Raw genomic sequence first — 70652 nt, 5'->3', positions numbered from 1 at the left:
ACCCCCCCCCCCCGGTTCTGTGGTCTAGCTCGCCTAGCGAGCTACCTGCTCGCTGTGATTAGAGCTGTCAAAACGGGCGGCCCGGCCCGACCGGGTAACGGGCTTTTTAGGGCCGGGCTAAAAAGCCCGGTTTAAATATGGGCCGGAATAATTGAGCCCGAGCCCGGCCCTATACGGGCTCCCGGGCTAACGGGCCAGCCCGAGCCCGCACGTATTTACTTTTTTTTTCCTTTCATTTTTTGGTTTAACTAAAACCTTGAAGGACCATATGAAGTCTTCTGCAACTGATGGTAAAATGCAACAGTTTAGTGCACTTAGAAGAGGAAGATGTTTAATGCACTTAGAAGAGGAAGATGTTGAACCATGCAAGGTCGTTAGTGAGGAGGAGAGTGCTTGCAGTTGCCGCACAAAAATGTTGAAAGAAGTTGGTGGTGGAAAGAGTGAGGGGGTAAAAGACTGTATAGATAACAATGGATTGGAGAAAGCAGTTGACGTTGGTGGTGTAAATGAATGAAACACCAACCATGTACTCCAAGTCCAATTCTCTAAGTTCCAATTGGTAATATAATATTAAATGAAAATTAGTACAATAGAAAAGGCCTGCACATGCCTTACAAATTTTAAAGTTCCAACATTGGTAATATAAATATAATATAGTAGTAGTTTTAAAGAGGCATTGGTAGTAGAGTTTTAGCTGGCTAGTTGACAAGTGACATTAAAGAACACTTAACAAATAAAAGACAATGGGCTGTCAAGGAAAGGTTGTTCCAATTTCCAAGGGAAAGGTTAATACTCGGTCGGTTGGAAGAGAGTCTACTGAGTCTTTGGAAGAGGTTATTCCAAGGGAAAGGTTAATTCTCTTATGTAACAGACCACACAAAAAAACAAAAAAAAAACTGGTATTTTTTGGCGGGCTGCCGGGCTGCCCGAGGCCCGACCGGGCTCCGGGCTTTTTCGGGCCGGGCTAAAAAGCCCTGAAACGATTCGGGCTGCAATTATTCGGCCCAGGCCCTCCATTTTATTCGGGCTTTCGGGCCGGCCCGTACGTCCCGGCCCGTTTTGACAGCTCTAGCTGTGATGAGTTGTGACAGTCCAGCACTTGTAAAAATGGTATTTTTGACCCAAAAACCTCAAAACCAAGTGTCTCTATGTATATTATGACTCTAGTGGTCATAGAAAACCTGTAAACCATTTGTATGGCAAGTATTTACAAGCTTAGTAAGCATGACATAAAAAGGGGTACTAAACTCTATGTATAAACCCTACAAATTCATGGTTATCTTACAAGAGTAAAACACATAATCCCAAGGGTGGAAAACTATCTAAGAACTCACCTAATCATGATTTGCACTTGATTCCCAAGCCTCCATGTATCATCTTCACTTCACATAATGAAACCATAGCTTGCTTCCTTGCTTCCAAAGCTCCAAAAATCACAATCCATACTCTAGCTCTTCAACCCAACTTCTAATCATCTTCTTTGATCATGAAGGAACAACATCATGCACAACTTCATGTTTCAACTCCCAACTTAACCAAAACCCTAACTTCTTGAGATTCTCTTAGTGAAGAGAAAGAGGAGTGATAACAATCCAAACCAAGCTTCCATGCTCAAGCAACCAAAACCCTAGCTTCTTAATCAAAAACCAAACCCTAGCTTCATGAACTTCTCTTGGTGAGGAGAAGAAGTAGTGAAAATAACCAAAGCTTCTAGTTGTTTCTTGAGGAAGGAGAAGAAGAAAACCATGATGCATAATTCATCACCAACCTAAGAATCTTTGAGAGGTCTAGTGGATTAGAGAGGGAGAGGGGCGATGGAGAAGAGAGGGAAGGAGAAGAAAATCTTTGCCAACAACTTAGAGAGAGAAAGGATAAGGAGAAATGAGATATTTTGGCCAAACCCATATAAATATCCTTTTTGTGTGCAATTACCAATGTACCCTTGCCTTAAGCATGTTAAATACGACACTGATACTTAACTCGTGCTCGAGTGACATTCCGTAATAATATTTCCACCATACTTATTTTCCTTAAATATTTGTCATCTGACACGTTTAACTGGTAATATTCCGATACTGGCAAGCGGGATATTACATTTAGGAGGCTAGGTTTAGGCCATCACCAAACAAGAAAACATTTAGGAAACTTAAGGTTATGGGTCGAGGTCTTTTAGAATTAGATTCCAGGATTGGGAAACAAATTATAAACACCTTGGATAAGAAGGATTCATGGAAAGAAGGATCTAAGCTTTCTCTAGCGAGTTCTTGTGTAATTATCATAAATTGATTATCATGACTTAACAAATAAAATTGTATATTGATTTCATTATAAAATCTTAGCGTAATATTCTAAAATTTGTTCCACACTTTTACTAAAGTTTAAAATAGAAATCCTAATTGTCACTCTATACATCGTTATTTCTCTACCTGCCCTCATTTTTATCAGGCCTCTCTCGTTATACTGTCGTTATGGTATTTTGTTGTTCGTTCGAGCATTGTCATTGTTTTACTTCCTCCATTGTTTATTCATCACCAACCATACAAGATTCATCGTCATTTATGCTAACCATCTGAATGTTGTTTTTGTAATGTGATATCATAGAAAATTTCTGCACTAATGTTGGTATCCTTACGTAATGAAGTGATGTATAGTTTTTTGTTTTATTCTTTTATTTTACAATTGAGAAGTTGAAGCCCGAAATCCATAAAATTTCACATAAATAAGTTTTCCAGTCTCGACTCTCGTTATAATGTAGCAAAATTTAAGTCAATTAAAGGCCGGTTACAATAGAATCACTTAGTTAAAAATTCACTCTTCAATTTAAATGGCTTAGGTTCGATATTCTCACACATCGAAAATCCTAAGCCAAAGAAGATAGAGGCTTCTCACATACCAATCAAATGGTTTCCTTGATGACAATCAATATTAGCAAAGTGAGTCCGCATAGTAGTTGACTTCCTTGAAGGTATGACTAATTTTAATCTCCCAATTCACGAATAATAACCTACAAATCTTATGTTGTAAACTCTTACCAACCACTTGCTCCATTAGTTTGGAACAAATTGCATCAACAACTGCATGATATATCCTTGAGCCTAAGCAAGCATAACGCCTTCCAACACCCCATAGGTACTGACAAGTTAGTTGTAATTTGTTGCTAGGTGGCCATATTTGTTATCTTATAGGATCACCATATATAGTATAGTACTTATACATTCATTGTAATTAAATTCTTCATTCTAGCAATTCTAAATTCAGCACTTCTTTCCAGGGACGGATCCAGAAATTTCGATAAGCGGGGTCAATGTCATTTATCATCAATATTTATATAAAAAAAAATTATATAATGCGTAAGAGATAAAATGATAATATCGTTATCATCAAGAAGAAGTTAAAGATTACAAAAATTGTACCATTGCATATCAAAAAGTGAAAGACATCTTAAAATCTAAAAATTATAGCTGCTCTCTTCTTGGCTTCATCTTTTGAAAGTGTTGTATGATTTTTTTCATTTTCAACGCTATCAAATATATCATTCTCGATATATGTTACTAGACAATCATTCAAAAAGTCATCTCCTCCCTTCAAAAAAAAAAAGTCATCTCCTATACGGTTGCGTAGTTGATTCTTCACATAATTCATAGGAGAGACAATAAACTAATAGTACAAGTAATAACTTTACTTAAAAAAAGAAAAAAGAAAAGTGGTTTAACTTTGTTCTGTAAGTGTTACAGGTGAATGAACTTTATAAATTCCACTATGCTCATTTATACTTTGTCTTTATTGGAATGAATAAAATATGTTGAGGGTGGGGTCAATAATATTATTCTTGTGGGGTTTATACATATAAATATATGACTATTGGTTGAAAAAACAACAATTAAGTGGGGTCAATTGCCCCCATTTCAACTAAGGTGGATCCGTGCCTGCTTCTTTCAACTTATTTTTCCCCTTGATGGCCTCTACCATGCTTCTCAATATGATATCAAAGTCATGACATCCACGTCTATGAATGCTCTATTGCATCTCCTTGAAGAGAAGATCATCCTCTTCATTCCATTTTTTCCCTTTTATTCCATCTATTTTCTTCTTTACCAAAGTATCGTTAAGCTCATTTTATTTACGTAATATTTGTTTTTTTTGTGACATATTTTATCTTTTTGGCTCCAAAAATCACTTTAGAGAGGATTGTTGTGCATAAATCAACTGAAAAATTCTTGAGCATTGATTCCTTCCCATATGTTGGGTATAATCACATCAAGAAACTCACCATATGTTGGGTATAATCACATCAAGAAACTCAACAACAAATATGAAGTCTTTCTAGTGGATGATTTTCTTATGAACAATGTTTTATAGTTTTCTATTTCTTTGTCACACAAGTTTCTCTCCTTCAAAAAGAAAAAAGTTTCTTGCCAAGTTCAATTTTCCATTCTCTTATTGAAGTGCGATTATTATGTTAGGCATGTTGAATGAGTGGAAACTTGTCTCGACACTACAACAATCAACACACACGATGTTTCATTTTATGCTTTCTTTCCTATTTTGGCTAAATATTTTTCATTTACTTGGTTTTTTCACCCTTTAGTGATCTAGACGTGTGCCCACTTTAGTTCCAAGTTTTTTTCCTATATAGCCAACAATATATTAATGCATTATTTTATACTAATAAAAATAAATAAGTATTTCCTTCAAAAAAAATAAAAAAAATAAGTATTAAAATTTATTTACATGATTTGGTTCGATTTGGTTCAATTTTGAAAGAATGATCCAAAATTTAATCCGACTTGAACGGTTTTCATAGACGACATTCAAACGCTTATAATAATATTCAATTTATACAATTTTAATTTTTTTGATCGGTCTACGATTTTATTTTAGATTTATTTAAATATACATAGACTTTATCATGTTTTTCAACATGACTTCACTAGAGGTCTGAGAACCACAAGGAGCAAGATTTGTAAGCACCGAAAATAGTAATTTTTCCATTAAAAATACTGGCGAGACACATTAATCATCTCAATTAGCATAATCAGGCAGGAAAAAAAAATCACATTGATTATTATGATTAAAGATTAATGGTGATTTTTTTTTTTTTTTTGGGTACAAGGTAATAGTGTGATTTTTAAATAACAATAATTGTATTGTAAATACGCAAAGAGATGTGAAAACACGAATATGATCAAAAGGTGAAAGGACAGTTAATCACGGGTGGAAATACTAAAAATTAGGTAAAATCAACACTATTTAGGAAGATAAATGGATTAAAAAGTTTGGAAGAGACAAAATCAAAAATGGATTAAAAGTTTGGAGGAGACAAAATCAAAAATGGATTAAAAGTCAGCAAGATAAATGTTATGTAGCCTAATTAATTTTAGAAGTCAAACTCAAATCGCCAAATTGAGTAAAAAGTTCGTATCCACAATATAATTTGTAAAAGAAAAAGTTCTAAAATACATATGAATTTTTAATTTTTGATAAAACTGTATTAATTATATGCTTTTTAATTATATCGTGTAATAAATATTATGTGCTTCGAAGCCACTAGGATTGGTCTAATAATGAAGGGTTTTGGTAACATGTATGAAGTCTTAGGTTCAAGCTTCATTGTCTACACAAATCAAAAAATATCAAGTGCTTCCCCCAAGACCGGAGGGAGTATATTACTAATGTGCTTGATTCCTAACTCGTATATTCCAAATTATATTTATGAAAATTGTAAATGCATTAAATACTCTTTTTTCTTTTTTGAATAAAGAGGCATAAAAAAGGAAATAATTGATAAAGTTTTATGTTTCAAAGTAAAATTTTAAAGTTAGTGTTGAATATATCATTCTCAAAATATGATTTATTTGTCCTCGTGAGCTTATCTCAGTTGGTTGGGACCTTGCATAAAATATGCAATTTCCAGGGTTCAAACCTCGGCCACTACCAAAAAAAAAAAAAAAAGATTTCTTTTTCCTTTAAAAAATCATTCTCAAAATATGATTTCTTTTTTGAACTTCTTGACACAAGTGCCTTATATCAAAAAAGGAAATAAAAGATTAATGTTTTATGAAGAAAAAGTCAAATTTTAAAATTTTTAAGGTATTGAATGTATTATTCTCAAATTTTTAACAATCGCCAAAGATTTTTTTTTGGGTCAAATTGCGGAAGACGTTTGTTTAGCCCCTTTGTATATTTTTATTTGGTGAACAAAAGAGGTCACGTCCTAACGAAAGTACTAAAAACCTCTAAAAGAAACAATACAAGCGGCATTTGCCTGTAGATCATTCGAAATAAAAACAGAAAAAAAAAAGTAAAACAATTCTAAGATTGTAGTCCAAGCTTAGACCATATTTTATGAAATCATCTGTTACCTAATTGACTTTTTTGTAAACATGGATCCACGTTTTTTTAATGAAACATGGATCCATTTAATGGTTTCCAAATCATCAAAGATATTACTTCTCTTTGCATAGTAACATATTTGTGTTTTTGTAAGACATCTACATGTTTGTTTTTGCGTACAACAAAATTTCTTAATTGATGTACGATTTAATATTTTTTATGCATTGAAAATTAGACCTTTGTGAAACCTTTAATATATATTGGCTAGAATTAACATAAAATATACCTCCTTCAACTAAATTGATTAAATTAATATATTAAAAGAGGCTATTTTTTATTTTATTTGTTTTAAAGAGAGGCTATTTCTTATAGTAAGCTATAGTTATTACTTTCAAATCACCAATAACTCTAGTTTACAATAAAAATAGCCTCTTTTACATAGTACTTTCAAATCAATTAAACAAAATTCTCATATAAACAAATTCACCAATATCATATATCTTCTAGTGCATTCTTTGATTATTTAAAGTTAATCTATGCAATTAGACACTTTGCCCCTTGAAAAAAAAAACATCAACACTTTACAAAACTAAACAAATATATGTAAATAAAATATTGTTGACTTTAATTTTCTAAACATTAAAAAAACACCGTCGTCATATCAAACTAATAGCGATGTATGATAAGTGGATTCGTTGAATTTGTCCAAAAAAAAAAAATGATGTTATGTTCTCGTGTCTATCCCTACACTACTGGTGGGTGGCATCAAAATATTTAATAATTTTCCATGTTGTTTGTCAGTATTAATAACCGCGTAAGGGTGCGTGTGCTTTGTGTGGCCCTTACCAAAAATACACTTCTCAGTTCTCACTCACTATTACCCTTTGACATTTTCACAATGTCAACCTAACCTTATAACCAAAAAACTTGTTTCAATAAGGTCAAAATAACAACAGAATCAGAATAGTACACAATAAGTATCATACTCACACTATGATGCCCTCCCTCCAATTATTGTACTAAAATATTTCACACATTGAATAGTCAACAATTATAGAAAATAAAAAAAATAGTTTTATCAATTATGAATTTGTTTGTCAAAAAAATCAATAATGAATTTGTTTAAGTGGTAAGAGATTTGTACCTAAGTAGTTAAGAACTTGACCAATAGTTGTTGCGTATGAAAAAAAATTAATCTTTCACGCGGCTCAACGAAAATAGAAACTTTATATTTATAACATGGTTAAAAAGGATTTTATAGAATAAAAAACATTAATGTTACTACATCAATCATGTTATTAATTGGTGGTGCATTCATTATAATTAAAATGTAAAGTGAAAGAGGATACAAATAATATTAATCAAACTAGCATGGACACCCGTGTCAAGCACGGGCTAGAATGTCGTTATATTTGATGGAGGGAATATTGTGATGTATCAGGTGTTACTTAAAATTTTAGATGGAGTTTTGGTTGTATCATTATCACTTGTGTGGTTTCTCTTTATCCAAATTGTCGATCTACATCAACGTAGGCTCCCACAGAAAGCCCAACGGTGGTATCAAATCCGGGTTCGACGTTGTGGGGGAGCGAGAGTTGTTCTTGGTGGTGGACTACAGACACAAAGATCCTAACACTTAATGGAGAGATGTTAATGTCTCAAGTGTGAGTTAAAATTCCGTATTGTATGCAAGAGTAGATGTGAGAAACATATAAGTGAAATGACTCATATACATAATGCCTTAAGACTTTGAAAGAAGATAGGATGTGAATCTCACTTCTCTGATTTTTTTTTTAGGGAAGTCTCGCTTCTCTGATTGATCTTAGCTTAATGTGATAATACAATCCATTGTAGGATCCTAGCCTAATGTGATGATTTGTTTCGTTATTTTTTGAGTGTCATTTGTTTAATTTTTCATCTTAAATTTTAGTTTTTGAATGTGATTAGCTTTCGTGCACAAAAAAAAAATAACCTTTGTCATTTTAAATTTCTTCACTTATGGTATTTCATGGGATCTTGCAATGGAAAAATGTATACGTATGATGAGTTGACAAAATACATATTCGTTAGACATTTTAAATAGATGTACATATTTTCAATAAATCTAATATTTTGGTAGCATAATTGCCCAGTAATATTCAACTTCTTCAACAAATCCATAAAATCACCAGCAATTCATTATGTTTCCTATGCTCTCACGAATAAAACGCACACCTCTTTTTTTTTTTTTTCTCTTTTCATTTCTATCAAGTTCAAATTCATTTTTAATCTTCTTTTCTTTTATAATTTACTTTATCTCTTCTCATGAAAGAAAGAAACAAACACCCCTCTATGAAACTGCCGCCAACCCACTTTTTTTTACCATGTCGTGTCTCTAACCTTATGTGATATCTCACCAGATCACATACATAATAGTCTCACACTTAAGGGAGAGAGGTTTATGTTTCATATGTGAGTTAAACTTGTGTGCAATAATATACATTGAGTAACATATAAGCAAGAAGAACAATATACCTAATGTCTTAAGATTTTACGCAAAGATGTGATGTCAATCTCACTTGTGGAGTTTCTCATAGTCAAATGTGATGGTCCAACCCATTGTAGACTCCCTCAGAACTCTAAACATTATAGTGAGTTAAACTTGTGTGCAATAATATACATTGTGTAACGTATAAGCGAGAAGAACAATATACCTAATGTCTTAAGATTTTACGCGAAGATGTGCTGTCAATATCACTTGTGGAGTTTCTCATAGTCAAATGTGATGGTCCAACCCATTGTAAACTCCCTCAGAACTCTAAACATTAATTATTTTTTTTTAGTTTTTGAATTTCATTTGTTTAGCTTTTTATATCAAGTATAAGTTTTTGGATGTCATTTGCTTTCATACAATTTTTTTATCCAATCAATATTATATCAAATACCTCCATATTTGGTCTTTGGGTGAACGAACATGCGAATGGAAAAATACAAATGTGTTATGCTGAATTGAAAAAGTACATGATTATTAAACATTTTATAAAGATGTGGCGTTTTTTTAACCGAGTCTATTTTTTGGTGAAATATTTACTCTTAAATTTCCAACACTTTTTAACTGACCCATAAAATTGTCAGTAACTCGCTATATTTCCGATACTTCCATGGACAAAACACACACTATTTTTTCCTTTATCATTTCTTTCATGTTCAAATTTCTTTTCATATTCTAATTTAATTTTATTGTTGCTAAATTTATTTCTCTCGTTTCATGAAAGATGGGAACACAAACTTCCCTCCGCAAAAACACCATTAATCCATTTTTTTTAACCATGTTGTGCCTTCGCCTAACCTTATTTGACTATCAACAAATTATAGACGCATTGAGTCTCACACTTTAGAGATATATGTTCATGTGTAAATTGTGACTTAAAGTTCCACATTATTGGATGCCAAAGTAGACGTTGAGAATAAGTAAGATGACCAATACACTTAATGCCTTACTGTTTTGGATAATGATGTGATGTCAATCACAATTGTGTGGTTTCACTTAGCCTAATGTGATAGTCCAACCTACTGTAGACACCCTTAGAACTCTCAACATTACGATAAACGGTTTCGTTAGTTTTGGGATGCCAATTATTTAATTTTTATATCAAATTTATGTTTTTGGGTGTTGTTCACTTTCATGCAATATTTTTTAATCAATCTCTAAGATATTAAATTCCTTATCCTTTGATCTTTGGTGGAATTTAACCATAGATAAACACTTAAGTGTTATGCTGAGTTAACAAAATATGTGCTTAGTAAATTCTTTATATGTTGTTGCGTTTTTTTTACCCGAATCTAACTTTTTGGTAAATTAGTTTTTTTAACGCAATCTAACTTTTTGGTAAATTAATTACACAAAAATCTTCAACTCCTTCAACAATTTCATAAAATCACTTGCAACTTACTTCGTTCTTTATAACCTCATGGACAAAATACACAATTCTTATTTTTTTTAACTGGTATCAGTTCTCTCAATCTCAAATTTATTTTTCATCTTCTAATTTCTTTGATCTCTTCTCATGAAATAAAGGAACAAAAACACACTTTTAGTAAATTACCATTAATCTACCTTTTTGATCATGTTGTACATCGGTTTGACCTTATTTGGCTATGTCACGTAATTACGGACACAGAGAATGTCACACTTGAGGGAGATATGTTATCGTGTAAAATAAGAGTTAAAGTTCTACAATGAAAGGAATAGTAGATATTGAATAAGATATAAGTGAGATGACTCACAAACTTGCCTAAATAATTTGGGAGAAATTGTGGTGTCGATATCATTTGTCTAGTTTCTTTTAGCCTAATGCAAAGATACAACCCAATGTAGGTTACACTTGCAGTCCCGAAATTATGATGATTTGTTTTGTTAGCTTTTGAATGTCATTTGTTTAATTTTTTTATGTTAAATATTATATTTTGGAAGTCGTTCGCTTTCATGCAATTTTTATTTGTCAAGGCGATAACTTTTTTTTATTTAACCTCTATTATTTTAAGTTCCTTCACTTTTAGTCTTTAGTGGGATATGACAAAGGAAAAACGTTTATGTGTTATGCTGAGTTGAAAAATACATGTTTATTGTACATTTTAAATTGATGTGACATTTTTAATGAGTCTAATATTTTTGGTAGAATAATTACTCAGTAATATCCAACTCCTTCAACAAACTCATAAAACTACCCACAACTCACTCGTTTTCCTTGTCATTTCTTTCTAGTTCGAATAATTTTTCTAATTTAATTTCTCTCTTCTCATAAAATAAATGAGAAAAAAAAACACATCTCTATGAAACCACCACCAAGCCACCTTTTTTACCATGTTGTGCCTCTGGCCTTATTTGACTATTTCATCATATCATAGACATAGAGAGTCTCACGTTTAAGAGAGAAATGCTAATTTGTCATGTGTGAGTAAAAATTCTATATTGCCAGCAAGATTTGATATTTATGAACATACAAATGAGATGAGTAATATACATATTGTCTTAAGGTTTTGGATGAAGATGTGGGGTTTCTCATTTTGAAACACAATACCATGGTATATGTTCCTCATCAATATTATTGGACATCCAACTTTAAATCTTAATTTGTGGTTTGAAATATGCAACTGTTAATATCATTCAAGAACTCAATTGAATACCATTTGCTTTGTAGCTTTTTATTTTGGTCAGATTGACAAACCGAATCAAAGCTAATATTTTGCTTCTTGTTTTCTGGAAACAACGATAGAATAATATTGTTAAAGTGCTCAAATGGGTCCAAAGTTTGAGCAAGTATCCCTCGCTCTTGATTTTTTTTGGAGATCTATATATTTTCCAAATTATTTGGATAAACAAAGTCAATAAGGGAACACAATGAATAAGTTTGATCTAACCCACTTGTTTTGGCCTGGGACTACTTTTAAGGTCTCATGTTTGATTCTCTCTGCTGCCTTCATATCAATTTTAAGGTCTCGCATTTTCTTTTCAAATCCATGTATCAATGCTTCATTGATTTTCAATGGAATATTGAAGGATGAACCGGTTGTACGAACACCTGGAATTAACATGTAAGCTATGACCCTAGGAAAAAATGGTCAAATTGATAATAGATTAGAGCCTCGTAAGTATGTGGATAGCAGTTCAATTTCTGCCTCATGTGTATGGAAAATATTCGGCTGAGATGAGAGAACTCGTCTTATGTATCCCACAGGTTTTCCAACTAAGATTAGTCACTGCTAAGCGGTGATGTAAGCTTTATACCAATTTCATGATAACTCGAAAAAATATCAAATATAAAATTAGTTACCAAACTTAATTGATACATTTAATTAGTATATCTAATAAACATTAAAAATCAATATTTATTATTATTAATAATAATATAATAATAATAACAATAATATTTAAAAATTGATAATTTCAGCAAGCATTTATTTTGTATTATTTTCGACCAAAAATTTTCATCAATAAGTTAATCGATTGTTAGAGCATCCACAATGGACCTCTCCTTTTGGTTGCTTAAATGAGTCTCTATGTACATGTCACTTGCTCTTATAATTAATACTTAATAAGATTTAATCTTTCAAACTCTAGGAGTATATATGTTACCAGAATAACTCAAGGACTTTCTCTTAGTCTGTTCCTTTTATTTTTCTTTTGGTTTTCTTTACTTTTTATTTTCTTGTTATTTACTTTTTTCTTGGTTTGATGTTTGCCCCCTCAGCTTTTTGCTAAGCTTTATTGAGAAGGTTTTGGTCCATCCCCCAACTCCTTTTGTTCTTGTTTCCTTTTATTTATGCATTTATAAAGTGATGCAGCTGATTCATAATTGAACCCCATTTAACTAAAAAAATAAAAAATCTCTCAAACTCAACACTTCAAAAAATATTAAATGGGTCTTAGTAATAATTAATTGTTGTGCATTTTATATTAAATGTGTAGTTTTTTAATAAATAATAGTTGTTTTCAATAAGAAGTTATTACTTTCAGTTGCTTTAACATGTGCAACATTGCATATAAAAACCCATTGGTCTAGCCACTGTATATGTTCTACACCTAATTTTCTAGTTCTATCTAGTGGAGGTTCGGTTTAAAATTAACATAAAAAAAAATACACATTTGTTGGCTAGTGCCCCTTTTAAAATAGATATATTTTGATTAATGTGTATATACACTCTTTACAACGTGTTTTATATTATTGAGTAAACGTGTTTTATTCAAAATATTGATTGCTATAATGAGTTTTTAAAATTACCATTTACATGCTCTTCAAAGTCAAATGAGGTTTGGGTTTTATCATTTTTTAAAAGTGAAAACGAACCAAATTGAATCGATGGTGTACGGTTTGGTTCGACCAAAACTGCATTTAAATAAAAGAGGAATTCCCTCAAAAAAAATAAAAGAGGAATTTTTTTTCTACAAATGTTTGTATTTATTTAAAACTGAAAATAAAATATATGAAATTCCGGGAGAACACATAATTCAGAAATAAAGTTGCAATAAAAATTTAGATTTTTTTTTTAGCAAAATTCAGAAATAATCATAGTAATAAAATTCAGAAAAACTTTTGCAACGTAAGAATCTAGAATATGTCAAAAAAGAAACTTAAGAATCCAGAAGAGAAGCTGCAACAAAGAAAAATGAAACCCTAATTCAAAATTCTTATAATGTAACACTAATCCAAACAACACAAAGAAGAAAAATAAACAAAAGCCTTAAAAAGACTAAAATACACACTTATTACATATTATTCGTGGTATAAAATGAGTAAATGACAAATTACCAAAAAAACTAAAGTTTCATCCCAATTATAAAGATAGGAAACTACTTTGTTCTCAATATTATAAAGGTCTCTGCAAAATAATGAACACATTGTAAACAAAACCGATAAAAGAAATTTCAATAATGTTGAGTTTCCTCCCAATTAGAAGAAACACAACCAAACTGGAAGGAATTAAAGTCGATTAAACTGAGATTTACTTTAGTTATAAATCCGATAAGTTCTTTGTAAATTTGAGGAACATTGAGTAGCAATATGGTCATCCGCAAACAAATATATGGGAAAATAAATATGTTACATTAATAGCAAAAGAAATTTAATGAATAAGATCATATCGTTATATGATGAAAATAATGTCTCAAATGAAGCATTTTCAAAAATGATATATAGTAGACAATTATTCGGAACAAAATATAAATCATGAGAGAAGATTCAAGATCCCTTTCGTTTATGCCTTTCTTCAGCTTCAAAATCAATTTCTCAACAAATTATTTGATAACTAACATTCTCCCTCTTATTTTCTCCTGTACAGCTAAAAATCCAACTATTAGCAATAAAATCCTAAACCATGGTCACAAACCATGATGAAGGGGAACGGTCTGATGCAATCAACAATAAAATTTGATGAAATTGTAGGAACTAAAGGTGTTCTTGATCTTCTTATCGTTCTCAAAACCATTTTTGAAAAATAGTAATAGTGATGAGAATAGGATGGGAGATAAAGATCTGAGCTATTTTATTTTCTTTTTGTGACAAAAAGAATCATTACCTTTCACTATTTTATTTTAGTTTTAATTTGATTTTAATAGGTGAGAAACAATTCAACGATAGTCTTGAATTAGACCAATTGTCAACATTCTTTTTTAGGACTGTTATAAGTGTTGAATAATTTGAATTTAATTTCATTAATTGGCAGTTGATAGTTTCTTGTTTGATTTTTTTTATGGGCAGTTTCTTGTTTGATTTGATATCAGGCAATTAAATTTCTAGATATCATTTTGATCATAATAATAAATTGAATGATTTCTTAAAATAGAGGCAGTATATGGAAGTATGTGTTGAGACTGAAATACCAGGTGCTAAGCATATACCATGTAATGGAAATTTGAATTTTTCTAGCATTAATTAGCCTGACATTAATTAGAATGAGACTATAACATGCCACATGTACTTTTGAATGAAAATGGTTTCACTTGTTTATATTGTATATGTAGATGCAGATGTAGATAAGGATACGGATAGAGATATTGATAGTTTAGCCGAGATTGTTGTCTTTTTTTTAATATAATTTTAAAATAAATAAAAAAATATGGGTATGAAATAAAGGCAAATAAATATTATCGATGTTGATGAGTGACTCAAACAACCATAAGTATGTGTTTTATCATGCAATTTGTAAAAAAATTAACAAAGAAGTTTGAGTATGTGTTGATGGCAGAAATAAATAAATACGGGGAGATAAAAATGGAATGCTTGATTAGGTGATAAAGAGTATTTGATGCATGTGAACTAATTTATCAAATGAAATGAATGGATGAGATTTGATGTTAAAATAATTTATGTGAAATAATATATATCAACGCCATGTTTAGTGAAAATGAGTGATTGACAATAGAAACGAAAAAACTTAATAAATTAAATCAGTTCTTTTGAATAGGAGCAAATGAAAATAATAAAGAAAATAATGAGGTTTAGATAAAATTCATTGAAAAAAATAACTAAAATAAATTTTCTACATTTTCGCAGGGGTCGGTCTTGTTCTACAACATACATGAATAGTTTGCACCACAAAAATGTAAGATAAAAATATAATATCTTGAGAACTATCAACTAATATGTTACCCAAAAATACTTGAGAATTCTCTGTTTTTTTAAGGAAGAATTCTCTTTTATATGCACAACTTCAACGTGGGAAGAACAAAACATTGACATGTCTTTCACATATCTCTCATTATTAATAGTGGCAAAAAAAATAGTTTTGAAATGAAGAAATCTGATTCAAAACGTCTTTCAATTACGTCGCTTCAAATTAATAGAAAAATAATGAAATTCATTAAAACGTGAAGCAAACTTTTTCAAAAGGTGTAAATATATATGGGGATGAAAACCCTAAAATTAACAGAGCCGACAACTAAACCTATAAAAGGGAATCAAAATTCGGAAGGAAAAAAAAAGGTGCCTAAATCAATTTGATAATAATGAAATCAATAAAATTGAATTGGTCAGGAGGTAGAAATATTTGCATTTCAAATAAATGATATTATAAACAATTTGTACAAAAGGAAGATGCATATACAAATGATGAAAGACAAATTGACTATATATAGGAAAAAAAACTCAAGACTGGCTAACTTAATATGATGATGTGTTTATTACAATTTTATTGGATGATAATTAAGAATTATGTACCAAAATGTAATTGGTACATATCTTGTCATAAGCCGTTAGAACTCGAGGGTATCATAGGATGAATATGTGAATTTGAACAAAGTACATGGATATATACAACATGTAGTGGAGTAATATCATAAATTGAATCAATTTTTGAAATTAGAGTGATGAAAAAAATATGTTAAGAAGAAAAGTGTTTCAATAAAATAAAAGAGATATTTTGAGAATAATTTTAAAATTTTAGTATGAATTCTAAATGATGTGAAGATGTTTGAGACGGACAAACAATATTTATAGGAAAAAAGAAGCAAGTAAGTCACATCAATTATGCCATTAATTTAGTAATGAAATTAGTAACACATTAAATAGCAAAAATAATTTGAATAAAATATTCCATTTATTTTTTTGTCATTATAAGCCTTTTAGTCAACTTGCATAATCATGTTAATTACATCAGTCTTGCACAAATCACATAATATGTACCAATTACACAAAACATTAAATGCACCTTTCAATATAAGGATGCCATGTGTACTATCAAAATAAAATAGTGCAAATATATATAATAGAGATAACATAATTAGAATAAAATAATAAATAGTACTACATTAAAAAAAATAAATCAACCATTTCTTTGGTGCAACAAGTGCAATTAGACACCATATTTTGAGTCAAAGCAGTATGAAATTAGGCTTGTAAGGCATGTTTTAAACTACACCCTCCGATCACTAATATAAGCAAAAGTTTGATTTTTAGATTTATTCATTAAATGATGTATGTAGTCTATAATAAAGACTACATACAACACTTAATGAATGAATCTAAAAATCAAATTTTTGCTTATATTAATGACTAGAGGGTGTATATAAAGCGGGTCTCACCTTGCACACACCTTTCGATGCATAAGATGGACCTTGAGGATGAGCCATATAAGGATTACAACATTAATAAGTAATTACAACTAATCATTATGACTTGTTTTTTTAAGGAACTAATTAATCATTATGATTAATGAGCACAAATTAATTCTGATTTTACTAACCTATTCTAAGAAAGCTAATGCTAATAATTATAATTAATTTTCGATTCACACAACATACTAAATGTATATACAATTTTTACTTTGAGGGAATGCAATTTTAATATTTTATCATATGAGATATACTTGCGAAACTATAATGCGATGTCTTAACCAATTGAGTTATGTTAATTGAGACATAACGATGCATTCTATTCACAAATCAAATTATAATATTTTTTTGATAGATAGAAAAAAAAATGTGAGTAACCATTGAAAATACACACACAACAGATGAACTGAGATTCAAAATTCGATCGCGGCGTTCAGCCTAACCATTTTTATATTTTGACCAATTGAACCAAAACTTATGAGAAATAAATTATAATATTATTACGAGTTCCGTATAAAGTTTGTACATTAATTAAAAAGTAATAAAAAACATAGACTAAACTAAACACATTTCCAAAGTTTACATACAAACAAATTTCCATTAAGAGATTTTATATTTCTCTAGGTAGACTTTTGTGAAAACGTCCACTTTCTTTGTTTATATATCCCTTGTCTTTTCCCATTTCTTGCATCTTATCATCTCTCTCTATCTCTCTCCTCAAAAGTCAGCGCCCTCTTTTCTCTCTATCTCTCTCTAAACAGAAACAAACACTGTACAAAACAGACACTTTCAGACCTTGTCTTTAACGGTTATGGAGGTAGATTGGGATCTACATGCTGTAGTCAGAGGCTATACCAACCTCACCTCCTCCTCTTCCTCCTCCTCCACCACCTCAACAACCACCTTAGCCACCTCATCAACACCTTCTTCAACATCTTATAGTAATAATAACTTTTTCTCTATTTACCCTACAGAACAAACAAGTCAAGTTTTTTCACTTTCAAACCCCTTTGAAACTAAAAGTTCCATTGAAGAATTGCATGAACTTTGCAAACCTTTCTTCTTCAAATCATCATCATCATCACAACCTCTCTCTTCAACTTCCTTCTCTTATTCATCACCATCACCAAAATCACCTCATATACAACCAAAACAGCTTCTGGTTAATAACAAGCTTCATCATGCTGCTTCTGCCATCACCCCAAGATCCAAAAGAAGGTAAAAAAAAGTTTTTTTTTGTTTTTTTTAACCATTATACAATATAGAATAATGAATCAGATTCATTATGATAATCAATTATTTTCTTTCAATAAAAATCATATATTTTGGTATAATTGACTTAAATTTTCCATATTTAGGATTATGCAAATTTAAAACTTTGATAAGTATTAAAAATCATTCCTTTTTTAGAAAATTAGTCATTTATTATTCATGATTTGAGGTGTTAAATGCATGTTTTTGCTAATTATAGGAAGATTCAGCATAAGAAGGTTTGTGAAGTGCAAGCTGAGAAGCTCTCATCAGACATATGGGCATGGAGGAAATATGGTCAAAAACCAATCAAAGGGTCACCATATCCAAGGTTAGTTTTTAAAAATTTAATCTTTTTTTTTTTCCCAAAAGTATTTTGCAAATTTAAAGAAAAATGGTTTTTTTAGACTTATTAGTATTACCCATTTAAAGAAAAATGATTTTCTTACACTTATTAGTATTACACATACCTATTTATATCGACTTATTTGAGTTTATTTAGTGACATAAACACTTTTTGAGAGAGTTTATGAAAACAATGTAAGACATATCAATAAACGGTTTTTATCTTATTTTCATAAGTTCTTTAGGATAGCTAATGTAAACAATTATCAATAAGCTGTTTTCAACTTATTTTCCGAAACCAACTTACAGTTCATATGAAAACAATTTGACTTTATTTTAAATTTTATTATAGAAATAACTTATGCTATATGTGCTTAATTAAGTTGTTTATATAAGGCTTAACCAAACTTTGTTTGATTCACAGGGGATATTACAGATGTAGCAGTTCAAAAGGATGTTCAGCTAAGAAACAAGTTGAGAGGAACAAATCAGACCCATCAATGTTCATAGTTACATACACTGGTGAACACAGTCACCCTGCTCCAACTCACAGAAATTCTCTTGCTGGTTCAACAAGACAGAAGCCATTGTCACCACAAACTGACACTGCTGAAGACTCTTCCCAACAACCTTTTACAAAACAAGTTTCATCATCCACATCAGAAGCTGAAGAGGAAGAGGCTACAACACTCTTAAGTGTAAAGTCAGAGAGCAAAGATGATTTGGAAGAAATGATGAATGATGATGATGAGGAAAATGAATTTGAGTTATCTGATATGGTTGTAACAGATGATTTCTTTGAAGGTTTAGATGAATTGACAGGTTTTGCTGGAAAAACAGTAGCATCATCTGGTGGTGACTGTTTTGGTGACCCTTTTGCTGCTAGTATTGCTCTTCCTGCTTGTGGTGGCCAATGATGTTGCCACCAATAAAGCACCAACACGATCCTTATGTGACATGTCAATTTCAATAATTTAAGAAAATAAAATAATTGAATGCTATGTGTCAGTGTCGTGTCGGATATAGAACATGTCAAACGCTAAATACAATTTCAATTTAAAGTGTCGGTGCTAGATATGTCTCCACTAATTTTGGTGGTAGCTGACTCATTAGTTTCAAGCTTTTCCTTATAGAGAATAGGGATTAGAATAGAATCTTTTTGTTTTCTTGTTTTTGTTTTTTGAGGTTAGAGGAATTGGTACATTATGGAGGAATATTAACTAACAATGCTATGTGAAGGGGAAAAAAAGTTCAACTAAAAGTATAGTGATAATGTTAAATTTTGATTAGACATTTATATCTTTGTCTATGTTAGTGATTGCTAGCCATACTTTTGGTAATGTACAAACAATTCAGTTTTCAACAGCTTTTGTTTTGTCTATGTAATCTTTTTCAAGTTCGTTGAATTGAAAATGGATTATGAGAATTAATTTACCTAACACTTTTGCGTTGACATTTTATTGTCCATGTATATTGTTTATGTTCGTTGAATATAAAGTTGGTTGGGATATAAATTGCATAGCACTTTTGTATTGACTTTTGTTTGCAATGATTGATATTGTGTGACTAGTATGATAGAAAGGTCCATAATTGTTGGGTAATATTCCATTTCCAATAGTGTTATGCTCAGCACTAACACTTTTGATTCCATTTTAATACCGAGGCTAGGATTAAAGATTAAAGGATGCGGGGTTAAGGAATATGTTTTTATGTAAAACATCCTTATAATTATAGGGGTCACTTTGATTTTAATCTCGAAAAAGTTTTTTACTTTGGAAAAGACATTCTAATTTTTTCTGAAAAAAGACATGCTAACTTTTTTTTATCATGTGACTTATGTGACTTACATAATTATGCAACTTTTTTTAGGGATACATGACTATGCTTTTTTGTGGTGGCTGAGGTTTAAACCTCAGACCTTTGCATATATTATGCATTTTTTCTACCAAATGAGCTAAATTCACGAGGACATACATGACTATGCGAATCACATGCCGACTAATATAAAAGAATTATTTTAATAGTAATAATGCTTCCGGGACATTGATTAAGGAATCCATAAATAGAAACTTTGTCTTGAAAAAATAAGATGTTAGTTTTGATGGTTACACCACACTTATTTGTTTTGGATGCTTAATCAATACCCATGGGGCACTCTTTACCATTCTCCTAAAATTTTAATGGAAGATGCTAACAAGAGCACTTATGGGGTGTTCAAATCCAACCCGATCCAAAATAAAACCACAAACCAATCCAAAAAACCGAAAACTGCAAAAAATCGAATTTTTTTGGATGCGTTTGGATGTTGTTTTGTAAAAATCACTATGATTGGACCGGATTTCAGATTACTTTTCAAAACTGAACTAAACCGAACCGAACTGCAAAAGTAAATATTAATACTTATTTGTTGATTTTTTTTTATTACATATTGAATTACTATGTATCTTTTTGGTTTTTAATCTTATATATATTGCACTAATTTAATCTATATTATTAGTACTGTTTAAAATATTAGTACTGTTTAAAAAATAATCAATAACTTTCTTACCGTAATTTTAATTTTTTTAATATATTTTACTGTGTTTGTGTAATATTAATTTTAATAAAAAAAAATTATATTCTTAAAGAAAAATAAAAAAATAAAATTTTTGTATTTTGGATATCCAAAAACCGATCCAAATTAAACCGCTTATATTTGGATCGGTTCGATTCGGATTTTTTTAGAATAGACGTCCAAACCGAACCGAACCGCATGTGATTTTTTTTTTTGGATCGGATGACATTTTCCTTCAAAATCGATCCAAACCGCACCGCGAACACCCTACTTAAGGCATTGTTTAAGCATAAAAAAAGGTAACTTTTACATTGAAAATTGCATAGTTATGAAAGTTTCTTTTTTCTTCTGCCCTCCATCTGAAGAAGAAAAAATGATGGAACTACCCCTTATTGAAAAATATTAATTAAATGCCCTTGTTCTACAAAGCAAATACTTGTATTTTTAAGACAAAATATCTTATTGTAGGTTCCTTAAACAATTTTAATTAACCAATTAACACAAAATAATATATATCTTTAACCACAAACCCTATAAAAAAATCAAAGAACCTAGAGAAATAAAAAATTCATTCAAAAACTCATAAACCCATTTTCACCCAAATCTTATGCCTCCATCCCTTCTATCATCTATCACCACATGTTGGGTTCATCTTTCAAAAGAACAAACTATTCAGCACGTATTGATTTCTCAAACATTATGGCAAATAAGCAGAAATTTCTAACACTACTACTTGTTCAAACTCGATTTTGAACCCGAAACTATTTAATTTGATAAAAGTTATGTATCATAATTCATAAGGTTTTGTTTGGTAAAAAGAAGTAGATAGTAGATAATATAGTTGATAGCAGATGATCTTATAATTAAGTGAAAGTAGATAAGATAGTTACTTGAGTTTATATTGTTTAATAAAATTAATGGTTGAACAATCTCATAAATATAAAACGACATATAAATTTAGTTTTTGTCGTCTTTTCATGTCGTTTAGACAAACATAGTTCACTATCAGTTATTGCCACATGGACATTTAGATTACGTGGCATCCACATTGCAAGTGACTCATCAGATTACCTTTTTTTTATTTTTTTTTATTTTCTTATGAAAAGTGACTCATCAGAATTATTATATGATATTATTAAACATATTTTCATTTGTCCTTTATGATGGAACTAAACTTAAACTTAAGAAATTTATTTTCATTTTTTTTGTCTAGTAATCTTGAGGTTGGATTTCACACATTTAAATATGAAGTGTAGTGTTCGGGATTCAAACCCCACCACTGCATAAATTATGCAATGTTCCTACCAGTTGAGCTAACTCACTGGGACAATTTATTTTAATTTTAATCCTTATATTAAGTAGTGCTCCTTTTTTTTTTTTTTTTTTTATCATATTATGTGTGCTATTTGGACTATTTTACCATCCGAAATTATTTATCATTTTATAATATCTATACAATATTTATTATTTTTTAAACCTATCCTTATTTATTAATGCAATTGCAGGTCTATAGTTTAAAATAGTAAATAAAGTGCCATGATATTTTAGTCCGTGTTATTTTGCATTGAAAATCAATATAATTAATCACTTTCTTAAAAAAATGAATGCATTCTAATTGAGATACTTAATATAATAGTGTGTGTGTGAGAGAGTCTAGTATTTTACTTAAGGTCCGAGCAGAGGATTGTTGAATTTGGTGGATTAGGCATGGGAAGTATTGTGAAGATCTGAAAAGGCAAGAAGAAAAATGTCTAAGCGGTCCATAAGCTTATTCAAGATATGGTTGTTACTCTGGTCAATGAATTAGTCTTGATAAATGTTAGATATTTCCGGCGGCAAAGCTAGCGCTATTTTTACGAGGGGGCCAAATATAAAGAAGAAGAAGAAGAAGAAGAAGAAGAAGAAGAAGAAGAAGAAGAAGAAGAAATTACACATTAATATACGAAAATGAAACTTAATTAATTTTACTCATATTTAATTAATTAAATCGCAACAAAGAAAATAAAAGTTAGCAATAGTTATTTATAAAATTCCTTAAAAAAATAGTTATTTATAAAAGTTGAGCTCTAAGGAGTTTTTAGAAGTCAAATTTATCCAGAATTGACACTAAACCAAATAGATTATCAATATTTTTATAATATCATCTCAGTTTTAACCAACAAAATTGTTTGTAGTAGCCGGATAATATCATAATGGGGTAGCTACATATATACCTAAGTTAAATATTCAAGATTTTTTTTTCTTTTGGGGTAGCCAATGCTACCCCATAGATGTGAAGCCCTTCGCCCCTGGATGTTTCATGAGGCTATTCTCAACCCTAGACTCCATACTATTTGTGGCATTCTAGGTTTTTCTCTAGTTAGTTCTCCTTTTAACTATTTAGGAGTGTGATAATTTTCATTGGTAAGGCTAAACTTATCAATTTGCAACTTATTGTTGACAAGATCAAGCATATACTAGTCTCTTGGAAAGATGGCGTGTTCTTTCTTTGATGGGAAAAGTTCAACTTGTTAAACTTGTGATTCATGGCATGCATTTATAGTTTCAAGATCTACAAATAATGGCCTTAAGCTTTTTATTCATGGCATGCATTTATATTTGATGTTCTAGATCTTGATAGTTCTACTGTTTCAAGGCTCAATTCCGATGTGGCAGGTCGTATCAGAGATGGAAAATGATATTTTGCTATTATTATGCAGCCAAAAATTTCTGACATGTGTGATGACATAGAACATTTTTTTGAGAGAATGATGACATAGAACATGACCATCCCAATTAGTTCAATTCTTGACACTAGATTTTAGGATCATTTCAAATATGGAAAGCTTGATTTTAAAGATGCATTCACTAGCATATTCACCTCCTTTAATAGGGTTTCTTGAGGCAAATCCATTTGGTCTCATTGCATCCCTCTTGCCAAGTCATTGCTTTTGTGTAGAATATTTCATAATGTAGTTGCTACTAATGATAATTTGAGAAAGAGAGGTTTGAGTATGATTTCAAGTTGCTGATTGTGTTGCAAGCATTATGAGTGTGATAACAATATTTTCTTGCAGTTTGATTTTGCAAGTACTTTATGGAATTGGTTTATTGATGTTCCACAGGTGTAACTAAATTTGAGCTCTATCAATGAGCTTCTCAATATGTGTAATTAGAATTTGAGCAAACAAATCAAAGATCTTATCCATTCTTTTATCACTAACATTTGTTTTTGGATAATTTGGAAGTGTATGAATCTTATTAGATTTGAAGACAAAGTTATTTCTATGAAACAAGTAATTAATTAGACGATTTGATGTATATTTGTCACACAATCATTCCAAATGGAGCATGCATGTATTCATCCAATCGTTAGTTTCAAATTCTCAAGGCTTTTGATGTCAAATGTCACCCTCCTTCGACTTCCAAAATAATTTAAGTGAATTGGTCATGTCCCTCTTGCAATGCATGAAATGTAACACCGATAAAACATCTAAAGGTTGTCCTAAAATCTCAATTTGTGGAGGAATTTTCAGAGATCGCAATGCAAATTTTCTTGGTTGTTTCTTTGAGTCCTTGGGAATTGCCAATATTTTCCAAGTTGAAATTAAATGTGATATGCGCACTATATAATTTGCTTCTAGCAAATATTGGACGAATTTTCGGCTTAAATGGTAGAAGAGGTTGTTGGGTACCAACATAGTTGTGATGTTATAGCTCCATACCATGTTTTTGCATAACGATTTGCAAATTGAACATAACTTGTACAAGAAAGCAAGGATATGACCAGCTTTATTAACAAATGGACAAAACATTTTCAAGAGTCACGTGTTTTCACCTAGAAGAGCCCCACATAGCGTGAAATCAACATGTTGAGCAGACCAATAAGTTGTTACTTTGTGCCATTTGCTTGTCTGATTTCTTCTTAAAAAAGGCATCTGACAATCTCTAGTGGAATAGGTCAATTTGCCAAATTGTCCGACAAATATTGCGACTTTGCAGTATTATAGACAAAACCGTTAATCAAATTATATTGCTGATTGATTTTGCATGGAAAATAAAAAAAAATTATGAGTTATTTTATAAAATTAGTTTTATTAGTGGTTATATTGCTGATTGATTTTGCATGGAAAATAAAAAAAAATTATGAGTTATTTTATAAAATTAGTCTTTATTAGTGGTATATTTTCACAAAGATGCTTGAAAATAAAGGAATGATTTATTCAAGATAATGAAACATGCATCTTAGCATGTTTATATACAGCTTCATAAAAAAAAAAAAAAAACATGTTTATATACAGAAGATTACAAGTTAAGTAGCTACTGCAATACAATAACATAAATGACACATACTATTTGTAACTAACAGCACACTAAATCATTTTAACTAATAACCTAAATTTGATTAATCATTATATTATGATATATAGATACACAAGTTGGGTTATGTATATCACATAGGCCAACCTTGGAGATGAGGGGTTGAAATGAAGAGGTTTATTTAGCACATCAACTTGTTGAGAAGATGATGATACTGACATTAGTCAGGTGTATAGGACCATTCTGAATAATTTTCAGATGATATGCTGGTCTGTTTCTGAGTATTTGGTGAACTTATTGAAGGTTGGATTATGTGCAAAATAAATGAATTAGAGCCATTGAATCTCACAAGTGAGGTTGGTCAGAACTTCATACTCAGCCTCAAATAAAGAGCACAAATCCTTGATCTTAAAAGGATGATAAAAAAGTTTATGCAGATTTAAAATGAAGTTTTCCTTGACTACATTTACAGTTTTTACACGTCACTTTTACCTTCCCAATAATATTATCACATCAAATAAAATGTCTATTCACAAAATAAATAATTTATGTTACTGTGAAAAGAAGCCTTGGAAAGAAAATGGACAAGGCAAAAGAAAATGCACTCTTGGTTCCTGAAAAGTTAGAAATGATAACTCAGCAAGAGCTCTATAATACAAAATGAAACAAGACTTTGCTCCATAATACAAGCTAAATCAAAACAATCAGAAAATAAGCATGTTATTTTTGACAAACTCAAAGGATGGATTAGATCAATGAGTGCACAAATAAATAAAAAGGAACAAATCAATATCAGTTTTCAACATTTTTCTTTGATACAATGCTTCAAGAATTTTCTTTCGTGATAACTGATATCGCATTAGCTTTTCTATAGGTTTCCATATATGATGTGGGATGACAAAATTTGTTACTGTAACATATCAATAAAATTTCATGAATTTGAGCAATGAAGCAGTTTGCCTTAAGAAAATAACTTAAATCTATCTATCTGTTTTGCCCAAATTCTCTTCACTTATGTCCTTTGGTTTATTCTGGCATTGAAGACAATGAAAAATATGAAATGAAAAACTGAGGAGGATTCTTAGCTTTACTAAATTGTTACTTTGTTCATTTTGTAACCATCTTCTGAACTGCTTCAGATGCCGCAGACGCAGCCTTGTCAAAACCTAACTTTTGCAGCTCATTTAAGAAACCATTAGCATCAGTTTCACTGATTTTGTATGGACTATGTTGAGCATCAGGAAATGAACCATTCATCACATCTTCCTTATATTCCAGTAAGGCTTTATTGATGACGTCTCCGACACGAGCATACTGTTTACAAAATTTTGGAGTCACCTGCAAAAAATATGGTCACCTCAACTTCAGCACTGTATCATTATATCCTAAAAAAATTGAAAGAAAAACGAGGTTAACATTCGATATAAATACCTTTGCATGGTGAGGGTGTTGTAACATACCAAGAAGATCATGGTAAACAAGCACCTGCGTGATTAATCAAAAATAAATTAGAAATTATTGGCTTACTTTGAACTGAGAAAAAGATTCCTTTTTCTCTTTGTTAATGTAAAATTATAAGCTCACAAATGACGCTTTGTTTAATTCTTTCAAAATAAACGAGGGATAATAAAATTAAAACTCCATCCATAAGAGACATGAGACCAATCTTAACATATTCTTGAACTTGATAAAAACATCTCCATATATTGTATTAAAGTGAAAATATTATTTAAGAAAGACAATTATCAGGAAGCTAAAGCACACAACAACTTGATGAAGAATAAATGCATTGAAATAAAGCAAAGGTCAAGTATTATCAGCTAAACAAAATAATTGCAATTAATATAGGCTACTCAAAGTATTTGGAATCACCGTGAGTTTCACGAAATCACGGCGACATTATGATTTTGTTGAAGCTACAAAGTGTGGCTTTTGCCAAAATCAAGGTAGCACATCATGATTATTACTAATTTGCTGTCAATTCAAACATAAATGAATATTACGCCAACTGACCTGTCCACTGCAATAGGGACCAGCCCCAATTCCAATTGTAGGAATTTGAAGCGCCGCTGTTGCTGCTGCAGCCACCGGTGCAGGCACACATTCAAGAACAACAGCAAAACACCCTGCTTCTTGGAAAGCCAATGCTGTCTCGACAACCTACACAAACTCATTCCTATTAGAATGACCAAAAAATTGTTCAAATGCAAAAATACTTGCATCATGCATGAAAGAATAGAGATATAGACCTTGACAGCACTTGCAACATTCCTTCCCTGAGGCCTAAATCCTCCTAAAACACTAATGGCTTGTGGAGTAAGACCAACATGCCCAATCACAGCTATTCCAGCTTCAACAATAGCTTTTGCTGCAACAATTCTTGAAGGTGAACCTCCTTCCAACTTTATGGCATCCATTTGTCCTTCTTTCAAAATTCGAACTGCCGTGTCCACTGCCTGGTTATGATCAAAACAGCAACACTTAAAGTCAGTACACATTCTAAGAAAGTTAAAACTAAATAAATAAACACCAAACTCCTTAATTCCAACCGTTTTCTTTCCACATTTCAATTCTAACCAACAACCAAACAGGTCCCATTTCAAGTCCAAAACAAACAAATTTCACTCCGATTAAAAATTACCAAACTTTACAACCCCAGACCCGGATTCTCTATAAGGTTAGGGGAAGCATGAACCCACATAGTCTAGAAATATCAGTCGTTGGATGAAGATTAGACAACTAGTCTTCCAACTTTACCAAATCAACTTTTAAAATGCAATTTACAATATAAGATCCAACTTTCATAAAAGGACAGATATCACAGTTGCTTAACAACAAAGAATCTAATTACCTATGTAGCCTCTACACTTCCGATTGAAGCCGTATTCAGTGTCTAGCACCAGCACAAGTGGCTACATACAATGACTTCTAATTTTTAAAACTATTAACGGACGTGTCAGTGTCATGACGAGTTATATCTGTCCAATGTTCATCAAATGACTTATATCCCGGATGCATCAACAATTAAGAATGGTGTGTCCTGTATCTGTATCTAACACTGACATATGTGGCTATATTTAATCACTTTCATTATTTTCAAATTACTATGGGAGCCAACGTGTTATGTTATCATCATGCCTGGTGTATGTATAAGTGCTTCATAGCTAATTCTAACAAACCCGACAAAACAAAACAAAAAACTTGCCCCTAATTCCTAAGTTTTGTTTCAACAAATCTTAAATAAAAGTGAATATCAATATCAAACATCACAAACAAAGTCCAAAATTCCACATGAAAAAAGCAATCTTTCACATAAATTTTCAAGAAACTCAACCAAACTTCACATTTACAACTTTACCAAAAACCAAAAAACTCAACAATTCAAATCCAAAAGAAACAAACTCCAATAATTTGTGCTTATCTACAGACATAAGTTTTGTGAGACCGTTTCGATGAACTTATGAAAACAGCTTATGACACTTTTCATAAGCTTCTTTCATATTAATTTCATAAGTTCTCCAATATAGCTTAGGAAAACAACTTATATCATATACCAAAACAATCTAACTTAATTTTATCTTTTCCTATAGAAATATGGTTTATGATAGAACGTTATGGTGTAATTTGATTCACGTAGCCGACTCCACTAAGTGGAAAAAAAAAAAAAAAACTTAGCTGTTATTTTATCGTTTCCTATAGAATAGAAATAGCTTAAGTAAGCTTATATTATCATGATCAGCGCTTGTGCTATAACATGCAAATAAGTTGTTTATCAAAACAGAGGCAAAGAAACAAGTACCTGATTAGAACTACATTCATAGGTTCCAAAAGGCAAATCACCAACAAGAAGAGGAGTTTTAGCACCACGAGCAACAGCACGACAATGAACAAGCATTTCATCAAGAGTAATAGGCAAAGTAGTATCATGACCATGAACAACCATGGAAGCAGAATCACCAACAAGACAGATATCAATGGCGGCCATATCGAGGTGAACAGCAGAAGGGTAATCATAAGCAGTGACCATTGTGATTGGTTGTGAGTTTTTATGTTTTTGTCGTAGTTGTGAAAGTGTTACTCTTTTGTTTTGTGGTGTTGGACCTGTGTATACTGTGTTTTCTGGGAGATTGCTCATGTTACGGATTAGAAGAGATGATGAACGATGAAAATTGGTTTTTGTTGCTTTCAGTATTGATCTTAGAATTGCCATGGTTGGTTTGAGAGAGAGAGAGAGACTCAACTAGTTCCTAGTTTCTATGAACTTGTGATGATTCGTTGATGCATGAGAATTTGGTTTTTGCTTCCTTAAAATTTTGTTTGTTTCGGTTTAGTCATCATACTAGGATGTTTGGATTTGTACAAAGAAGATTCACTACTTATGCATGTATTTGTTTAAGGTAGTTAGTTGGTCGGTCTTACATTACACAAGGGGTGGGTGGGTATGGGTTCGGTATTTCGGGTTTCGGTACTGCCAAAAAGAATAAATTAGATTTACAATATACAGAAAAATGTTTTGAGTCTAATTCTAATTAAACTGGTATGAATAACAAGAATAACCAATCACCAAAAATGATAAAATTACCAGATTGAACAACCAAATGAAACGAGGGAGATGAATGAATATACCTGAGTTGAAGAACGCCGGCGAGAGAGAATAATGGAGACGAACGGGTGAAAGGGGAGGATCAGAGATCAATTCTATGATACAAGGGAAGATTTGTGTTCTGTTTCTGATGATGGTTTTGATTATTGTTTAGAATGTTGAACTGGTGGTAATTTTAATAATAATGAATATGTCACTAGATTCAATGTTTGGTTTAACAACCTTGATAGAGTTCAGTTCACCATAGAAGATTCAATTTTTTATTTTTTTTTATTTTTTATCATTACTTCATTTTTTTTTTGTGACGTGGATTTGGCAAATTTGTTTATTAATTAAATGTGCCACACTAGAGCTGTTATTTTAATCCAAAATCACCTTTTTTATGTGGCTAGCATTAATTAGAAACTTAGATATTTATGTAAAATTTAAATACAAGGCAGGTGGCAACCGTTTGTTCTTAGATTCTAACAAAATCATTCTAACGTTTGTTCTCTTGTTTAGTTTCATGGCATTGTCTGCTATATCTTCCATTAGTCACAACCATCACCACACTTCTTTGTTCTTTGCACCAAAACAACATCATCACCACAATAACACAAAAATCCATAGGTTTCAAATTCAATGCAATGGAACAAACCAAAATCAAGAATCACAACAACAGAACAATGTATTTCTTAAGGTTGCATGGTATAGTTCTGAGCTTCTAGGCATTGCTGCTTCTGCTTTCCGTTCTCCATCTGTTGAAGAAGAAGCTTCTCCACAGAGACTTCTTCAAACCATTGATCGTGCTTCTGTTGTAGACACAATCAAACAAGACTTCCAAAGATCTTATTTTGTCACAGGTTCCATCACATGCTTTTTCTTGTCTTATGTTGGTTGATACCAATTTGTTTCCTTTGTTTTCTGCGTTTGGATTATTCTTAACATATGCTATAGTTTCAATTTTAAGTATGGTTGTAAACTACTTTGTCTTTTTTACACATCATTTGGATGATTGATTTGTGGAAAAAGGTATGACTATTCAGAGTTGTTAGGTATGACGACTCGTAGTTACTGATAAGTGGGCAGGTCGGCCAGGCTCAAACGTTTGTTGGGTTATGATTGGGGGGTTGCTGGAGGCTTCATATTAGATGTAAGTTAGTTACAATAGTTAGTTAAGTTAGATTGATTAAAATAAACTATGAGAAAGATGAACTTTAAAGCTGACATGAAAGAATGAGAAAAAGTTGATTACAATCGGTGTAAATACACCCGTGAGGGTGTGGAATGGTTTGTGGAGATGGCTTGGTTTTTCAGGTTGTGGGGGTTGCTGGTATAGCAGTGCCTTTGTTTTCTGTTGTTGTTGCCCGCGAGTTTTTTGTTGTGCTCCTTGCACACACTCGTCGTGAATAAATTAGCAGTTTCTAAAAAAAAAAAAAAGGTGTAAATACAGTGATCCTAATTAAACTAACAAATTTGAACTAATTTCTAACTGATACTAGCCAACTTCTAACTACATTTAACAAACTCTAACAATATCATAAATCTCTAACGGTATCTAACACTTTGCTCCAACAGTGTGGTTCAGGAGCAATGTTGTAATATGGACAATAGTATTTAAATAAGTTGAAGTAACCGTAAGTGCTTAAAATAGCAATACAAAGGAACTGCATCCCGCTTTGCAGTCGGAGACGTAGGCGCAATTAGCTGTACTTCGTGATCAAATATTGTGTTTTCTATTCGCATTGTTTTCGTATCTTTTACTTTTGAACCGGGTTGCTGTTCTATTCTAACAAGATTAAACTCGAGTACTACTCAATAATGTTTTAGGGATTGGCAATGCTGAGAACAAATAGAGGCATTGCTGAAGTGTACTCTCAGTAGTATGTTATTTTATACATGATAATCAGCAAATCATTGCTTCCTATATAATGACTGATACAAAATGAAGCTAATACAATTGGCATTTTCTAGTTAGTATTTTAATTATAATCAGATGGTTCACATGGCTGATCTATTCCTCCCAACTCTCAGGAGATCTCACATTGAATGCATATGAAGAGGATTGTGAATTTGCGGATCCAGCAGGATCTTTTAAAGGACTTCAGCGTTTCAAAAGGAACTGCACTAATTTTGGATCACTTCTGGAGAAGTCAAATATGAATCTTATGAAGTGGGAAGATTTTGAGGTGAGGATATCCTTGAACACTTTTCTACTGCTTTCTCAAATATAGTCTTGCAACTTAATGTTTTAAATTGTAGTGGCGGTTAAATGCAATTGATAAATGCTACTGATGCAGCTGCAATTGCAGCTGCGATGTAGTTGAAAAAGCCTAAACAGTCTCAACTGGTTAGCTGTGTAATATAAAGGAACAGAGTTTAATCTCCTGCTAAACATCTGGTTCTCGAAACTCGTGTTTTCTTTTTTTTAAAATCAATCTTTTTATCGGGTGTTCGTTGTTTCTTTGAAAATCTTATAGTGTATTTGCATACATTTTTTCCACGACAGGATAAAGGAATTGGCCACTGGCGATTCAGCTGCGTCTTATCCTTTCCTTGGAGGCCTATTCTTTCTGGTACATTTCAAGCCTATCCAATTGATTGAATCACTGATGAACATAATGAAATTTATTTACATATTTTTGTGTATTGTATTTATCTGCATTTCTCTCGAACCTCTCGTATTTTATTTTCTTCATTTTTACACTGTTGGTTGCATGCTCAAACTAATAGAATATGTGGCAATCACAAAATGCTTATTTAGAAGCAACAAAAAGCAGCTTAAATTATATTTATTGTATACAGTTTGACCATGTTAATATATGCTGCAGCAACTGGGTACACAGAATATTATTTTGATACACAATCGGGAAAAGTATGCAGGTGAGAAAAATGTTCATTGTGATGACTCATGCACAGTTAACTAGTGTTATCATTTTCAAAATCATCTAAATTCCTGAAAACTTTCAGGCATGTGGAGCATTGGAATGTGCCAAAAATGGCTTTGTTCAAGCAAATTCTAAGGCCAAGCAAGGGATTTAGCTTAAAAGATTATGTGACTAGGTGGTTGAAGTTGTCCAGGTGAATAGGTAAATTATAAAGATTGTGACAATGTCAATATTTCATTATACACATGTAAATCTGTGATATTGGTATGTACTAATTATAGAAGTCTATGGTAGGAGCTTATGATGTACTAGGAATATCCTGTATATATATGGTTTACCAGATTAATTAGGTCTGTGAATGTGGTTTTGTCACCAGAAAAAAATAACAAAGAAAAGGAGATAGTGTTTTTGTTACTTAAACTGAAGTTTATTTCTTGTGCACATAAAATAAAGTTTGCTTAATTATTGATGGATTGTTCTGTATAAATTTCCCCCCTTACATATTTGTTGGTTTATTAATTATTTGCCTTTTAATATTATGGCCAACAAATACATAAAAACAATAAGTGGAATAGTTAGTGTTTACTTGAAAAGAAGGCTAAGTTTATATTCATCAAAGAGTGTGTTAAAAAAAAATGTGTTTTTAGCATATCTAAAAAAAATTCCTCTTTCACTTCACAATCTCATCCAATAATGATATCAGTATAATAATGATTTTCTTCCATTTCTGACCTAAGTGTACCAAGTTGCAAAATATAATTCTTCTCGACATCCCAACAATCCTTATGTGTTCATAGAAACGAAAAATACAGATTAGTGGTTGTTTCTCCAATGGATCCATAGCCGAGCTAGATCAATGACAATGACATTTGAAATGAAGAACAAGTGTGACTTCATCAATGGAACCACCTCGAGCCAACTGCACAACGCTTCAGAAAGTCTTTTTAAAGAATGAACAATACAAAGATCGTGACAGTGTGCTTTGCTTCCTTAAAGGCCTTAATAGCAGTTAAGATCACAGATACTGCCAATGGATCACCTGCCTTCATTAAATGAAGTATTTTCATGGTAATTCTGTCAACTTATTTAATCTTTTAATGGCAAAAGCAAATGCTATGCATTTGTAAACTGTAACTAGTAGTATTTTATAAACTGGGATAGTTGTAATGTAACTGTTATTAATTTAGCTAGTAAACTGCAGATTCAATGTATATATGACAATTTTACTGAACAGAGAATCAGCCTCACCGGCTTGTATTAAATTGTATTTATATGGGGAAAAATTCTTTAGAAGGATAACACAGTTTCATACCTAAGCTTTTAGGAGTTTGACAAATTCAACAAGAATACCAATTGAATATGTGATTGTATCTTAGCTGAACCCACAACTCTCGCTCTTTAAACAAGGCAAGGGTTATATGTTTCTCATAGGTTTTCCGATGGAGATTAGTCACAATTAAACGGTGGTGGAAACTCCGTACCTATAACATGGTAATCTAAAACAAAACAATAAACAAGGCAAGCAAGACTACCAAGTTGTCAAAGCCCAATTTTAAGTAACAAACAGAACCGATATATCATACGGAAAAATGTTCTTGAGTTTGTATCCAAAAGATAACATACAAGAACACAATATTTTCATTTAGTATGATTAACAGTACGCACATCAAAACAAGACAAGGCCATGTTTGTTCTTCATGGCAACCAATAAACTTGTATGTAATCACACACATTGTTACATTAATACATAAAACAATCAACTTCTTGTAACTTAAACCTCACCTTGTCAGCGTCTAGGACCAACCTGGTCATTCCAATTCTAAATAACTACTTTATAGTAGTAGTCCATGGAAAACATTAAATATAGAAGTAAGAACATGAGTTATACTAAAACAAAGTATCAATCTACAAAATATTCAAATTGTCTCAAGAACAAGAGAGATCATATGTAACCTAGCCTAAAATCCTAATTGCACAAGATAAGAAGGAAAGCAAGTGACTCCATAGGAGCTCCAAGTACTCTCTTCAACTAAGACAACATCTGACATATTCTGAAACATATATGTTCTCTAAGACTCATCGGATCCGCGGGCGTTATTTCTGGCAGAGGCCACTAAAATCTGTCATGGAAACACCTTTCCATGTTTTGATCGTGTTTGGTGGGAGGAAAGAGTAGCATGAGAAAGTTGTTCCTGTCAATGATAAAGGGAATAACTGCAACTTATGGAACTCGTTCTGGTTCCCATCACCGCACTGAACAGCGAATCTACCGATATGTTCCATATTCGATTTGTCATCTTCCTCCAAGAAGGTAGAAAATTCACGAGTTTTTTAACCTCGGGGCATAAACACTAATTTGTCAACCCATTCGGGATATGACTTCCTATACACAGGCCTATCCATGGGTTTCGGTTGTATCCCAAAGTACTTTTTGATTGTATCAGCTATGAGGTCAAGATCCAACAATTTTTGTTTTGGAGGCCTTGCCTCGACTGCAACTTCCTGGCGGCACACATTTTCTAGAAGATTTTGGAAACCTTGGTGTGCCTGGACTTGAGGTGGCGGAATCCCCCATGGCTTGCTCTAAGTTCAGCTCACAATTATTGTTGATGAGTGGCGCTACATGAAACGTCATTATACTAACATAAAGACTGATATATTTTTGTTCAAGTGTAACAAAAAAGTTCAACTAAAATATGTAGTTAGTTTCAAAATTCCCTATAATTATGGTGAAAATTTGAATTTAAATTTGAGGGTAATTTTAGCATGTTAAAAATATACTAAAAAATAAAAATTACACATCACCTTTATAAGTGGTTTGAATGTTTTAAGAGTAATTTAAATATATTGAAAACAGGTTACACCAAAAAAAAGTTGGGTATCCCCTTATTTATTTTTTATCCTATCCCCTTTAGTAATGGAGAATATTCATATGTGGGTTTTAGCCCTCTTTTTCTACAAAAAAATAAAGAGGATATTTATATGCTAATATAAGTATCAACTTTTTTTTTATAAGAATATTATCATCAACTTATGTAACACTAAATTCGATTCAATTTTTATACCAAAAAAAATAATATTAACTAATTTTATACACAGAAAATGCAGCCTGTTTAGAACGTGAGCTAGAAATATCAGCTTCAAGAACCAATCTAGTCATTCCGACTCTAAATCACTACTTTATAGGAGTAGTCCATGAAAAACATTAAACTATTAATTAAAAACATGAGAGATATTCAAACAAAGTATCAATCTACAAAATATTCAAATTGTCTCAGGAACAAGAGAGCATATTTGCTAAAAAAAAAGTGATAGATCATTTGTAACCTAGCCTAAGAATCCTAATTGCAGAAGATAGACACAAGATAAGGAAAGGAAGCTGGTGACTCCATAGGAGCTCCAAGTACTCCCTCCAACTCCAAACCTTAGGACTTTAATCATGGGATGCAAATGACCTTTCCCAAATGTTCGTGCAAACTGGGTTTTGAAAAACTGTGAAAAGGTCCAAAAAACATGCTTAGAACATGTATTTATAATGGTTGGAAATTGTCATCTTGGAAGCCAAAATCAAATACATTTCACAATTGAACATCTATCTCTGGGTGAAGGAATTCAACTTGAGCACTTTGTGATGCTCTTTCCATCCTTAACAAGTCTTGTGAAATGTTTAACAGAATTGCTGCATCAAAATTCTTATGACCAAAACCAACTTTAAAAGTAAGAGTCTTTAATGACGAGGAATTTGCAAGTATGAACCGAATCAAACTCATTGCATGTTTAAACCTGCCTCCAACTCTGATATGCACTGTCTGAAGTTGACTAAGACAACAACTATTGCATTCTAACTCCTCCGATTGGTTTGGCTCTTCAACATCATCACCGTAAATATTCTAAATTTAAAAAAATAAAAGAGTCAAAAGGTATGAAGAAAAAAAATAAGACTAACACATAAGCTTATCAACTGTGATGGATGAATAAGGTATTTATTGTCACCTCAATATCAAGTTCCACCAGGTTAGAAGCACTTTTGAGTACACTAACAATGTACAAAACTTCTCCTTTGTCATTCATATTCAAGGTATATAATTTCAGATACTTTAAGCTTATCAGCTGTGATGGATGAATGATATCTGCATAGAGCTATGAGGTATATTTGTACAACACTTATAAGTACAACTTTCAATGTAAATACTGGAAACATTGGATTGAACCAAATAAAAAAAAAAGATACAACTTTGCTTCTCTTTCAAACATACAATAAAAGATAAGTTTGAAAGATCAAACTGTGAGGGCATACTAGATAGAAGTGGTTTTAAAAAACAACTAAATTGAGATTTGATTTGGAACATTAAAAGTAACATTGCAATATATTATACTGTAATCAGACATGGGTTTTATCGCAACAAAGCTTGGTTACACCCCCTTGTAAAAAATTCACCCCATGTAGAGTAGTGTAACTAGAGAAAAAAAGTACACATGTCAAAAAATATTATGCTCAATAGTTTTTAAGATTAAATGTACCAAACAAACATATGGGTCAGAAATAGAATATTATCCAACAGAACAATAACAAATAGACTGATATTAGTGATGTTGTTTCCTAACCTTGTTGTAATATGATTGTATAGCTAGCCTCTGAATTTTCGGTAAACTTTTGATCAAACCAGATACTCCCCTTTGATTAACCGTGAGACTAAGATCAATCAGATTCTTTGCATTTTTGAGACAAATTGATTTCACATGTGGATACAATATTATGTTGAGCTTTTCAAGTAATGGGCAGCCAGCAATAAGACTCTCAAGTGAACCGAGCTCATATCTATTACATTCTAAGTCAAGGACCAGCAAACTTTTTAAGCCACAGAAATTGGGCGGAACTGATAAATCAAATCCGGACAACCGAAAGTGAGTCAATTCTTGACAAGAGAAGACAGGAGATGGCATTTTCATATAAGGCAATCCGTTAAACATTCCGCAATGCAGAAGCTGAAGACGTTTAATGCCGCTCCTTGACAAAAACAGAATCCACTTATTGAGGTATTCATTTGTGATCAAGAAATTGGAGAAAAAATGGGTGTCAAGAGTAAAACTATATATCGGCCCATTGTGAAGGAAAAGAAATTCAGTGATAATTCTAGAAATCTCAGGGCCAGGGTCATCAAGATCCTCAAACCTACTAAAAAAGTCCGCATCAAACGAAAGTTCTTCGTATCGGACTGAAGTCCACATATACCTCCATTTTCTAGACAGGATACTGGTACTAACTAGCTCTTGGATGTTCAAGTGTTTTAGGATGCCATCAATGACATTACATGGTAAGTCACTAATTCGATCAACGTGATTAGCCTTCGTCTTGGACAGAGTCATAGGTGAACTACAAATATGAAGAGCTAAAGTCAAATTAAAGAACCAAATAATAATTATAGAAATGAAAGAAGGCAATATTGGTTATTATGATGCTTCAAAGAAAACTAACAGACCCACTACAATACATAATGAAAACATTTTCATTTTATCCCTAGAGGGGTTCTATCAACACTCCCCTTTCTAATAAGGCTGTAAAAAATAGCAGATAAGTTTGCTTATAGCAGATAAGAGGTTAGTGATTTAAGACAGAAGCTATAAAAACTATATGCAACTTGTCTAACACACCCCAAGTGTTGAATGAAACTTAAAAGTGAACCAATGCTTGCGTTAAATTAGAAGTAGAAATGGAAGAAATGGTATATTTTAAGCATGAAATGCAATGCAACCAGGAAAGAATCGCTACTTGTGAGTGATTGTGAAGACTTACAGTTGAGACTTGAGAGAGTGAGACGCCTGAGCGTTGCTGCAATGCGACCACGTGTGTTGTCCCTTTGCGATATATTTAGGGTTTTTCCTGAGCCAGACTAGAAGAAGAAGAAGGACGGACGGACTTGGTTAGTAAATGGGCACATTTATCAACCAAAAATAAATAAATAAATAAAAGGATAAAATTTTATTTTTATTCTTTGGGTTAAATATGTTTTTTATCCCTATAAATAAGTCAACTTTTTGTTTTAGTCCTTATATTTTTTTTTAACGTTTAGTCATCTGAAAGTTTTTTATCTTCACATTTTGTCTCTCCTTTAAAGTAAACTCATATATGTAAACTCATATGTAAAATTCATATTTTTAAATAAAATTTTGTAGAGAAATTTATAATATTATAAGAATTTCTCCAATTTTTTTTTAATAAAACATGAATTAAATATGAATTTATATATTTTTTGTGGTTAAAATTCATATTTAATTTATGTTTTGTTAAAAAATTCTAATTTTTTTTGGAGAGATTTTTACAATATTTTACACATTTCTGCACATTTTCATACAAAAAATTACTTAAAAATAGAGACAAAAAGTAGTGATTGAAAATTTTATAGAGACTAAAAGTTGAAGAAAAATTTCAGAAGGACCAAAACGAAAAGTTTATATATTTATAGGGACCAAAAACATATTTAACCCTAATTTTTTTTCCAGTCTTGCTAACAAATATTCTGGATATTCTTTGATAAACCCAAATTTAAAAATTGTTCATTCAAAAAGTCAAATATTATAGATTTCAATGCATTAAATACACGGATATTCATAAAAACTTATTATCAAATAGTGTCTCGGAGGGCTTTTACGCAATGGTAAAGTTAACGTCATATGACTGAAATGTCACGAGTAAATCCTGGTAAAAACATACTTTTTTACACTACGTGAATTTTCTTTTTTGAACGGCCTATGTGATTTGTTATTCATGTTACACTACTTCAAATCCTGGTAAAAGCATACTTTTTTACACTACGTGAATTTTCTTTTTTGAACGGCCTATGTGATTTGTTATTCATGTTACACAACTTTGGTTAATTACAAGAATTGTGAAAGGAAAGTCCCACATACATGGTTGAATTTAAAGTTAGTTGTGTTTAGCGGTGGTAAAACGGGTCTAATCCATTGGACCGGTTTGTTTAACCCGTCATATTATGCAGGTTGGATAGGAGTTTTCAAGCCACCCCTATAGTTGGTCCGTTCTATTTAGCCAGCTGAAAAAACAGACTGTGGCAGGCTGGTCTGCAAGCTCGTTACAAAGATATGCAAACAGGGGGTGTGGTGTATTTGAGCCCACCACATCAAATTGGGTCGGCCCCCACCACATTTTGGTGGACTGCTAGCGGATCGAGCATGAATTTTATATTTTTAGTGGTTAAAAATTCATATTTAATTTATGTTTTGTTAAAAAATTCTAAAGTTTTTTAAGAGATTTATCTACACATCTCTGCACAATTTTATTAAAAAAATTACTTAAAAATAGAGACTAAAAGTAATGATTGAAAATTTTATAGCGACTAAAAGTTGAAGAAATTTTTTAGAAGGACTAAAACGAAAAGTTTATACATTTATAGGGACCAAAAACATATTTAACCTTAATTTTTTTCCCGGTCTAGTCAACAAATATTATAAATTTCAATGGATTAAATACACAAGTACCAAAATAAGTATCAAAAAGTATAATTTTTTTCCCTAAAAAAAAATACACGAATTTTCATAAAAGCTTATTATTAAAGGTTCTTAAATAGTGTCTCAGGAGAGGCTTTTACGCAATGGTAAAGTTAACGTCATATGGCTGAAATGTCACGGTTCAAATCTTGGAAAAAACATAGTATAAGTATTTTTTTTTTTTTGAAAACTCGGTATCCGATCCAAGGACCGACTAATCCGAGAGGACCAATCCCACCGCCCACTTGCGGGGGCCCTGTTTAAAGCCAGAGCAAGCTCTGTATGGACTTAGCCCACCGAAATTGGCACCAGAGGGAATTGAACCTGAGACCTTTGGAGGAGCAAACTCTAAGATCCCAAGCCAACCACTAGGCCAACCCCAAATGGGTTTAGTATAAGTATATTGAAACATAAACAAAACTCATTTTCTTACATTTTCCTTCCCTACAACAAATCAAACACCAACAAAATTCCTCAAACTCAAACAACATATCAAACTCTACACATCCCTTCTCATTTTTTAGGTTAGAGTTTTTGAATATGCTAAAAAATTATTTGAATGTTGTTTGCTTATTTTGGTACTTGTTGATCAATTTAGATGATTAATTTGGATCCGGCTTAACCCTTGCTATAGTTTTAATTTTATGTATGAGTGATAAATTATTGTTGTCTTTTTTTCCACTTACTTTGGATGATTAATTTGGAAAAACAAAGTTTTAAACTTAATTAAAAGAATTCAAATAAGTTGTACACTATAAATCCTAATCACTTGAAATAGTAATACAAAGGAACTGCATCCCACTTTGCAGTCGGAGACGTAGGAACAATTAGTCGAAATTCATGATCAAATAGTGTGTTTTCTACTCCCTCCGGCCCTATTAATATGAGACATTTGAGCCAACACAAATTAATAAGAGACGTTGTTTTCGTATATTTTATTTTTGAACCGGGTTGATATTCTAACAAGAGTAAACTTGGGTACTAATCAATAATGTTTTAGGGATAGGTAATGCTGAGAAACATGAGAGGCATTGCTGAAGCCTGAAGTATACTCTCAGTATAGCATGGTATTTTGTAAATGATAACCTGCAAATGATTGCTTCCAATATAATGAAATGAAGCTAATACCAATTGGAATTTTCTAGTTAGTATTTTGAAATCAAATGGTTCACATGGCTGATCTATTCTTCGTAACTCTCAGGAGATCTCACACTGAATGCAGGATTGTGAATTTGCGGATCCAGCAGGATCTTTCAAAGGACCTCAGAGTTTCAAAAGGAACCGCACTAATTTTGGATCCCTTCTGGATAAATCAAATATGAATCTTATGAAGTTCGAAGATTTTGAGGTGAGGATAACCTTGAACACTTTTCTACTGCTTTCTCAAATATAGTCTTGCAACATTGTTTTAAATTGTAGCTGCGGTTAAAGTTGAGGATTACTAGCAACCATTGATGTTACATGCAATTGATAAATGCTACTGATGCAGCTGCAATTGCAGCTGCGATGTAGTTGAAAAAACCTAAACAGTCTCAACTGGTTAGCTGTGTAATCTAAAGGAACGGAGTTTAATCTCCTGCTACACATCCTGTTCTAGAAACTCGTGTTTTCTTTTTTTTCAAAATCAATCTTTTTATTGAGTGTTTGTTTCTTTGAAAAGCTTATAGTGTATTTTCATACATTTTTTCCATGACAGGATAAAGGAACTGGCCATCACAAAATGCTTATTTAGCAGCAACAAAAAGCAGCTTAAATTATATTTATTGTACACAGTTTGACCATGTTAATATATGTTGCAGCAACTGGATACACAGAATATTATTTTGATACACAATCAGGAAAGGTATGCAGGTGAGAAAAGTGTTCATTGTGATGACTCATGCATAGTTAATTAGTGTTATCATTTTGAGAATCATCTAAATTCCTGAAAACTTTCAGGAATGTGGAGCATTGGAATGTGCCGAAAATGGCTTTGTTCAAGGAAATTCTAAGGCCTAGCAAGGGATTTAGCTTAAAAGATTATGTGACTAGGTGGTTGAAGTTGTCCAGGTGAATAGGTAAATTATAAAGATTGTGACTGTCAATATTTCATTATACACATGTAAGTCTGTGATATTGTTATGTACTAATTATAGAAGCCAATGGTAGGAGCTTATGATGTACTAGGAATATCCTGTATATATATGGTTTACCAGATTAATCAGGTCTGTGAATGTGGTTTTGTTACCAGAAAAAATAACAGAGAAAATGAGATAATGTTTTTGTTACTTAAACTATAGTTTATTTTTTGTGCACATAAAGTAAAGTTTGCTTAATTATTGATGGATTGTTCGGTACAAATTTCCCCCCTTACATATATTTGTTGGTTTATTAATTATTTGCCTTTTAATATTATGGCCAACAAATACATAAAAACAATCAGTGGAATAGTTAGTGTTTACTTGAAAAGAAGGCTAAGTTGATATTCATCAGAGAGTGTGTTAAAAAGAGCGTGTTGTTAGCATATCTCAAAAAAATTCCTCTTTCACTTCACAATCTCATCCAATAATGATATCAGTATAATAATGATTTTCTCCCATTTCTTACTTAAGTCTGCCATGCTGCAAAATACAAATCTTTTCGTCATCCCACCAATTCTTATGCTGTTCATCGAAACGAAAAATACATATTATTGTTGGTTTCTCCAATGGATCCATAGCTGAGCTAGATCAATGACAATGGCTTTTGAAATGAAGAACAAGTATGACTTCATCAATGGAACCATCTCGAACCAACTAATTAGTATCTGCTGCACAATACAAAGCCAGTGATAGTGTGCTTTGCTTCCTCCAATGCCTTAATAGCAGTTAAGATCCCAAATACTGCCAATGGATCACCCTGCCTTCATTAAATGAAGTGTTTTCATGGTAATTCTGTCAATTTATTTAATCATTTAATGGCAAAAGCAAATGCTATGCATTTGTAAATTGTAACTAGTCCTCCAAAAAAAAATGTATTTGTAATTGTAACTAGTTGTATTTCATAAACTTGGATAGTTGTAACTGTATTAATTTAGATAGTAAACTGCAGAATCAATGTATATATGACAATATTACATAATTACTGAACAGAGAATCAGCCTCACAGGCTTGTATTAAATTGTATTTATATGAAGAAAAAAATTCTTTAGAAGGATAACACAGTTTCATACCTAAACTTTTAGAAGTTTGACAAATTCAACAAGAACACCAATTGAATATGTGATCGTATCTTATCTGAACTCACCACTTTTGCTATTTCCAACGGAGATTAGTCATCATTAAACGGTGATGGGAACTCCGTACCTATAACATGGTAATCCAAAACAAAACAAAAAACAAGGCAAGCAAGACTTCCATGTCAGGTCAAGCCCAATTTCGAGTCGTTTCTTGCAAGACAAGCTAAGGGTCTTTTAAACATGAACACATTGTAATGGCACCAACCATGCTCTTGACAGTTGATACATGCTACTTCAAGCATGGTTTTGCTCCATGGTTTATATTCAAGAAGTCTGCTCATAAGGAATGCACTGTTTCTGTTGCATAAAAAGTTGATTCTAATGACAATGTGATTTTGAGATTAAGCAAAGAACAAATTAAAAGTCTTTTTCGCACTGTTACCCTCATACAATGTCTCTAACACATCTCCTAACTTTGGTAAATGATCCTAAATTTTAGATTGAAGTTACTGATCAAATAGTCTTTTCCTCACATTTTTTGCTCCCCTTATCTAACCATTCAACCAATTTCGGTTACCCTACCAAATGATCAAACAGTCATTGTAATGTACTTAAATTGATTCTTTAACATTAATGTATCCTTAAATGACATCAATAGTTGAACTGAAACTTGAAATAAATGGACAGAATTAAGAGTAAACAAACAGAACCCATCTGTCATTCGGAAAAATGTTCCTGAGTTTGTATCCAAAAGATAACATAGAAGAACACAGTATTTTCTTTTATAATGATTAGGCTTAATTACTGTTTTGGCCCCCTAAGTATCCAAAAGTTGTGATTTTGGTCCCCTAAAAAAAAAAACTCTTTTCTGGTCCCTTAAGTTTACTTTCTGTTGCAATTTTGGTCCTTCGTGGCAATTTTAGCCCCCTAAGTTTACTGTTTGACGGGGCCTGGAAAACATTAAACATAGAATTAAGTACATGAGTCATATTAAAACAAAGTATCAATCTACAAACTATTCAAATTGTCTCGGGAACAAGAGAGATCATATGTAACCTAGCCTAAAAATCCTAATTGCAAAAGATAGACACAAGATAAGAAGGAAAGGAAGTAAGTGACTCCATAGGAGCTTCAAGCACTCTCTCCAAACCTTAGGACTTTAATCATTGGATGCAAATGACCTTTCCCAAATGTTTGTGCAAACTGGGTTTTGTTTGAAAAACTGTGAAAAGGTCCCAAAAACATGCTTAGAACATGTAATTATCATGGTTGGAAATTGTCATCTTGAAAGCTAGTCTATCTTTGGGTGAAGGAATTCAACTTGTGCTCTTTGTGATGCTTTTTCCATCCTTAACAAGTCTTGTGAAATGTTTAAAAGAACAGCTGCATCAAAATTCTTATGACCAAAAGCAACTTCAAAAGTAAGAGTCTTTAATGACGAGGAATTTGCAAGTATGAACCGTATCAAACTCATTGCATGTTTAAACTTGGTTCCAACTCTGATATTCACCGTCTGAAGTTGACTAAGACAGCAACTATTGCATTCTAACTCCTCCGATTGGTTCGGCTCTTCAACACCATCATAGTTATTACTCTAAATTATAAAAAATAAGAGTCAAAAGTATGAAACGAAAAGACAAGCTAAGATTGGTAAAAGAAAAAAATAAAAGACAAGCAAAGAAAGAATAAGGTATTTATTGTCACCTGAATATCAAGTTCCGCCAGGTTAGAAGCACTTTTGAGTACACTAACAATATACAAAACTTCTCTTCTGTCATCCATATTCATGGTCTTTAATTTCAGATACTTTAAGCTTATCAACTGTGATGGATGAATGATATCTGCATAGAGCTGTGACGTATATTTGTACAACTGTTATAAGTACAACTTGCACAACTTTCAATGTACATACTGGAAACATTGGATTGAACCATAAATAAAAATACAACATTGCTTTTTTTCTTCTTTTTTTTTCCTTCAAATATACAATTAAAGATAAGTTTAAAAGATCAAACTGTGAGGGCATGCTAGATATAAGTGGTTTTGAATACAATGAAATTGAGATTGGATTTGGAACATCAAAAGTAACATTACAATGTATTATACAGTTATCGGACTTGGGTTTTATTTTTGCAACAAAGCTTGGTTACACCCCCTTGTAAAAAAAATCACGCCACGCAGTGTAGTGTAACTAGAGAAAACAAGTGCATATGTTAACAAAATATTATGCTCAACAATTTTAAAGATCAAATATACCAAACAAACAAATGGGTCAGAATATTGTCCAACAGAACCATAACGAATAGACTGATATTAGTGATGTTGTTTCCTAACCTTGTTTGAATCCGATTCTATAGCTAGCCTCTGAATTTTCGGCAAACTTTTGATAAAACCAGCCACTCTCTCTCGATTAACTGTGAGACTAAGATCAACCAGATTCTTTGCATTTTTAAGACAAATTGATTTCATATCTCGATACAATAGTATGCTGAGCTTTTCAAGTAACGGGCAGCCAGCAATAAGACTCTCAAGTGAACCGAGCTCATATCTATTGCATTCTAAGTGAAGGACCAGCAAACTTTTTAAGGCACACAAATTGGGCGGAACTGATAAGTTAAATCCGAAAAACTGAAAGTAAGTCAATTCTTGACAAGAGAAGACAAAAGATGGCATTTTCATATGAGGCAATCCGTTAAAAGTTCCGTGATTCAGAAGCTGAAGATGTTTAATGCCCCTCCTTGACAAAAACAGAATCCACTTATTGAGGTATTCATTTGTGATCAAGATATTGGAGAATATAGGGATGTCAAGAACAAAACTATATATCGGCCCATTGTGAAGGAAAAGAACTTCAGTGATAATTCTAGAAATCTCAGGGTCAGGGTCATCAAGATCCTCAAACCTACTAAAAAAGTCCTCATCGAACGAAAGATGTTCGTATTTGACTGAAGTCCACATATACCTCCATTTTCTAGACAGGATACTGGTACTAACAAGCTCTTGGATATTCAAGTGTTTTAGGATGCCATCAATGACATTACATGGTAAGTCACTGATTCGATCAATGCGATCATGGCAACTGACCTTCTTCTTGGACAGACTCATAGGTGAACTGCAACTATGAAAAGCTAAAGTCAAATTAAAGAACCAAATAATAATTATAGAAATGAATGAAGGCAAAATTGATTGTGTATGATGTTTGGGCATGCTTCAAAGAAAACTAACATAGCCACTGCAATACATAATGAAAACATTCTCATATTGTCCCTAGAGGGTTTTTATCAACACTCCCCTTTCTAACAAGGCTCTGTACAGTAAAAATAGTGAATAACTGATAAGCTGGCTTATAACGAACAGCTGATAAACTAGCTTATAGTCGATAGTGGTTAAGCTATTGATTGAATTTATAGTGTTTGGTAAAACTAATGGTTTAACTAGCTTATAAGTATGAAATGACATAAAAAAAGATAAATTTAATTAATAATTAATTTTTTGCAATTTATGCTACAAGGCTAAAATTGAGATAAAAAATATAAGCAATAAGCTACTTAAATTAGCTTATCAAATAAGTCCTTCCTTTTATAAGGTATAAGCTCGTAAGAAAAACACACCCTTACCCTAAAATGTTGAATGAAGGTTAAATATGAGAGTGAAAGTTAACCCAATGCTAGAAAGTGAGAATCGCTATTTGTGATTGTGAAGAGAGACTTACAGTTGAGAGAGTGAGACGCCTGGGCGATGCTACGCTGCAATGCGACCGCGAGCAATATTTAAGGTTTCTGCTTTAAGAGAATCAGAAGAAGAAACGTTCGAATCAATCCTCTAGTAGAATAGCGTAGATAGAAAATAGGCACGTTCATCAACCAAAAATTAATAAATAAATACTCAATTAATATATAAAAATGAATAAACTTTTTTTTTTGTCTCGTTAATGATTGTCAAGACACTCTTTAAAAATTTTAAATTTAGAAATAATTCCTTCAAAAATCATTATTATAAATTTCAATAAATTAAATACACCGATTTGTATAAAAACTTATGATTCTTAAAGAATGTCTTAAGAGCAATCATTGACATTTCTCTTTTCTTTTTAACAATAGTTTTTGGTTAACAATTCACCCTTAATACAAATAAGTGGAGAATCCGAGCTCGAACTCCGACTTTCAAACGTTCTGAATTTTGCATATCGTTATTTTAATTTATATAACACTATGTGATCTTAATTCATATAGCACTATGTGATCTTTTTTCTTAACGGCCTACATGATCTTAATTCATGTTAAACTACTTGATTAATTACAAGAATGATGAAAGGAAAAGAAAGTGCCACATAGTAAAACAAGTCTGATCTATGAGATCGGTCTGTTTAACCTGTCATTTAAAGCAAACGACATTCAAATTCAAAATAATTTTTAGCATATTATATGTTTATTTTGTAATTTAGGTGTTTGATAAAATGCTTTAAATTAATTGATATTTTTATGATGATTGTTGTTGATATGGCAAACGACGTTGGTGTGACACGACTCATCGGTATGGACTAGCACTACTCAGTACACAATGAACGTGTTGCACCGAATCCTCCTCCTGAATGGAGTTGTCATAGGTGTACGACTGTTATGGTGATGTTGGTGTATCCACTTCACATGCTGCTTAGCCTTCATAGGCTCTAGAGGCATCATACATTGCATATAAGTAAGATTATAAGCAAAATTATAAGTATGAGCAGCATGACAAGTTGCCATTGGAGACAACACCACCGCGGTACTCATCACCACCACCATAGGATCCACCACCGCCGCCACCTATCTATTCAAACAATGCAAAGGTTCGATCTCCAACTCTTGTGTATGGAAAAATTCCGGTATAAAGTGGGACAATCAACCTTATATGCCTCATAGGTTTTCCTACTGAGATTAGTCGAGGTGTAGAAACTTTGTACCTATAACATGGTAATCCAAATAAAGAAAGAAATAAAAAACAAAAAACAAGGCAATCAAGACTTCTATTTCAAGTCATTTCTTGCTAGACAAGCTAAGCCAAGGGTCTTCCAAACAATAATATAATTTTCTAAAAAACCTATACAGATATTTATCTGATTTGACGTATATGTAAAATAAGCATTCCTTCTTCACCGTGTAATTTAAAACCATTTGCTCAAATCTTTTTCTTTTATAAATGTATTACTACTGGATTAAACACACACCGTAACCAAAAAACTAAATGCTGTGTAACCAAAAAAAGAAACACCCTACCCCAAAATAATGTCCTAGCTTTATCATTCAACAAGCTTTATCATTAATGTCATATATCCTCTTACGGTCTTAAGGAGTTGCTAGAGTTAGAGTTAGAGTCAGCTTAGATACAAAAACAGTGATGTTAATTTGATAATAATGAAGGGGAAAAAAAAAGTTCTTTAACAATATAGAAATGATAATGTTTTAATTTTCAAATTACAATTAATATCTATCCTGCTGGTTTGCCCTCAATTGGGAGTTACTGACAAGGCAAATTCATAATGAATTGAACTTACCTTTTCAAAAAGTAAAGTATATATGTGATGGTTGCTCACAAAAACAGTGTACATTACATCCCATACAACAGATTGACTAAATTGCTAACACTAAAGTTTCTATCTTCAAAAAAAGAGAAGTTATTTCTGTTCTCCTTCTTTATAGTAGAGTTGAGATCAATTTCCAATGGGATAGCATCTGACATATTCTGAAACATATATGTTCTCTGAGACTCATTGGATCAGCTGGCGTTATTTCTGGCCGAGGCCACTAAAATCTGTCATGGAAACACCTTTCCATGTTTGGATCGAGTTCCACCAGGTTAGAAGCACTTTTGAGTACACTAACAATATACAAAACTTCTCCTCTGTCATCCATATTGAAGGTATTAAATTTCAGGTACTTTAAGCTTATCAACTGTGATGGATGAATGATATCTGCATAGAGCTATGAGGTATATTTGTACAACACTTACAAGTACAACTTTCAATGTAAATACTGGAAACATTGGATTGAACCATAAAAAAAAAAAAAAAAAGATACAACATTGCTTCTCTTTCAAACATACAATAAAAGATAAGTTTAAAAGATCAAACTGCGAGGGCATACTAGATAGAAGTGGTTTTAAAAAACAACTAAATTGAGATTGGGTTTGGAACATCGAAAGTAACATTGCAATATATTATACTGTAATCCGACATGGGTTTTATCGCAACAAAGCTTGGTTACACCCCCTTGTAAAAAATTCACCCCATGTAGAGTAGTGTAACTAGAGAAAACAAGTGCATATATATGTCAAAAAATATTATGCTCAATAGAATATTATCATACAGAACAATAACAAATAGACTGATATTAGTGATGTTGTTTCCTAACTTTGTTGTGATATGATTGTATAGATAGCCTCTGAATTTTTGGCAAACTTTTGATCAAACCAGATACTCTCGCTTGATTAACTGTGAGTCTAAGATCAATCAGATTCTTTGCATTTTTTAGACAAATTGATTTCATATCTCGATACAATAGTATGCTGAGCTTTTCAAGTAATGGGCAGCAAGCAATAAGACTCTCAAGTGAACCGAGCTCATATCTATTAAAATCTAAGTCAAGGACCAGCAAACTTTTTAAGCCACAGAAATTGGGCGGAACTGATAAGTTAAATCCGGACAACTGAAAGTGAGTCAATTCTTGACAAGAGAAGACAAGAGATGGCATTTTCATATAAGGCAATCCGTTAAACATTCCGCAGTGCAGAAGCTGAAGACGTTTAATGCCGCTCCTTGACAAAAACAGAATCCACTTATTGAGGTATTCATTTGTGATCAAGAAATTGGAGAACATATGGGTGTCAAGAGTAAAACTATATATCGGCCCATTGTGAAGGAAAAGAACTTCAGTGATAATTCTAGAAATCTCAGGGCCAGGGTCATCAAGATCCTCAAACCTACTAAAAAAGTCCGCATCAAACGAAAGTTCTTCGTATCGGACTGAAGTCCACATATACCTCCATTTTCTTGAGAGAGTACTGGTACTAACTAGCTCTTGGATGTTCAAGTGCTTTAGGATGTCATCAATGACATTACATGGTAAGTCACTAATTCGATCAACGTGTTTAGCCTTCTTCTTGGACAGAGTCATAGGTGAACTGCAAGTCAAATTAAATAACGAAATAATTATAGAAATGAATGGGGGCAAAATTGTTTGTGTATGATGTTTGGGCATGCTTCAAAGAAAACTAACACAGCCACTACAATACATAATGAAAACATTTTCATTTTATCCTTTCTAATAAGGCTGTGAAAATAGCAGATAAGCTTGCTTATAGCAGATGAGCTTATAGCGGATGCGCTAACTGATATAATTAGTAGTGTTTCGTAAAATCAGAGGTTGAACTAGCTTATAAGTATGAAATGCAATAAAAAATATATATATATTTAATTAATAATTTATTTTTTGCAATTAATGCTACAAGGGTAAAATTGAGATAAAAAAAATATAAGCTATAACCTACATGAATTAGATTATCAAAAAACGCTATAAGTTAGTAAAAATAAGATCAAATACCTCGTGGGATCTTTAAGTTTAACATTTGTACGAGGTTAGTGATTTAAGACAGAAGCTATAAACCATATGTAACTTGTCCAACACACCCTGAATGTTGAATGAAACTCAAAGATGAGCTTAAAAGTGAACCAATGCATACAATTCTGAGTTAAATTATAAGTTGAAATGGAAGAATGGTATATTTCTAAGAATGAAATGCAATGCAACGAGGAAAGAATCGCTACTTGCGAGTGATTGTGAAGACTTACAGCTGAGAGTGAGACGACTGGGCGTTGCTGCAATGCGACCACGTGTGTTGTCCCTTTGCGATATATTTAGGGTTTTTGCTTTAACTAATCATGCCAGACAAGAAGAAGAAGAAGGACGGACGGACTTAGGTAGTAAATGGGCACATTTATCAACCAAAAATAAATAAATAAATAAATAAATAAAAGGATAAAATTGTATTTTTATTCCTTGAGTTAAATATGTTTTTTATCCCTGTAAATAAGTCAACTTTTTGTTTTAGTCCCTATAATTTTTTTTTTAACGTTTAGTCATCTGAAAGTTTTTTATCTTCACATTTTGTCCCTCATTCAAAGTAAACTCATATATGTAAACTCATATGTAAAATTCATATTTTTAAATAAAATTTTGTAGAAAAATTTATGATATTATAAGAATTTCTCCAATTTTGTTTTAATAAAACATGAATTAAATATGAATTTATATATTTTTTGTGGTTAGAAATTCATATTTAATTTATGTTTTGTTAAAAAATTCTAATTTTTTTGGAAAGATTTTTACAATATTTTACACATTTCTGCAAATTTTCATACAAAAATACAAAAAATTACTTAAAAATAGAGACCAAAAGTAGTGATAGAAAATTAAGTAATGCTAGCAACACTCTCTTTTGAACACTCTCTCTAATACTCACTCTCTTATTGGTTTAAATCATTGTGGGTCTACACTTTGAAAATTGAATCCCCACAAAATGGTGGGACATACATTGATTTCATCCAATAAATGAGTAAGTGCTAGAGAGAGTGTTGAAAAGTGAGTGTTGCTAGCATTCCTCTTGAAAATTTTATAGAGACTAAAAGTTGAAGGAAAATTTCAGAAGGACTAAAACGAAAAGTTTATATATTTATAGGGACCAAAAACATATTTAACCCTAATTTTTTTTCCCAGTGCTAACAAATATTCTCGATATTCTTTGATAAACCCAAATTTAAAAATTGTTCATTCAAAAAGTCAAATATTAAAGATTTCAATGCATTAAATACACGGATTTTCATAAAAACTTACTCCCTCCGTCTCACAATATTAGTCGTTTAAGGTTTGTGCGCGATAATTAAGGAAATGATTAGTTGTGTTGATTTCAATGGTAAAATTAGTGGTATTTACTAAAATACCCTTATTAAATGTAATTAGTGAAGTAGTTAAGTTAGATGAAATTTAATAAATAAGGGTATAATAGTGGAAAAACATAATAAATGCTGCATTGGTATTGTAAAGTGACAATTATTTTGAGAAAAATAAAAAATGCTAAAGAAACAATAATTGTGAGACGGAGGGAGTATTATCAAATAGTGTCTCGGGGGTCTTTTACGCAATGGTAAAGTTAACGTCATATGACTGAAATGTCACGAGTTTAAATAGTGTAAAAGCATACATTTTTACACTAAGTGAATTTTTTTTTTTGAACGCCTATGTGATTTGCTATTCATGTTACACTACTTTGGTTAATTACAAGAATTGTGAAAGGAAAGTCCCACATATTATGGGTATAATCCATTGGACCGGTTTGTTTAACCCGTCATATTAGAAGGTTGCTTTTTTGACAAAGAATACTTCCAATTGACACATGGAAATGACCATATTGCCCCCACGGTAGTTAACGGCCGCTGATTAAAGCGCCGGTAGTTAACTGCCGCTGGACACTCAGCGGTAGTTAACTACCGCTGGAAAATTGTTTTTCTGTTTACAGTTCATTTCTTCTGTTGTTCCTTATTCATAACAGGCTAGCTATTATGATTTGATAAATAAGCCAATTCCTTATCCACACTTCATCTCCATATTATCACAATATTCATTTTTGGAACACAACTTCGGGCATCCATTGCCACCTTCTTCAAGTTCCACTAGCTTCTTATCCTCCTTGTCCGCCTTAGCTAATCAATATCCACCACCGGAAAGATATCAACACGCCACTGTCAAACAACACAAAATTTCGCCTTCATCTTACCCTTCATCCTCTTCCCAACCCACATTCAAAAGCCACCACCAGATCCAATTCCATGGCCGAGGTCGTTGTGGGAAGTAGATGGTGATGGTGATGGTGCAGGAACACCAAAACAGAGACCTTTCTTCTTCTATAAACTGAAAAACTCAATTTGGGTAGAAAATAGAGATCTTATAAATTGAAGATTTTATAAGATCTTCTATGAGTAGAAAACAGTATAACATCTTAAACTGAAAAACTCAATTTGGATTCTACATCAAAAAAATATAATAAACAAAACGTGGGGAATTTTATGGGTGAGATTAAGGGATTATTGGTGGGTGGTAATAATGGGATAAAAAAATGGAGAAGATTGGCCCAAGCCCAAAAATTGCTTCTGATGTAGAATTGGATGGAAGAAGAAAAGAAGACAGAGAAAGTGACATAAAATGAAAAGCAACAAAGATGGAGAAGAAGAAAAGAAGACAGAGGAAGTGACATAAAATGAATTGAGCGGTAGTTAACTACCGCCGGGTCCTCAACGGTAGTTAACTACCGCTGGGGGCATTTTAGTATTTTACTTGTGTCAATAGGAAACTTTCATTGTCAGAAAAGCAATTCTCGTCATATTATGCATGTTGGATAGAGGTTTTGAAGCCACCCCTATAGTTGATCTGTTCTGTTTAGCCAGCTGAAAAAACAGACTGTGGCAGGCTAGTCTGCAAGCTCGTTAGAAAGATATGCAAACAGGGGGTGTGGTGTATTTGAGCCCACCACATCAAATTGGGTCGGCCCCCACCACATTTTGGTGGACTGCTAGCGGATCGAGCATGAATTTTATACTTTTAGTGGTTAAAAATTCATATTTAATTTATGTTTTGTTAAAAAATTCTAATTTTTTTTAAGAGATTTATCTACACATCTCTGCACAATTTTATTAAAAAATTACTTAAAAATAGGGACTAAAAGTAATGATTGAAAATTTTATAGCGACTAAAAGTTGAAGAAATTTTTTAGAAGGACTAAAACGAAAAGTTTATATATTTATAGGGACCAAAAACATATTTAACCTTAATTTTTTTTCCCGGTCTAGTCAACAAATATTATAAATTTCAATGCATTAAATACACAAGTACCAAAATAAGTATCAAAAAGTATATTTTTTTCCCTAAAAAAAAAAATACACGAATTTTCATAAAAGCTTATTATTAAAGGTTCTTATATAGTGTCTCAGGAGAGGCTTTTACGCAATGATAAAGTTAACGTCATATGGCTGAAATGTCACGGTTCAAGTCTTGGAAAAAACATAGTATAAGTATATTGAAACATAAACAAAACTCATTTTCTTACATTTTCCTTCCCTACAACAAATCAAACACCAACAAAATTCCTCAAACTCAAACAACATATCAAACTCTACACATCCCTTCTCATTTTTTAGGTTAGAGTTTTTGAATATGCTAAAAAATTATTTGAAAGTTGTTTGCTTATTTTGGTACTTGTTGATCAATTTAGATGATTAATTTGGATCCTGCTTAACCCTTGCTATAGTTTCAATTTTATGTATGAGTGATAAATTATTGTTGTCTTTTTTTCCACTTACTTTGGATGATTAATTTGGAAAAACAAAGTTTTAAACTTAATTAAAAGAATTCAAATAAGTTGTACACTATAAACCCTAATCACTTGAAATAGTAATACAAAGGAACTGCATCCCACTTTGCAGTCGGAGACGTAGGAACAATTAGTCGAAATTCATGATCAAATAGTGTGTTTTCTACTCCCTCCGGCCCTATTAATATGAGACATTTGAGCCAACACAAATTAATAAGAGGCGTTGTTTTCATATATTTTACTTTTGAACCGGGTTGATGTTCGTTCTAACAAGAGTAAACTTAGGTACTAATCAATAATGTTTTAGGGATAGGTAATGCTGAGAAACATGAGAGGCATTGCTGAAGCCTGAAGTATACTCTCAGTATACCAATTGGAATTTTCTAGTTAGTATTTTGAAATCAAATGGTTCACATGTCTGATCTATTCTTCGTAACTCTCAGGAGATCTCACACTGAATGCAGGATTGTGAATTTGCGGATCCAGCAGGATCTTTCAAAGGACTTCAGCATTTCAAAAGGAATCGCACTAACTTTGGATCCCTTCTGGAGAAATCAAATATGAATCTTATGAAGTTCGAAGATTTTGAGGTGAGGATAACCTTGAACACTTTTCTACTGCTTTCTCAAATATAGTCTTGCAACTTTGTTTTAAATTGTAGCTGCGGTTAAAGTTGAGGATTACTAGCAACCATTGATGTTACATGCAATTGATAAATGCTACTGATGCAGCTGCAATTGCAGCTGCGATGTAGTTGAAAAAACCTAAACAGTCTCAACTGGTTAGCTGTGTAATCTAAAGGAACAGAGTTTAATCTCCTGCTATACATCCTGTTCTAGAAACTCGTATTTTCTTTTTTTAAAAAATCATTCTTTTTATTGAGTGTTGATTGTTTCTTTGAAAAGCTTATAGTGTATTTTCATACATTTTTTCCATGACAGGATAAAGGAACCGGCCATCACAAAATGCTTATTTAGCAGCAACAAAAAGCAGCTTAAATTATATTTATTGTACACAGTTTGACCATGTTAATATATGTTGCAGCAACTGGATACACAGAATATTATTTTGATACACAATCAGGAAAGGTATGCAGGTGAGAAGAGTGTTCATTGTGATGACTCATGCATAGTTAATTACTGTTATCATTTTGAGAATCATCTAAATTCCTGAAAACTTTCAGGCATGTGGAGCATTGGAATGTGCCAAAAATGGCTTTGTTCAAGCAAATTATAAGGCCTAGCAAGGGATTTAGCTTGAAAGATTATGTGACTAGGTGGTTGAAGTTGTCTAGGTGAATAGGTAAATTATAAAGATTGTGACAATGTCAATATTTCATTATACACATGTAAGTCTGTGATATTGGTATGTATTATAGAAGTCTTTGGTAGAAGCTTATGATGTACTAGGAATATCCTGTATATATATGGTTTACCAGATTAATTAGGTCTGTGAATGTGGTTTTGTTACCAGAAAAAATAACAAAAGGAGATAATGTTTTTGTTACTTAAACTGAAGTTTATTTCTTGTGCACATAAAGTAAAGTTTGCTTAATTATTGATGGATTGTTCTGTACAGATTTACCCCCTTACATATTTGTTGCTTTATTAATTATTTGCCTTTTAATATTATGGCCAACAAATACATAAAAACAATCAGTGGTATAGTTGGTGTTTACTTGAAAAGAAGGCTAAGTTGATATTCATTAGAGAGTGCGTTAAAAAGAGCGTGTCGTTAGCATATCTAAAAAAAAACCCTCTTTCACTTCACAATCTCATCCAATAATGATATCAGTATAATAATGATTTTCTCCCATTTCTTACCTAAGTCTACCATCTGCAAAATACAAATCTTTTCGTCATCCCACCAATCCTTATGATGTTCATCGAAACGAAAAATACAGAGTAGTGTTGGTTTCTCCAATGGATCCAACTACCATAGCTGAGCTAGATCAATGACAATGGCTTTTGAAATTAAGAACAAGTGTAACTAGTCCTCCAATGCAAAGATAGTGATAGTGTGCTTTGCTTCCTCCAATGCCTTAATAGCAGTTAATGGCAAAAGCAAATGCTATGCATTTGTATGTAACTAGTCCTCTAACAAAAATGCATTTGTAATTGTAACTAGTAGTATTTTATAAACTTGGATAGTTGTAACTGTTATTAATTTAGCTAGTAAACTGCAGAATCAATGTATATATGACAATTTTACATATTTAACAGAGAATCTGCCTCACAGGCTTGTATGAAATTGTATTTATATGAAGGAAAAAAATTATTTAGAAGGATAAAATCATCATTAAACAAGGCAAGGGTTATTTTTCCGACGGAGATTAATCATCATTAAACGGTGATGGAAACTCCATACCTATAACATGGTAATCCAAAACAAAACAAAAAACAAGGCAAGCAAGACTTCCATGTCAGGTCAAGCCCAAATTCTAGTCATTTCTTGCAAGACAAGCAAGGGTCTTTCAAACATGAATATATGGTAATGGCACCGTGCTCTTGACAGTTGACACATGCTACTTCAAACACGGATTTCCTCCAAGGTTTATATTCAAGTCTGCTCATAAGGAATGCACAGATTCTGTTGCATAAGAAGTTGATTCTAATGACATGATTTTGAGATTAAGCAGAGAACAATTTCAAAGTTTTATTCACACTGTTACCCTCTACTTCCCCTACTGCTTCCCACTCCTCCAATCTAGTCACAGTTTATACAATGTCTCTAACACATCTCCTAACTTTGGTAAATGATCCTAAATTTTAGATTGAGAAGTTACTGATCACATAGTCTTCTCCTCACATTTGTTTTCATCCAATTACTGAACGATTCAGCCAATTTCGGTTTCCCTACCAAACGGTCAAAAAGTAATTGTAATGTACTTAAACTGAATTTTTTTTAACATTAATGTACCCTTAAATGACATCAACAGTTGCACTGCAACTTGAAATAAATGAAAAAAATTAAGAGTAAACAAACAGAACTGATATATCAGAAAAATGTTCTTGAGTTTGTATCCAAAAGATAACATACAAGAAGACAGTATTTTCTTTTATAATGATTAACAGTACAGACATCGAACAATACAAGGCCATCTTTGTTCTTCATGGCAACCAATAAATTTGAATGCAATCACACACATTGTTATATTAATATATAAAACAATCAACTTCTTGTAACTTAAACCACGCCTTGTCATTCCAACTCTAAATAACTACTTTATAGTAGTAGTCCAGGGAAAACATCATACATAGAATTAAGAACATGAGTCATATTAAAACAAAGTATCAATCAACAAAATATTCAAATTGTCTCAAGAACAAGGGAGATCATATGTAACCTAGCCTAAAAATCCTAATTGCAAAAGATAGACACAAGATAAGAAGGAAAGGAAGTAGGCGACTCCATAAGAGCTCCAAGTACTCTCTCCAAACCTTAGGACTTTAATCATGGGATGCAAATGACCTTTCCCAAAAACATGCTTAGAACATGTATTTATAATGGTTGGGAATTGTCATATTGAAAGTTAAAATCAAATACATTTCACAATTGAACGACTATCTTTGGGTGAAGGAATTCAACTTGTGCTCTTTGTGATGCTTTTTCCATCCTTATCAAGTCTTGTGAAATGATTAACAGAACAGCTGCATCAAAATACTTATGACCAAAAGCAACTTCAAAAGTAAGAGTCTTTAATGACGAGGAATTTGCAAGTATGAACCGTATCAAACTCATTGCATGTTTAAACTTGGTTCCAACCAGGGGCGGATCCAGACTTTAGGTACATGTGGAGCTGAAATTTCAAATAAATAATAATGCAAACTAATTTTTTTTTTTTTAGTCCACAAATATTAAATTCTCATTGAGATTGCGTAAGAAACACAAAAACTCGTAGATCAAATAGTCTAACATTCAGTAGTGTGCTAACATACCTCATTGTTTGGGATAGCACTTGTGTACCATAATGGTATATATCATTGCCCAATTAGAATGTGGCACGTGGCACACCTTTTAAAAATATATATCAAATAAAGTATTTATAAAGTAACATTGGTAGGTGGCACATTCTAATTGGCCAATGGTATATACCATTGGTACCTTAATGGTACACAAGTGGAATCCCACTGTTTGCACTTATTTGTTTCCACAAGTTTTGCACAGAGATCTGAAAGCCCTTTCAACTTAGCAAATTTTGGGTCAGATAGAACATTTGTAATATAATTCTTAAGTTGAGTGCGTAACGCCACTTCCGGCACATCTATAAAATCATTTGGATAAAACTCAGTCATCCTCAATAATTTTTTCACATTAAAAGCTGCAAATGACTTTGCGGGACTAAGGTGGAAGCGAAAAAGAAAGAGTTATTTGCTAAGTCACTTCTTTTCTATTTTATAAATTATAACAAACAAAAAAAAAGAGGAAAAAACATGTGGAGCTTTAGCTCCACATAGAACCTAAGTGGATCCGCCCCTGGTTCCAACTCTGATATTCACCGTCTGAAGTTGACTAAGACAGCAACTATTGCATTCTAACTCCTCCGATTGGTTTGGCTCTTCAACACCAGCATAGTTATTACTCTAAATTATAAAAAATAAGAGTCAAAAGTATGAAAAGAAAAGACAAGCTACGATTGGTAAAAAAAAGAAAATCTAAGAAAGAAAAAGGTATTTATTGTCACCTGTATATCAAGTTCCACCAGGTTAGAAGCACTTTTGAGTACACTAACAATATACAAAACTTCTCCTCTGTCATCCATATTGAAGGTATTTAATTTCAGATACTTTAAGCTTATCAACTGTGATGGATGAATGATATCTGCATAGAGCTATGAGGTATATTTGTACAACATTTATCAGTACAACTTTCAATGTAAATACGGGAAACATCGGATTGAACCATGAAAAAAAAAAAAAATACAAAATTGATTCTCTATCAAACATACAATAAAAGATAACTTTGTTAGATAGAAGTGGTTTTAACCTTATTGTGATATGGGTTAGAATATTATCCAACAGAACCATAACAAATAGACTGTTATTAAGTGATGTTTTTTCCTAACCTTGTTGCAATCCGACGATTCTATAGCTAGCCTCTGAATTTTCGGCAAACTTTTGATCAAACCAGATACTCTCTCTTGATTAATCGTGAGACTAAGATCAACCAGATTCTTTGCATTTTTGAGACAAATTGATTTCATATCTCGATACAATAGTATCTCGAGCTTTTCAAGTAATGGGCAGCCAGCAATAAGACTCTCAAGTGAACCGAGATCATATCTATTACATCCTAAGTGAAGGACCAGCAAACTTTTTAAGCCACAGAAATTGGGCAGAACTGATAAGTTAAATCCCTCAAGCCGAAAGTGAGTCAATTCATGACAAGAGAAGACAAAAGATGGCATTTTCATAAGAGGCAATCCGGTAAGAATCCCGCTAGAAATTCCGTGATTCAGAAGCTGAGCAGAACTGATAAGTTAAATCCCTCAAGCCGAAAGTGAGTCAATTCATGACAAGAGAAGACAAAAGATGGCATTTTCATAAGAGGCAATCCGGTAAGAATCCCGCTAGAAATTCCGTGATTCAGAAGCTGAGCAGAACTGATAAGTTAAATCCCTCAAGCCGAAAGTGAGTCAATTCATGACAAGAGAAGACAAAAGATGGCATTTTCATAAGAGGCAATCCGGTAAGAATCCCGCTAGAAATTCCGTGATTCAGAAGCTGAAGATCTTTAATGCCCCTCCTTGACAAAAATAGAATCCACTTATTTAGGTATTCATTTGTGATCAAGAAATAGGAGAGTAAAGGGATTTTAAGAGTAAAACTATATATCGGCCCATTGTGAAGGAAAAGGACTTCAGTGATAATTCTGGAAATCTCAGGGCCATCATGATCCTCAAACCTTCTAAAAAAGTCCTTGTCGAACAAAAGGTGTTCGTATCGGACTGAAGTCCACATATACCTCCATTTTCTAGACAGAATACTGGTACGTACTCGCTCTCTGATGTTCAAGTGTTTTAGGATGCCATCAATGACATTACTTAGTAAGTCACTGATTCGATCAACGCGATTAGCCTTCTTCTTGGACAGAGTCATAGGTGAACTACAAATATGAAGAGCTTAAGTCAAATTAAATAAGCAAATGATAATTATAGAAATGAATGAAGGAAAAATTGAATTGATTGTGTACTATGATCTTCAAAGAAAACTAACAGACCCACTACAATACATAATGAAAACATTTTCATTTTATCCTTAAAGGGGTTCTATCAACACTTCCCTTTCTAATAAGGCTGTAAAAAATAGAAGATAGCTTACAAGCTAGCTTATAGCGGATAACCGATAAAATTAGAGGTTGAACTAACTTATAAGTATGAAATGACATAAAAAAGATATATTGAATTAATAATTAATTTTTTGCAATGTATGCTACAAGGCTAAAATTGAGATAAAAAATATTAAGCTATAAGCTACATAAATTAGCTTATCAAATAAGTCCTTCCTTTTACAAGGTATAAGCTCGTAAGAAAGTGACGGCTACCAAACACACCCTTACCCTAAATGTTGGATGGAGCTGAAATATGAAAGTGAAAGCTAACCCAATGCAAGAAAGTGAGAGCCACTAGTTGTGATTTTTGAAGAGAGACTTACAGTTGAGAGTGTGAGACGACTGGGCGATGCTACAATGCGACCGCGAGTAATGTCCCTTTGCGATATTTAGGGTTTCTGCTTTGAGAAGAAGAAAAGTTGGCATCAATCCTCTAGTCGGATCCATGGCAAATTATTGTAACTAGCGTAGGTAGTAAATGGGGGCACATTTATCAAACAAAAAAAAATTAATAAATATTCCCTCCGTCCACGTATCTACGCAGCATTTGACTTTGTTTTTGTTCTCAAATGTAAACTCTTTTTTCAAATTACCAGATGCATTTATCTTATTTTTAAACTTTTATTTTAATTTTCTTTTTGTCTAGCTAATGATTGCCCAAAATTTTTTTTAAAATTCTAAATTTAGAAATTATTCATTCAAAAGTCATTTTTATAAATTTCAATACATTGAAGACATCGATTTGTGTAAAAACTTATATTAAGTACCTGTTTGGTTTGGCGTTTGCCGCTCTCAAACACACGTTTCCTTTCCCAAACGCGAGTTTGGCTGTTACAGTTATGTTTGGACAAATCAAAATGTGATTCTGCAAATTGTACGGAACGCCCTCAAACGCGAGTCTAATCGAAGCTCCAAATCAAAGATTTTGCGTCTGTGAAACGTGAGTCCACACTATTAATTTTTCAATGACAGTATAGTTACCAATATACCCATGTTTTCTTCTCCAATTTCCTACGAATAACCATCCTTCTTTTTCTTCCATACAAAAAACCTCTTTTTTTTTTTTTTTTTTTTTTTTTCAAATCTATCATATTTTTTTTTCAGATTTACAAACATAATTGATCAATTTTTTTTTTTTTTAAAAAAAAACTCATAAATTTTCTTAAATAAAGAATCTTATAAACTGATATTATTTTTAAATAAATTTAAGAACCAATAAAAATTCATTTATGATTTTAGATAAGTTTAAATAATTATCTAAAGTAAGAATGAGATATTCAGTTTTAATTAAAAGGATAATTTAGTCATTACACATTCAAAATCAAATTTGATTTAAACTATCCAAACAACACCAACTCATAAGAATCACTTTTAAACAAGTGTATCCAAACATAAATCAATTCACGCCAGAGTCACTTTTAGCCAAAATCAATCCTTTCAAACTCAATTATATCAAAATCAATTCTCGCCACCGTCAAACCAAACACACACTAGATCAAGAACAATCATTAACATTTCTCTTTTCTTTTTAAAAATAGTTTTTGGTTAACAATTCACCCTTAATACAAATAAAAGAAGAATCCAAGTTCAAACTCCAGCTTTTAAATGTCCCGAATTTTGCATATCGTTATTTTAGTTTATATAACACTATGTGATCTTAATTCATGTACACTGTGTGATATTTTTTTTAAACGGCCTACATGATCTTAATTCATGTTAAACTACTTGATTAATTACAAGAATGATGAAATGAAAAGAAAGTGCCACATACATGGTCAAACTTAACATCATGTTAGTTGTGTTTAACGATGGTAAAACGGGTCTTATCTGTCGGACCGGTATGTTTAATCTGACATTTTAGGCGGGTTGGATTGCGGTTTTGAACTCATCTACGGTTGTTTCGTCCATTTAGCCCACTGAAAAAGTGGGCTGTGAAAGGTTGCCCTCCAAGCTCATTAAAAAGATATGCAAATGGGGAGTGGGGTGGCTTAAACAGGACGAGCTGGCCCGCACTGCTATCCATAATTAAGGGTACATCCTGATGATCCTCTGAGAAGAACTGAAACATAAACAAAACTACCATTTATGTTTCAAACTCATTTTCTTACACTTTCTTTCTCTACTCCACAAATGAAACACAAACAAAATTCGTCAAACTCAAGCGACAAATCAAACACTAGCAAAATTCGTCAAACTCAAGCAACAAATCAAACTTTGCACATTCCTTCTCATTTTTTACGTTAGTTTTTCAATATGCTAAAAATTTATTTGAACTTAAATGTTGTTTTCTTATTTTGGTATTTGTTGATCAATTTGAATGTTGATTTTACACGTGAATGTAGTGTAGATTGAAACGTGGCAATTTAAGAATTGAAATAACACAATGAAAATTATATCTTTATTTTGTAACTTAGGTGTTTGATGAAATGCTTTAAATTAATTGATATTTTTCTGACGATTGTTGTTGATATGGCAAACAACGTTGGTAAGACAAATCTCATCAGGATGGACTAGCACTACTCAGTACACAATGAACGTGTTTCACACAATCCTCCTCCTCCTAAATAGGGTTGTCATAGGTGTACGACTGTTATGGCGACGGTGGTGTATCCACTTCACATGCCGCATAGCCTTCACAGGCTCTAGAGGCATCATACATTGAATATAAGTAAGATTATGAGCAACATTATAAGTATGATCATCATGACAAATTGCCACACGAGACAACACCACCACGGTACTCATCACCACCACCACATGACCCACCACCGCCACCACCTATCTATTCAAAAAATGCAAGGGTTCGATCTCCGACTCATGTGTATGGAAAAATTCCGATAGGGAGTGGGACAATCAACCTTATACACCCCATAGGTTTTCCTACTGAGATTAGTCAAGGTGGAAATTTCGTACCTATAACATGGAAATGCAAATAAAGAAAGAAAAAAAAAAAAAAACAAGGCAAGCTAGACTTCTATTTCAAGTCATTTCTTGCTAGACAAGCTAAGGGTCTTCCAAACATGAAGGCATTGTAATGTTATAATATAATTTTCTACAAAAACCTATACATATATTTATATGATTTGACGTATATGTAAAATAAGCATTCCTTCTTCACCGTGTAATTTAAAACCATTTGCTCACTACTGGATTAACCAAAAAACTGAATGCTATGTAACCAAAAAAAGAAACACCCTGCCCCAAAATAATGTCCTATATCACTCTCTTAAACATATTAATAGTCTTTCACTCTCCGACCATTCAACAAGCTTTATCATCAATGTCATATATCCTCTTACGGTCTTAAGGAGTTGTTAGAGTTCGAGTCAGCTTAGATACAAAAACAGTGATGTTAGTTTGATGATAATGAAGGGGAAAAAATGTTCTTTAACAATATAGAAATGATAATGTTTTAATTTTCAACTTACAATTAATATCTCTCTTTGCTGGTTTGCCCTCAATTGGGAGTTACTGACAAGGCAAACTCATAATGAATTGAACTTCCCTTTTCAAAAAGTTAAGTGTATATGTGATGGTTGCTCACAAAAACAGTGTCCATTACATCACATCTGTGAAGCCCCGATACTTCAAAATGGATGACGTATCGTATCCCCTGCGTATCCTGCACCGATACCTGCCCGATACGTATCAGAAGAGTATCCAAAGATTAAATTTTATTTTTTTAAAAAATAATTATCCGATACTTCCCGATACGTATCAGGAGAGTATCCGATAATTATCCTGCACTGATGCCTGCCCCGATATTTCCCAATTAATGTTAACTAAAATAACTTAACTCTTGAGTACTGATGTGTTCTTTTTTGGATATAGTGCTTCTTTTTTTTTTTTTTTTTTTTTTTTTTTTTTTATAATTTAGTCAAATGCATTTCACAATTGAACGTCTATCTTTGGGTGAAGGAATTCAACTTGTGCTCTTTGTGATGCTCTTTCCATCCTTAACAAGTCTTGTGAAATGTTTAACAGAATTGCTGCATCAAAATTCTTATGACCAAAACCAACTTAAAAGTAAGAGTCTTTAACGACGAGGAATTTGCAAGTATGAACCGTATCAAACTCATTGCATGTTTAAACCTGCCTCCAACTCTGATACGCACCGTCTGAAGTTGACTAAGACAACAACTATTGCATTCTAACTCCTCCGATTGGTTCGGATTTTCAACACCATCATAGTTATAACTCTAAATTATAAAAAATAAGAGTCAAAAGTATGAAAAGAAAAGACAGGCTTAGATTGGTAAAAAATAAATAAAAGACAAGCCAAGAAAGAATAAGGTATTTATTGTCACCTGTATAGTAAGTTCCACCAGGTTAGAAGCACTTTTGAGTACACTAACACAACAACAACCAAGCCTTATCCCACTAAGTGGGGTCGGCTAACTTTTGAGTACACTAACAATATACAAAACTTCTCCTCTGTCATTCATATTCAAGGTAAATAACTCCAGATACTTTAAGCTTGTCAACTGTGATGGATGAATGATATCTGCATAGAGCGCTATGAGGTATATTGTACAACACTTATAAGTACAACTTTCAATGTAAATACTGGAAACATTGGATTGAACCATAAAAAAAAAAAGATACAACATTGCTTCTCTTTCAAACATACAATAAAAGACAAGTTTAAAATATCAAACTGCGAGGGCATATTAGATAGAAGTGGTTTAAAAAACAACCAAATTGAGATTGGATTTGGAACATCAAAAGTAACATTACAATATATTATACTGTAAACAGACTTGGGTTTTATTTTCGCAACAAAGCTTGATTACATCACCTTGTAAAAAAATCACGCCATGCAGAGTAGTGTAACTAGAGAAAACAGGTGCATATATATGACAACAAAATATTATGCTCAACAATTTTAAAGATCAAATGTACCAAACAAACATATGGGTCAGAAATAGAATATTATCCAACATAACAATAACAAGTAGACTGATATTAGTGATGATGTTTCCTAACCTTGTTGCCATATGATTCTATATCTAGCCTCTGAATTTTCGGCAAACTTTTGATCAAACCAGATACTCTATCTTGATTAACCGTGAGACTAAGATCAATCAGATTCTTTGAATTCTTGAGACAAATTGATTTCACATCTGGAGGAAATATTATGTTGAGCTCCTCAAGTAATGGGCAGCCAGCAATAAGACTCTCAAGCGATCCGGGCTCATATCTATTACATCCTAAGTGAAGGACCAGCAAACTTTTTAAGCCACTGAAATTGGGCGGAACTGATAAGTTAAATCCGGAAAGTCGCCAGTGAGTCAATTCTTGACAAGAGAAGACAAAAGATGGCATTTTGATACGAGGCAAGCCGTTAAATGTTCCGCAATTGAGAAGCACAAGATTTTTAATTGACAAAAACAGAATCCACTTATTGAGGTATTCATTTGTGATCAAGAAATTGGAGAACAAATGGGTGTCAAGAGTAAAACTATATATCGGCCCATTGTGAAGGAAAAGAACTTCAGTGATAATTCTAGAAATCTCAGGGCCAGGGTCATCAAGATCCTCGAACCTACTAAAAAAGTCCTCGTCAAACAAAAGTGGTTCGTGTCGGACTGAAGTCCAGATATACCTCCATTTTCTAGACAGAATACTGGTACTAACTAGCTCTTGGATGTTCAAGTGTTTTAGGATGCCATCAATGACATTACATGGTAAGTCACTAATTCGATCAACGCGATCACGGCGATTGGCCTTCTTCTTGGACAGAGTCATGGGTGAACTACAAATTCAAGCAAAAGATTAAATATTACAAAAAAAAATAACAGTATAAGTAGATTAAATATATGCACCCATATTCAACCATGGAAGGAGACTCCCTTGGTTAGCTTTTCAATTTACCAAAAGAATAAAAATTATGAAGAAAAAAACAAGGATCTTTTTGGTAAGACATAAAATTGAGCTTATAGATTATAAGCTTGTATGATTAAAAATAGTGGATAGTTGATAAGATAGCTTATAAGCTAGATTAGGAGCTTATAGCTGATAGCGGATAAAATAACGATTGAATCTGTAATGTTTGGTATAATCAACTACTGAACTAGTTTATAAATATGAAATGACATAAAAATATATATTTAATTAATAATTAATCTTTTTCAATTAATGCTACAAGGGTAATATTGAGATAAAATATATGTTATAAGCTACTTGAATAGTTAGCTTATCAAAATATGATAAAAGTTAGTAAAAATAAGTTGTAAGCTCATGAGAAAGTAATGGTTACCAAACGGGTATTTTTAGTCAAATGAACTTATACAAGACAGAAGCTATAAGCTATAAGCTGAAATATGTGGGTTGAATGAAACTGTAATTAAAAAAGTTAACCTAATGCTTGCGTTAAATTAGAAGTTGAAATGGAAGAATTACGAAAAGTGAAGACTTACAGTTGAGAAAGTGAGAGGCCTGGCGTTGCTGCAATGCGACCGCGAGTAATGTCCCTTTGCGATATTTAGGGTTTCTGCTTTAGTTGAATCAGAGGAAGAAGAAGAAGAAGAAACGTTCGCATTGTAAGTTGTAACTGGTAGAATAGGTGACGGACGGAGGGTAGTAAGTATGCACATTTATCAACGGAGCAATAAGAAAAGAAAAGAAAAAGTGAAGTGTTGAAAGAACTTCAAATAACCTATATAATTGGCGGGTTACCCGTTATTTTTTTATTTTTTTGTCTTAGATGAATTGGTAATCCACTGAAATTAGACTCACACGTAATTGTGAGATCTTGTGTTCGAATCCGGATCACGATGCCCGATCTTGCAATTTCGGTATTTGCCAGTTGATTTAAGACTTCTAGACGATTATCCGTTATTCTACTCATATTTAAAGGGAGTGAGAAATTGAATCTCATCCTCTATTATGACGGGTTCGGATATCTACGTCTCATCTATGTCTAAATAGTGAATAATATTCAACGGTATGCTCACTTTAACATTTCATTGATCGAGCGTGTGAGATGACGAAGATTGATGATTAATTATGGTGAAGGAGGAGAGAGAACTCAAGTGAGTGCTACTTACACTCTAACTTCGTGAATATGGGTTTCTATTTTTATATATAAAAAATGGGAAATGTTAACTTGTGCCCACAAGGCACAAGTTTAGAAGCCAAATGTAGAAATTTAATTTTGGAAATCGTGTATTCAATGTCTTGAAAGTTTAAAAACTTATTTTTTCAGTACAAAACTTATGTTTTAATTCCTTTTTTAGATTCATAACTTGTGCCCTTAGGGCACAAGTTAACATGACCCATTAAAAATAAGGGAAATGTGCACTAGTTAAGGAGAGTAATATGGAAACTTTGTATTGGGAAATAATGAAAAGTGGAATGTTCCACTTTAGAAAAGTCAAAAAGTTGTTGTCTTTAATTAAAAAAAAATTATTTCTAGCTTTCTTAACTAGTGCCCCGGGGGCACTAGTTAAAACAATCCAAAAAATAAAAGGAACAATAAAGTGTGGTAATAAAATAATTTTCTAGATTCAAGAAGGGTTTGGGTTCGTGGTGAGTATATATATTTTCGTTAGCCGTTCTTTATCCGTGTTTTGAAATCGGAGAAAACTCAAACACATACCTAAATCCAGTCAAAGCCGGAAAACCCGACAAATCAAGTTGGTTCGGGTCTCAAAAACCAAAACAACATAAACTTAGAAATCGAATTTTGAGCTGATTTTTTTGACAGAGACCTCTACAAAATACATAGAAAGGATCCTCAAAGATTCATAACATTCTAAAGACACCTCAGTTTATTTTGTTTTTTCGACCAAAATGTGTAAAATCGCAATTTTGTTTCGAGTAAGCATATATTCACGAGTCAAATATTGTTCCCCAATTTTGCTTGCATGTACAAAACATCATTAAAAATTCCACCGCGAAATTTTAGAGTTTTCAAACGAGAGACGAATTAATTATGAATTTCCGTTCCCCATAATTATGAATTATTAAAAATTCATAATGAATTATTTCCTCTTTTAAAAAGTCAAAAATTTGATTATGAGATTCATATGTTGTTTTAAACATGACTAAAAAATTGGGGAAAAAAATTCGACTCGTGATTATATACATACTCTGAACAAAATTGTGATTTTGTATGTTTTGGTCGAAAAATTAAAATAAATTTAGTCATCTTTGGAATTTTATGAAACTTTACATGTCTTTTATATGTATTTTTCCAGAGGTCTATGTAAGAAATCAGTTCAAAATTTGATTTGTAGATCGAAATTTCTGTTGTTTTAATTTTTGATTTTTGACTTTTTGGTTCTTTAAAAATTCATAATTTTATGTGGGAGACCGTATTTTAACATCCTAAATAAGTCTGAAAAAAATTTGACCTCTAGATCACTTTTATGGACATTATGTCTACAAATAAAATGATTGTTTTTATTTCAATCCCTCTTAATGTTTGCAAAAAAAAAAAAAATGAAAAAAGAATTTGTGAGATTTTTTTGTGAAGAATTGTGAGAATTTCTTTTTTTTTTTTTGCAGAAAATACCACGTCATAAAAAAAATACCTCTAGGTGTTTGATGAAATGTTTCAAAGAATGGTAATTGATATTTTTCTAATGTTTGTTGTTGATATGGTTGACGACGTTGGTAGGAAGAGACTCGACATAATGGCCTAGCACAACTCCGCACACAAAGAACATGTTGCATCTAATCCTCTTCCTAAATGGGGTTGTCATAGGCGCACGACTATTACGAACGACGTTGATGCATCCACTTCACAGGCTGCATAGCCTTCACAGGCTCTAGAGGCATCATATACTGCATATTAATATGATTATGAGCAACATTATGAGTATGATCAGCATGACAAGTTGCCACAGGCGCCAAGACCACCACCACCACGGTACATCACCATCACCACAAGAGCCCACCACCTCCCACCACTTTGCTATTTAAACAAGGCAAAGGGTTCGATTTCCGACTCTTGCATAAGAAAAACTCCAGTTGGAAGGAGGACAGTCCACCTTGTGTTCCCCATAGCTTTTCCGACTGAGATTAGTCACTATTAAACGGTGATGAAAATCCCGTATCTATAGCATGGTAGGAAGAGATTCGACATGATGGAATAGCTTAACTCTGTACACAAAGAACATGTTGCATCTTATCCTCTTCCTAAACAGGGTTGTCATAGGCGCACGACAGTTACAAACGACATTGATGCATCCACTTCACATGTTGTATAGACTCTAGAGGCATATATACTGCATATTGATATGATTATGAGCAACATTATGAGTATGAGCTGCATGACGAGTTGCCACATGCGCCACCACCACCACGGTACCCATCACCACCACCACCACGGTACCCATCACCGCCACCACTTTGCTATTTAAACAAGGCAAGGGTTC

The 70652-nt window shown here is 32.4% G+C and overlaps 8 protein-coding genes and 1 pseudogene across 10 annotated transcripts; 3 read left to right on the top strand and 6 right to left on the bottom strand.

Moving 5' to 3' along the window:
- Positions 1–17610: 17610 nt before the first annotated feature.
- Positions 17611–19814, top strand: LOC146897670 (WRKY transcription factor 22-like). Its single transcript, XM_085734288.1, has 3 exons — positions 17611–18139; positions 18393–18503; positions 18942–19814. The coding sequence occupies exons 1-3, from the start codon at positions 17733–17735 to the stop codon at positions 19432–19434; spliced, it is 1011 nt and encodes a 336-aa protein (XP_085590414.1). The 5' UTR covers positions 17611–17732; the 3' UTR covers positions 19435–19814.
- A 6303-nt stretch (positions 19815–26117) lies between these two features.
- LOC146897669 (3-methyl-2-oxobutanoate hydroxymethyltransferase 1, mitochondrial-like) lies at positions 26118–30189 on the bottom strand. The gene is made up of 6 exons (XM_085736206.1): positions 29997–30189; positions 29170–29838; positions 27620–27826; positions 27384–27530; positions 26802–26855; positions 26118–26708 (listed from the first exon to the last, which is right to left on the bottom strand). Exons 2-6 carry the CDS (start codon positions 29578–29580, stop codon positions 26478–26480), a joined length of 1050 nt encoding a protein of 349 aa, XP_085592332.1. The 5' UTR covers positions 29581–29838; positions 29997–30189; the 3' UTR covers positions 26118–26477.
- Positions 30190–30432: 243 nt separating this feature from the next.
- On the top strand, positions 30433–33309 carry LOC146897668 (uncharacterized). Its single transcript, XM_085736207.1, has 5 exons — positions 30433–30815; positions 31987–32141; positions 32462–32528; positions 32784–32835; positions 32923–33309. Exons 1-5 carry the CDS (start codon positions 30479–30481, stop codon positions 33035–33037), a joined length of 726 nt encoding a protein of 241 aa, XP_085592333.1. The 5' UTR covers positions 30433–30478; the 3' UTR covers positions 33038–33309.
- Positions 33310–34706: 1397 nt separating this feature from the next.
- LOC146897667 (F-box/FBD/LRR-repeat protein At1g13570-like) lies at positions 34707–38754 on the bottom strand. Of its 2 annotated transcripts, XM_085736202.1 has the most exons (4): positions 38635–38754; positions 37446–38214; positions 36834–36980; positions 34707–36730 (listed from the first exon to the last, which is right to left on the bottom strand). In XM_085736202.1, the coding sequence occupies exons 2-4, from the start codon at positions 38205–38207 to the stop codon at positions 36419–36421; spliced, it is 1221 nt and encodes a 406-aa protein (XP_085592328.1). In that variant the 5' UTR covers positions 38208–38214; positions 38635–38754; the 3' UTR covers positions 34707–36418. The 2 variants fall into 2 exon arrangements, with proteins under 2 accessions (XP_085592328.1, XP_085592329.1); XM_085736203.1 differs by lacking the exon at positions 36834–36980 and having other exon boundaries at positions 36037–36730; positions 38635–38745.
- A 5742-nt stretch (positions 38755–44496) lies between these two features.
- Positions 44497–47321, bottom strand: LOC146897666 (F-box/FBD/LRR-repeat protein At1g13570-like). 2 transcript variants are annotated; one of them, XM_085736205.1, is made up of 4 exons: positions 47255–47321; positions 45877–46660; positions 45247–45393; positions 44497–45136 (listed from the first exon to the last, which is right to left on the bottom strand). In XM_085736205.1, exons 2-4 carry the CDS (start codon positions 46645–46647, stop codon positions 44834–44836), a joined length of 1221 nt encoding a protein of 406 aa, XP_085592331.1. In that variant the 5' UTR covers positions 46648–46660; positions 47255–47321; the 3' UTR covers positions 44497–44833. The 2 variants fall into 2 exon arrangements, with proteins under 2 accessions (XP_085592331.1, XP_085592330.1); XM_085736204.1 differs by having other exon boundaries at positions 45877–46654.
- Positions 47322–49910: 2589 nt separating this feature from the next.
- Positions 49911–51510, bottom strand: LOC146897665 (F-box/FBD/LRR-repeat protein At1g13570-like). The gene is made up of 2 exons (XM_085736450.1): positions 51368–51510; positions 49911–50700 (listed from the first exon to the last, which is right to left on the bottom strand). The coding sequence occupies exon 2, from the start codon at positions 50691–50693 to the stop codon at positions 49911–49913; it is 783 nt and encodes a 260-aa protein (XP_085592576.1). The 5' UTR covers positions 50694–50700; positions 51368–51510.
- Positions 51511–55353: 3843 nt separating this feature from the next.
- Positions 55354–56345, top strand: LOC146897664 (uncharacterized). The gene is made up of 3 exons (XM_085736449.1): positions 55354–55529; positions 55984–56027; positions 56123–56345. The coding sequence occupies exons 1-3, from the start codon at positions 55398–55400 to the stop codon at positions 56235–56237; spliced, it is 291 nt and encodes a 96-aa protein (XP_085592575.1). The 5' UTR covers positions 55354–55397; the 3' UTR covers positions 56238–56345.
- Positions 56346–58414: 2069 nt separating this feature from the next.
- Positions 58415–61674, bottom strand: LOC146897663 (F-box/FBD/LRR-repeat protein At1g13570-like). Its single transcript, XM_085736447.1, has 7 exons — positions 61593–61674; positions 60640–61044; positions 60005–60353; positions 59624–59770; positions 59414–59522; positions 59044–59203; positions 58415–58720 (listed from the first exon to the last, which is right to left on the bottom strand). Exons 2-7 carry the CDS (start codon positions 61035–61037, stop codon positions 58489–58491), a joined length of 1395 nt encoding a protein of 464 aa, XP_085592573.1. The 5' UTR covers positions 61038–61044; positions 61593–61674; the 3' UTR covers positions 58415–58488.
- A 3478-nt stretch (positions 61675–65152) lies between these two features.
- On the bottom strand, positions 65153–67024 carry LOC146897662 (F-box/FBD/LRR-repeat protein At1g13570-like; annotated as a pseudogene).
- Positions 67025–70652: the final 3628 nt, after the last annotated feature.

The sequence above is a fragment of the Medicago sativa genome, chromosome 8 (genome assembly GCF_051527215.1).
Source record: "Medicago sativa cultivar Bolivia chromosome 8, Bolivia_mono, whole genome shotgun sequence".
Lineage (NCBI taxonomy): Eukaryota > Viridiplantae > Streptophyta > Magnoliopsida > Fabales > Fabaceae > Medicago > Medicago sativa.
Note: the sequence above shows the minus strand (reverse complement) of the source record. Positions and strands in the feature narration are given on the sequence as shown.

Excerpts from the sequence above, each read along its gene's own strand:
- LOC146897670 (XM_085734288.1), top strand. The coding sequence starts at position 17,733 with ATGGAGGTAGATTGGGATCTACATGCTGTAGTCAGAGGCTATACCAAC. Across the intron at positions 18,140-18,392 it reads ACCCCAAGATCCAAAAGAAG|GAAGATTCAGCATAAGAAGG; the intron begins GTAAAAAAAAGT and ends TGCTAATTATAG. Across the intron at positions 18,504-18,941 it reads AAAGGGTCACCATATCCAAG|GGGATATTACAGATGTAGCA; the intron begins GTTAGTTTTTAA and ends TTTGATTCACAG.
- LOC146897669 (XM_085736206.1), bottom strand. The coding sequence starts at position 29,580 with ATGGCAATTCTAAGATCAATACTGAAAGCAACAAAAACCAATTTTCAT. Across the intron at positions 26,856-27,383 it reads GTCCCTATTGCAGTGGACAG|GTGCTTGTTTACCATGATCT; the intron begins GTCAGTTGGCGT and ends TTAATCACGCAG. Across the intron at positions 26,709-26,801 it reads AACACCCTCACCATGCAAAG|GTGACTCCAAAATTTTGTAA; the intron begins GTATTTATATCG and ends TATTTTTTGCAG.
- LOC146897668 (XM_085736207.1), top strand. The coding sequence starts at position 30,479 with ATGGCATTGTCTGCTATATCTTCCATTAGTCACAACCATCACCACACT. Across the intron at positions 30,816-31,986 it reads AAGATCTTATTTTGTCACAG|GAGATCTCACATTGAATGCA; the intron begins GTTCCATCACAT and ends CCCAACTCTCAG. Across the intron at positions 32,836-32,922 it reads CAATCGGGAAAAGTATGCAG|GCATGTGGAGCATTGGAATG; the intron begins GTGAGAAAAATG and ends GAAAACTTTCAG.
- LOC146897667 (XM_085736202.1), bottom strand. The coding sequence starts at position 38,207 with ATGACTCTGTCCAAGACGAAGGCTAATCACGTTGATCGAATTAGTGAC. Across the intron at positions 36,981-37,445 it reads TACAATCATATTACAACAAG|CTCTATGCAGATATCATTCA; the intron begins GTTAGGAAACAA and ends TATACCTCATAG. Across the intron at positions 36,731-36,833 it reads TGGTGGAACTTGATATTGAG|AATATTTACGGTGATGATGT; the intron begins GTGACAATAAAT and ends TTTTAAATTTAG.
- LOC146897666 (XM_085736205.1), bottom strand. The coding sequence starts at position 46,647 with ATGAGTCTGTCCAAGAAGAAGGTCAGTTGCCATGATCGCATTGATCGA. Across the intron at positions 45,394-45,876 it reads TAGAATCGGATTCAAACAAG|CTCTATGCAGATATCATTCA; the intron begins GTTAGGAAACAA and ends TATACGTCACAG. Across the intron at positions 45,137-45,246 it reads TGGCGGAACTTGATATTCAG|AGTAATAACTATGATGGTGT; the intron begins GTGACAATAAAT and ends TTTATAATTTAG.
- LOC146897665 (XM_085736450.1), bottom strand. The coding sequence starts at position 50,693 with ATGACTCTGTCCAAGAAGAAGGCTAAACACGTTGATCGAATTAGTGAC.
- LOC146897664 (XM_085736449.1), top strand. The coding sequence starts at position 55,398 with ATGCAGGATTGTGAATTTGCGGATCCAGCAGGATCTTTCAAAGGACTT. Across the intron at positions 55,530-55,983 it reads TGAAGTTCGAAGATTTTGAG|CAACTGGATACACAGAATAT; the intron begins GTGAGGATAACC and ends TATATGTTGCAG. Across the intron at positions 56,028-56,122 it reads TTGATACACAATCAGGAAAG|GCATGTGGAGCATTGGAATG; the intron begins GTATGCAGGTGA and ends GAAAACTTTCAG.
- LOC146897663 (XM_085736447.1), bottom strand. The coding sequence starts at position 61,037 with ATGACTCTGTCCAAGAAGAAGGCTAATCGCGTTGATCGAATCAGTGAC. Across the intron at positions 59,204-59,413 it reads TATCAGAGTTGGAACCAGGG|ATGTGCCGGAAGTGGCGTTA; the intron begins GCGGATCCACTT and ends ATGATTTTATAG. Across the intron at positions 58,721-59,043 it reads TCCACTTGTGTACCATTAAG|TCTGGATCCGCCCCTGGTTG; the intron begins GTACCAATGGTA and ends ATGTACCTAAAG.